Source organism: Gracilinanus agilis, chromosome 1 (genome assembly GCF_016433145.1).
Source record: "Gracilinanus agilis isolate LMUSP501 chromosome 1, AgileGrace, whole genome shotgun sequence".
In the NCBI taxonomy this organism is placed as follows: domain Eukaryota; kingdom Metazoa; phylum Chordata; class Mammalia; order Didelphimorphia; family Didelphidae; genus Gracilinanus; species Gracilinanus agilis.
In genome coordinates this window covers 511,980,089-512,046,953 of record NC_058130.1, presented here as the reverse complement: position 1 = coordinate 512,046,953, position 66,865 = coordinate 511,980,089, and the positions used below count along the sequence as shown (strand labels likewise).

At 35.5% G+C, this 66,865-nt stretch overlaps 1 pseudogene; it reads left to right on the top strand.

The window, feature by feature from the left end:
* Nucleotides 1–13,652: 13,652 nt before the first annotated feature.
* On the top strand, nucleotides 13,653–44,651 carry LOC123253469 (annotated as a pseudogene).
* Nucleotides 44,652–66,865: the final 22,214 nt, after the last annotated feature.

Sequence of the window (66,865 nt, the reverse complement as noted above, 5' to 3'; positions counted from 1 at the left end):
AGGAAGGAAGGAAGGAAGGAAGGAAGGAAGGAAGGAAGGAAAGAAGGAAAAAAGGAAAGAAGGAAAGAAGGAAGGAAGGAAGGAGGGAGGGAAGGAAGGGAGGGAGGGAGGGAGTAAGGAGGGAAAGAAAGAAAGTTAAAAATCTATGGACTCTATTATGCCTGGCCCAACCCAATATCGCAAGTACCTGTCTGGAGTGGATCACATTCCCTGATGCCAAGTGCCACTGATTCCTGGTAGGCACTTAAAGGAGCCTGTTTTTGGAGAACAAAAATAAACACTTGAGAATACCAATGTGGAAACAGACATCTGATGTAGCCAAATGTTCAGATGCGTTTGGCCACAATGTGGCTTTCTGCTTGCACAGTGAGAACATATTATGATTTCTCCCTGCTCTCTAGGTGATCTCAGTTGCTCCAAAAAGGCAGCAGGTTAAGACACTGTTGTGAGTGAAACAGACTTATTGTCCCGTCAAACTTAAAAGGCTGTTTTCTAGACCTTTCCACCATTCCATATAAATGAATTCTAAAAAGCCTCTGCCATCTCAAAGGAACTTCTTTTAAGCAAGACAAACTCTGAACTTCTCCTCAGGGATGTTCTTTTACTTTTACTTTCATATCTATAATGGAGGAAAAGTTTACATAGAAATGTAATGGCACCCAAAAAAGGAAAAGGGACTTAAGAGCCAGGAATTTATCTTTATTCTAGTAGTCATTCAAATGCAGTTGGATTTGTCTAAGTATGTCCAGAGAAAGCTTAGTGAATTAAAGAGTTTTATCAAATTTGGAAATCTGCAGAGATCTTTGGATTTGGCTTTATGTTAGCCCACTTTGTGGATGAAATGAAACAACAGGATGTGATTCTTGTATCCTACTTCTAAAAAAATGCTATAAACTGAGAAAATGAAATTAGATGTGGTTTGGCCAGGTACAAAGTATGCAATCAGGAAAAAACACACATCAAACCCCAAATTGCAAGTTTCCTATAAAACCATAAGAGTTTCCTTCACTTGAGTCATACATCCAGAAGGGGATTGGCTGAGTACTATACTTAGAGAAAAAGCTCTCCATTCCAGAGATACTGTAAACTGGAGCTTCTGTTCCCTTGGCCTCTCAGTTCTTGAGCTAATACATACATCCTAGCAGAGAACAAAGGGATAAATCAGGGATCTAAGTAGATGCTTGTGATACAAGTGCCTATATAAAAACAATAATAAAAATAATAGTAGCTAACTATTGTGTGCCATACATGGTGCTAAGTGCTCAATAGTAATCTCATTTGATCCCCACAGACAATCTTGGGAGGTAGTTGCTTTAATTATACCCATTTACAAATGAAGAAACTGAGGCAAATAGATGTTAAGTGACTTGCACAAGGTCACACAGCTAAAAAATGCCTGGTCTCCATGGCTACAAGTCCAACAAGCTATCTATGGCAACACCTAACTGCCTAGAGAGATGATTGAATGTTGGATGTACCTCTCTACTGCTGTGCATACCATATAATTTTCTCTTAGGGAAGGTTTTAGAGGGAAATCAATACATTCTTCAGGGGTGCATAGCCTGAGGAAATGCTCTTAGAATTGATGGCAACAGAAGCAAACAGGGTAAAAACCAAGAAAAGGCAGTTCTGATCTTTCAAAGATGTAGCAGTTTGTGCCTTTCCTCAAGGTAATATATCAATCTACTATGGTCTTCTTTGAGTTTAGAGAACATTATTTCTCCCTCCTTTTCCCCTGGGGTTTTCCCTTCTTAGAAAGTAGGCATCACTGGAGAAAATAGGAGTGAGATATTCTCCCTGCTGCATCTCTCATTAGCTATGTTTGTTTACTCTCCTGGACTCAGAGAACAGAATATAATTTTCTTATGTAGTGTAATGGAATACTGGCCAATGAGAGCTCAATCTTTAGAGCAAGTGTGGATATATCATTCCTGATTGGTGATACAGAGCTTTCTCTCAAGAAGAAACCCTAATTGACCAGTCTCCTGACCACATAAAAATATCTATTTACTATTCTTTGCTGAAATGTTTAATATCATGGACCAGTCAAACTACCCATAATAAATGATATTTTTTAAAATGAAGCAATATATTAATGTTATACCCATCTCTAGAAATATTCACATGTGTCTGTCATTGCTAAGAAATCCCACCTCTGATACTTATCACCTGCGTGACTATGGGCAAGTCAATTAACATTTTTGAGCCCCATTTTGAGTCCCATTTATAAAATGGGAATATTACCTAGAAGAACAACCTCAAAGGACTGTTGTTAAGCTGAAAATAATAATGCTACATACAGCAATTTGCAAACTTTTAAATGTCCGTTGTCATCATCATCATCAAGTTCTAACTGCTCCCAAATGATGTGAGTATTGAGATTACTTCCAGCTTAGATATCACAAAAGGACTCTCACATGAGGAGGTTCCAAATATTAAGAATGTGAAATGAAAAATGACAAGGATTTTATCTTCATAGTCTGCTCTTGATGTAATTTTATTGATATTGTTTATCATTTCCATTAAAGGAACTAAGTCACAAACCAAGGACCATGTGTAGAAATAATAATTACCTATCCTTCCAGCAAAATCTTTTTCCATATAATCTCTGCAGCTCCATCAAATACAAAAGCATAGAGCAACCTTACTGAAAATATAAAATTCATATTAATTGGGGAATTGATCAGGTTTGGAGGAGAACCATCTAGATTAATAGAGAAGTGAACTTTCCTTAGTGGTCCTATTTGTGTAAAATGAGAGTTCAGTTTCAGTCACCATTTTCCATCATCCTGAGACTTTTCTTCTTGTTTTCATTTTTATATCTCTAAATTTTTTGTAAAGAAATTATAAGAATTTGGAATCTCTAATGACCAAACAGATCTGTGATTTCAATGATGTGGATATTCCCTCCAATAATGTAAATCTCTACCCTCCCTTTATCTCTTAATGTTGAGGCAATACAATCCTTCCAGTCACTCGGGCTTATAACTTAGGGGTCTTCAATTCTCCACCTTCTCTGACCTCCCAAATCCAATTTGTTACCAGTGACTGACAATCTTACATTCATAACATTTCTATCATAAGTCCTTTTCTCTTCTCTGACACTGCCACCACCCTGGTGCAAGCCCTCATCACCTCACACCTGCACCATTGCAATAACCTACTGGTAAGTCTCCTTGCTTTGAGTTTCCTCCAATTCCAGTCCATCTTTCATTCAACTGTCAAAGTAATCTTTCTAAAGCCCAGGTCTGAACATGTCACCAGTCTGGTCAACAAACTCCAGTGGTTCCCAATCACATAAAGGATCACATGGAAATCATCAATTTGTCTCAAAAACCTGACCCCACTTCACAAGTCTTCTTATACTTGACACCTTTCTCTGCATCCCTAGCACTTAGCACAGTGCTACATGCCCCATAGTAGGTTCTTAATAACCATTTTTTGACCAACTGCCCATATAATGTAACTCTTGTCCACAGTCTATTATAAACTTGCTATAGGAACTCCACTGTTGAGTGGTGTGGCCATCTTTGTGTTCTTATGACATTGAGAGGATACCAATGGAATACTCAGGCTATCTACAAGTTACTACTACTACTACTACTACTACTACTACTACTACTACTACTACTACTACTACTACTACTACTACTACTACTACTACTACTACTACGAAGAAGAAGAAGAAGAAGAAGAAGAAGAAGAAGAAGAAGAAGAAAAGCTAACATTAAATAGTTCTTATTTAGATTCATTTATTTGCTACATTAAAATACCCAGGTAATTCCTTCCCTCCCGTTCCCCCCATTAAAGAAAGCATCTCTTGACCAAAAGGTGTGTGTGTGTGTGTGTGTGTGTGTGTGTGTGTGTGTGTGTGTGTGTGTGTGTGTATGTCTTTCTTATTTCTATTGATCAGTTCTTTCTCTAGAGCAGTGATTCCCAAAGTGGGCGTCATTGCCCCCTGGTGGTTGCTGCAGCGATCCAGAGAGTTAGTGATGGCCACAGGTGCATTATCTTTCCTATTAATTGCTATTAAAATTCAAAAAAATTTAATTTCCAGAAGGCTAAGTAATATTTTTTTCTGGAAAGGGGGCGGTAGGTCAAAAATGTTTGGGAACCACTGATGTAGACATACATAAGTCATTCTTCAAACAATATTTGTATTTCTGTATATATGTTTTCTGCTAATTTCACTCTTTATAATTTCATGTATCCTTCCATTTTTAAAAATTAATCTGCTCATCATTTCTTATAGAGAAGTAGTATTCCATCACAATCATATGCCACAACTTGTTCAGCCATTCCCTAATTAATGGGCATCCCTTCAATTTCCAGTTCTTTGCCACCACATAGAGAGCTGTTATAAATATTTTAGGGGACACAGGTTCTTTTCCTTTTTCCCTGATCGCCTTGGAAAATAAGCCTACAATAGTATTGCTGGGTCAAAAGTTATACATGTAGCTTTATTTTATATCTTGCTACTTTGCTAAAGTTATCAATAGTTTTAACTAATTTTTTGAATCCCTAGGATTTTCCATATATACCATCATATCATCTGTGAAAAGAAATAGTATTATTACCTCTTTGCCCATTGTTATTCCTTTGATTTCTTTTTCCTTTCTTATTGCCATTGCTGAATTTCTAACACAATATTAAATAATATTGATACAAGGCATTTTTGTTTCTTTCCTATAATAGTTCTTTAAGATTTATAAAATGCTTTACAAATATCTTCTCATTTTAGATAACCAGACCATTTCTCTGTATGATTTGCATTTGAGCCTTAAAATGGCTTTGTAAGGTGGGAAAGGTATTGGTATTATCCATATTTTCAATCATATCCCTTCAATGACATCTTTTATGCTTCACCAGCATAGCTAGTCTCAGTATGTCATACGCAAACCTCCACGTTTATGATAGATTGCATTTTGCTCACCTCCACTATGTATTATCCTATAGCTCTTGAGGTGATTCTTAACTTCAATTTCAAAGACTGTAGTACTTTGAGTCTTATTGAGGGTTAGGGACTGCCAATACTTAAATTGTTATTGAAGTACAGCAACATATTGGAAGCATAAAATGTCCTTTATTTGACATCTATGCATTTCATTTCCCATGAAATATTTTCTTCTTATGTTTTTCAGGATAGCATATTGACAAAACTGTGGAAAATCTTAATTTAAAATCACATTAGAAATGAACTCAAGTGAATTAAATCAATAATTACTCATAAGTGTGTGGGCTATGTTTAACTCATGCAAATAAGGCATAATAGCAAAGAAATGTCACTTGATATTAATAATTAGTCCTTTTCTTTTCCTAATCTACATGTGAAAGAAAGGAAAAGCAATATTAAGAATGTCTCTGGTGTCCTTTTTCAAAGAGTAAGAGGAATTACTTGTACCATTGCTAGTATGTAGTCAAGCTTTTCCCTTCATGGACAGACACACAGGAAACACATTATGGAGTATGGTGTGGTGTGGGATATGACTATACTGGGACCAGGCTCAGTAGTGCTGTCTTTTAATTCACCAGTACAGGATGCCAATATTACTTCTAATTCACATGCCACCCTTGTCCACATTGCTACCCAGAGCTAATTCCAGGTAGGAAAGAGTCTAGAAGACTGCTGACACAGGCAGAGTAATTCCTTTCTATATTTGGTAATATTATATAATAATATCTAACACTTTTGTAGTTCTTTAAGTTTTGAAAAATACTTTGTATGATTTACATTTGAGCCTTAAAATGGCTTTGTGAGGTGGGAAAGGTATTATTATTATCCCCATTTTACAGATAAGGAGACTTTTAAGTTCCTTGCCCTGAGCCACCCAGCTGGTATGCCACCCAAGGCATGATTTTAACTCAGGTCTTCCTGATTTGAAGTTCATAGCAAGTATCCTTTTTGAGTACAGAGAAAGGGTGGGGGGGGGGGATGAAATTGTTCTCTATTTGTTGTTGTGTTGGAAAATAAAGTCATTCTGAAAAGCAATAAATATATATTTTGAACATGGAACTATTCATTTACATCAAAATGGCAGACCTCGGAATTATTTTAGAGCCAATTTTATGTATGGGCATAGTACAGTGTCATTGCAGGGGAAACAGGAAACAACTGGGCAGTGCCTCCAGACAAAAATTATATCTAGCCCCATCATTGTATCTCTACACCTTTGCATCTCCAGTAACATTTTTGGACTTCAGTAATCTCCTGATAATATGCCTGAGAGGTCATCCATTAATATTTTGTAAGATCAGATCAAGTACAAGACAGTGTTTCTAGAAAGTTGGGAGAGTCATAGGGAGGATAAGGAAAGTGGCACTGACAGAGAAGATGGCAAGATTGGCTGCCAAACATATCCTTCCTTGTTTTTATTATGCTGCCTACCCTGAATTCCTTCATGTTGAATTTCTTTTATGAGTGTGTAGGATTTTTTCCTCCTTTAGTAGGAATAATGACTAAGCCTCCACGTAGAACATTCAACTCTGCAGCATTTACTTTGGAAAGATCAGTGGAATTTGGCCTGAACAAGTGCTCTTAGATGAGCCAGATGTGAAGGAGATGCCAGGAAAGCTTTTTCCAACTGTTCTGGAAATGGCACAGAGAGTGCTGGCCTGCCACACTCCTAGTTGGTTCTGTCTGGCATGTGTTGAATGTCAAACTGAATGATGGTTCAGACTGCCAAATTCTACTTTCCTCATGCTCTAGGTCAGCTTCAGGTAGTGAAAAATTAGAGTATTACTTTGATTGCTCCACCTCTAAACTCAATACCTATTTATTTTAATAGCTAGAGCCCTTTCCAATATGGCTTGTACCCATTCTTTTCATTGCATAGAATCCACTCCAGCCAAGAACACATATTCCTACTACCCGAACAAAAGAATACTATTTCTCTTCAAATTCTCCTCAACTTTTAGCAACTTACCCTTCAATGTCCTCCTTAAATTTATTATTCTGGGCTTTATGTTCCTTTGGGAGCACTCGTTCCCAAACTTTTTTGGCCTCCCGCCCCCTTTCCAGAAAAAATATTACTTAGCCCCCTGGAAATTATTTTTTTTTATTTTAATAGCAATTAATAGGAAAGATAAATGCACCTGTGGCCATCATGGGACCTCTGGATCGCTGCAGCACCCATCAGGGGGCGGTGACGCCCACTTTGGGAATCACTATTTGGGAGGTTTCAAATAGTTCTAGATATCCCCCTGATTCTTAGGGGGGGATATGTTTTGTTGTTATTGTTTCATTTTTTGTCATTGTTACTTGTTTAGTTTCATTTCGTTTTGTCTTCTCTCTTCTTTTTTTATCTACATCAGAGCCTTATGCAAATTTGTTTCCAAATGTTTAACTCTCATTGATTTATAGGTAACACAAAAATCTCCCTTCTTACCCCTAAACATTTACCTGTTGGTCAGTCAATTCTTTATAGAGCTCTTATTTACATAGATATCTCAAACTGGTTGTCTCTTGAAACTAATCAATTAAATTAGACAAAGTCAAGCATCTTCCTCTAAATTCAATTTGGCAAATCTTAGGATCATAGGTTTAAGGTTAAAAAGAACTTTAGCATCTCAGATCCAGCACTCTCACTATACCACAGATTATTTCAACACCTCATACAACACACAATTGTCTCTCTACTAATATCTTAAAATGAATTCTTTTTTTTTTAAACCCTTACCTTGTGTCTTAGGCTCAATACTGTGTATTGGTTCCAAGGCAGAAGAGTGGTAAGGGTAGGCAATGGGGGTTAAGTGACTTGCCCAGAGTCACACAAATAGGAAGTGTCTAAGGACAGATTTGAACCCAGGACCTCCTGTCTCCATGCCCGGCTCTCAAACCACTAAGCCACCTAGCTGCCACCTTAAAATGAATTATTAATCATATTTTGAGACATTCTGGCTAGACTGGGTACCTACTTCTAGAGAAGAGGGAAGACACAAAGAAATAGCCAGAGTGACTAAATATTACATATAGTCCATGCATATCAAAAGGATTTGATTAACATGTTTGTGTATACTTATTTGGCTTGCTTTCGACTGGCATATCAAATGTGTTTGGTGGTTTCCCCAATCACATTGTTGCATGTGTAAAGATGGCACAGGGCAGCTAGGTGATAGAGTGCCAAGCCTAGAGTAAGGAAGACATCTCCCTGAACTCAAATCTGTTCTCAGCCATTTAGTAGCTCTGATACCAGGCAAATCACTTAACCCTGTTTACCTCACTTTCCCCATCTATAAAATGAGCTGGAAAAGGAAATGACAAACTATTCCAATATCTTAGCCAAGAAAACCCCAACTGGGGTCACAAAGAGTTAGACATAACCAAAATGGCTCAATAAGAACTGAAAGAATGGTTGTTCCCTTTGATTACTATTAAAGATGAAACAGTATAAAGTCCAATGTTCAAAAGCCCAGGTAAGTCTTCAATCTTAGAAGAGTCAATGAGTTCCTAATTAGATTGAATGAATACATAAACGTGTTCCAAATTAGTACAAAAGTGTCCCCAAGTGGCTGTGTCCCAGGCTGGAATATCTCCTTTGTTTTATTATCAATTATAACTAAATTCCCTGTAAGTCTAAGTTTAATATAGAAGTAACCTAGTCTCTCTTCCTTGGTAGAGAATTTGACTTTTTATTCATAATTTTTTAAAAAGTCAGCCAATCACATCTTAATGAAATATTAAATAATGTGTAGAGTAATATCTACATACCAGAAATATGGCTTAGTGAATTAAAGACTGACCTTGGAGACAAATCCTACCTCTAACACACACTGTGTGATGATGGACAAGTCCAATAATGTCTTGCTGCCTCAAGCAATTCACTAAAACTATAAGTTATATGGACTTTATTGATCTGCATTGACCATGGGATTTCCTACACTCAGAGTTCCTTGTATTGGTAAAATTACAGGTCTAAAGCATATATACATATATTTGTATAAGTGTTGTATCATTTGATTTCTACTTCATTCTTTTTAATGAAGTAAAGACAGTTATTTTATATGCATTTATCCTTTCTCTACTAAAAGGAGGAATAAATCGAATATATCTTGGTTGTATATATGCAAGCACAATTGGCTCTGTTTTAGGGCATAGCATACTTCAATTTGATATACACATGGTATCCCAAAAGTCTTAATGCAGTTTTAAGCTTAGGGGTTTAAAATCTCTAAGAATTTAGAATGTCTCTTTAAAACTACTAACACTGAGGATGGAGGAGGCAGGGGATTAAAAGCCAGAAGAAGTGTTGGGTTCAAATCTAGCCTCAAGTATTTCCTAGCCCTGTGATCCTAGGCAAGCCACTTAACTCCATTTGCCCAGCCTTATCACTCTTCTTGCCTTGGAATCAATACACAGTATTGATTCAAAACAAATGATACGAGTTTTAAAAACCTACTAAAGTTTAAAACAACACTCAGACTTTGGGGAATCCATACGGATTTTTATTTTCACAATTACTATTAGGGAGATGCAATTATTATCATCATTTTACAGATGAAATAACTTAGAAAGCTAGGTGACGCTACTAACTATTGTGGGTAGAATACTAGACTTGTAATCAGGAAGATTTGATTTTGAATCCTAATTCAGACACTAATTAGCAGTATGACCTTGGGAAAGTCATTTAATCTTTGTCTCCCTCCCTGTTCTCATCTACAAAATGAAGATAATAATAGTACCAGCTTCCTAGGGTTGCTGTGAAGATTAAGTGAAATAACATATATAAAAAGAGCTTTGAAAATTTTACATACTGAATTTTTTGTCATTCAGCTGTTTCACTCATGTAAGACTCTTTGTGACTCCATTTGGGACTGTTTTTGCAAAGATACTGGAGTGGTTGGCCATTTGCTTCTCTAGCTCATTTGACAGATGAGGAACTGAGGCAAACAGGATAAAGTGACTTGCCCAGGGTCACACATAGCTAGTATGGTAGTATGGTATATATATATGCATGTCTGTATCATATATATGTGGTTCAGATATATATCTAAGAAATCACTCTAAAGGACAAGATAACTTATCAGACCTTTGTCATGAAATGACAAAAACTGGAAAATCATGTTATAGCAATAACAATAAAGAAAACTTGTTGAAACAATGATGGCTGTTCCTCTCTGAGTCAGACCTCATCAATAAAAACTGAGTGTTCCATCTGTTTGTTTGATCAATCCTTCTTTGTTTCCCACTGCCTCAGAGGTTTTCAAGATTACATCCTAAATAAATGAACTTGCTCCTGATGAATAGTCCCTGCTGAATAATCACCCACCTGGCAAACAGAACACAGTACCTGATGGTGAACAAGAAATTTGGCTCTGGAATCTGCAACCAACATCAATTACAACCAAAACAATCATAAAGATGGGTTGCTTATCTATAAACCTTTTCCTTGGAAACATAAAGTACTTCAGAAAATATACAGCAGTAGAAATGAATCTTACTTTGATTTTATGGGATAGCACACAGGAAAAGTAACTCATTTTCTAAATTTTATAAGGAAGCCTACTAGAGAAATCAAATTGAATTGCAATATCTTAAAACAGAGCAAACCATTCTTGCACATGAATAACCGAGATGTATCTGATCTATTCCTCTCTTTAAGAGAGAAAGGCTGGATGCAAATAAAAATCTGACTTTAGATCATTAAAAAAGAACAAACACCAAACTATTTGAATATTTAAACAATTTTGAAAGCACGGTCACTATATCATGTTTACAGTCATTCCTATTGAGGGAACATCCATTAGTACTGCATTTAAAAAAAGGAACCTGGTTTAATCTATGATAAAACATTCTGTGTGTTCTCTTTTACCCAGAACCATTATGTCTGCCCTTTATTTATTATTAAAAACATTTTAGTAGTACAACATGGCAGCCCTATAGATTCTTTTACAAAGTGCCTCTCAGCCATATATTAAAATCATTCAGGATTCCCTGAAAGATAGAAATAACTCCATTGAACAGCAATGAGAGTAAGCATGGGTGAAGCATAACCTTGTATCATTGTAACAGAGTATATCCATTACAGAGTCCAATTTGAAAATGGATTCCCTGTGCATGGCAGGTTACAAAAATGCCTCTATTTATGAATGACATTGTAATTCCATCAAGTCCCAGACATTTCAGGGATTCCAGAAAGAGCTCTATAATCACTAAAAGAAGTTTGTTCCATCTATCCACACAGAAAAGACCAAGTGGATGAAGAATTGTTGACTAGATTTCAATGTGAATCTGGATGGATATGAGATTGTCTAATCAATCAGGCAATTAAGCACCTATTAGGTACTAGCCATTGCACTGTGGGGAAAAAAGAAGCAAAAGCTTCAAGAAACTAAGCATCTAATGACAGAGGCAAGAAACAAACACATACATACAATTTCTCTACAGAAAAAATGGGCAGCAATTAACAGAGGCAAAGCACTAGAATGAAGAGGGGTTGGAAAAAGGCTTCCTATGGAAGCAATGCACTACCTTCTGGGGACCATACAAGACTACCGGGAGGAGTTATCCATCAAAGAATTACAATGAGTAACCCTTGAAGCAAGCCCTGCTAGCACATACTTGTAAGTGACTAAAGCTATAAACAAATCTTTAGGGAGAAGGTTACCCACTGATGGGTGTCTTTATTCTCTACAAGCTCAGTTGTGAGAACTAATTTGCATCCATGACCAGTGAACTAAATATGTTCCTGTAGGTTTTATGAACTGTATGCTTTAAAGAAGATTTGGTGACCAAACACAAATTAGTGTCCTATGTGAACCTCCTTGATTTCCTCTGTCCTACAATAACTTTCCATTTTGGTGAGGAGAGGAGCTTTAACAGGAGGAATATCTATCACAGTCCTCCATTACCTGAGTTTTGCTAGAATTTTTTTTCTTCATAATGTGATGGGGAGTGGCCTTCAGCTACAGTAGTCCCCTTTGTGTAAGTTGTTGTGGAGCCAGCTTCATAAAAACAAACAAATAAATAAAAATATTTTTAAATGGTTTCATGGCAAGTAATGGAAGTACTGACATGGATTATGTGAAGACATTCTATGACCAGATCCAACCTATTATTCATATGATAAAGAAATGAAATGTTGATTGTATAGCCAGTACTGAGTTACATTCAGAAAGTAAAATCGAGGTCTTTGCTTTGCTAGGGGTCTTGCCTGCCTAACTGTATGAGGTTGAGTATTGATGATGTTGGGGTGTTTTCTGGACTCCCCACTTGATAGCTTTCAATGGGCCAGTATAGCTAACACCTCACCCCAACATGGAGAAGATCTTTGAGGGCATTTTTCTCAAGGGGGCTTCCCCAAATGGATAAGCTATGGTGGGGATGTTGGCAGATGATATTGGGTATCAGTTGAGACCCTGATGGACTAGGTCCAATCTTCTGTGCCACCAATCTTGGGACAAGCCTCCCCCAAACCCAATTCAAAAGGCTTTTTCTCTTTAAAATGGAGTTAGTATTTGTCTTCCCCTCAGCCACCCGACAGTCTCCTCCCCTCAAGGTAACAGGCTCCATCTACAACTCATAAACTAATAAGGATTTATTTGAATGATAAAAGATTTCAGGCACTAGGAATAGGGTTATTTTAGGGATTTATCTGAGGTTAGAGGGAAAATGGGAAACTACCCTAACAACTAAGAATCCCCCTTCAAGAGATCAGCTCTGGCTTCTTCTGTAGCTTGGTCCCAGAAACTGACTCTGTCTTTCACTATCTCCTGACTTTATCACTAGCTAACAAACAAGGGAATAACAGAAAGGAAAGGGTACAAGCTGGACCCAGAAAAGTCCCCAAATGCCCGCTCCCTCTGGAGTCTGGGCACTATGGCTAAACTGAAGCACAGCTATCACAGATTCCTCTTTGTTGGCATTGAAGATCTGTGGAATGAGTTTAGCTGTTGTAGTCTCCAAAGATGGCAGGGAATTTTAGGTTTAGAAAAGCTGTTTACTCCCAGATCCTCCCTGCCACCCTTCACCACCTAAGCCCCCAGAAAAGAGCTTGAATGTCCTCTCCAGTAACTGGCCATTGGCAGTTGGCAGTTGAGAATCTTCAGAATCTTCACCAGACTCCCTCCTTCACTGGCCCCTCCCAAATGGAAGCTCTTCAGGATTCCATCTTACATAACTACTGTTGACAGGGCTAATACTGTAAGAAGAAAGGCTTTGGACCTTCCCTGCCTAAAATCAACATATGATCCGTGAAGAGATGTTGCTCTTCATTGCCTCTTCTGGGTTTGTTCTGGCTTATTTGGTGGAGTATTGACAATGGTTCTGACCTTGTGAGCTTCCAAAGGTCATAATGGTGAGCTACCAGAGGTCTGGGAGCAAGAATCCACACTTGGTTTTGTGGTCAGTCAGTCCAACATTAAGACCACAAGGAACAATCTTCAGAACCTAGCCTAGCAGCCAAACTAATTCTTGGGGAATAAATCCTGAAGTAGTAGAGATATGGATTCATCCATCCATTGGAAAAAGAAATTGAAAAGGTGAATGAGTTAAGTGATATAAAGGAGTGTGTTCACCCAGATGTTAGGTGAGTGTTTTAAACATCTGTCTTTGCTATATCTTTGTAGAAATAATCCTTTGTATAACCTAACTGACACAAATCATTTAAACAGAGCTAAAGCACTAATCACTGGCAGCTAACAGTGATGCCAAAACGATGGCTGAAGCTAATATCATTAGAGAAAAACTTTTTCTGGGGACATGCAACCAGCCTTGCTCTAAGAGAGTAATCCTGGATCCTCACTACACTTATGTCACAAATCTCAATGGGGTTAAGGGACTAAAACCTATAACTCTGACTTTTTGATTGGCTAATTGGAAAGAGCTATAATGAGTTCTAGCCATTTTCTGATTCTTGGCTACCAGAACCACCATGGGCAACTCAAGCAGAGAATTTACTCTCAGATGGGATTCCACTATATATCTTTGTTCAACATCCTTCTTTTGCTATGAATAAGTAAATCTCCTGTTCATCACTAACTAGCCTACCAGTGTCTTACAGACCTATATTACCAATGAGCCATGCCTGCTCCAAAGCCAAAACAATGAGCTAGAAATGTGGGAAATACCTCAAAATGTCATGGAATCCCTTACATGTGATTACGTAAACTCTGACACAAAGGTTATGTATGTAATCAACCTGATTCCACAATTTGTAGGTTACAAGTCAAGATATTAAATCTGAGAAAAGTCCTCTACTCAAATAAGTTGATCTTTTGGCAGTGTGGTAATTAGTGTTTTCTGTTCCTCATGTTCCTTTGAGAGCCAAAAGTGAAAGGTCATTCTAAAAATGCATGAAAAATAAAATACCAAAACAATAATAAAAAATAAAATATGTTGGAAAATAGTAAATATGTAAAGCTAGTTATTGCATTATTCCCTGATAACACTAGATTTTGCATTTTAATGAACACCACACTCATGTTCATGCCCTGGGTTTAGCCCAAGATCATTGCTCTAGAGCTGGAAGGAACTTTAAAGACCCTCTATTTCACCTCTTTCATTTTATATATGAAGAAACAGATACCTATAAAAGTTAGGTGTATTTCCTAAGATCACATTGTAATAATTGAGGACTCAAATCACCTGACTTCAAATTTAGATATTTAATTGGAAGTACCCTACTTTTTTCCACTGCTCCAGTGCCTTAAGGACAGGAGTCTTAACCTGTAGTCTACAAACCCTTCTCCCCCAAAGGATATTTTGGTAGATCATAAGGGATATCTGAATCTAGATAGAGAAAAAAATGCATCTCTCTGTTCACTGATTCCTGTTTTTCCACTGCAATCCATTGCAATGTCATTTTTATGAATTAGAAATATTATTTTGAGAAGTGGTGCATCGACCAGCCAAAGGGACCATGACAAAAAAAAGATTAAGAACTCTTGCTCTAAGGGATGTCAGGGTAGTGCTGCTGTGATTTCTCAGATACAGTTTTGTCTTGAGTAGCTTTGCAGCAAAGAAAGCACTGTTAGTAGTTTGGGGCAAAGGAAGAAAGTATTTTCTTGTTTTTGATTTGTTTATAACCCTGGTACAGAAGCTCTCTTTTAATCCTCTTCACTCACACTACTAAAACAATCAGGAAAGTGAAAGGACTGGGTAAGACAAGAGGAGCTAAGAAGAGAGAGTCAGCAACTAAGAACAGTTATCCTAAGAACAGATCAAGTGAAAACAGGCAGGAAACTAAAAGATTGTCTTTGAGATCAAATAAGATCCTATGTGTGAAGTACGTTGTAAATCTGAAAGCACCATATAAATGGTAGCTATTATCATTATTATTATTATTATCTAGGCCAACATTTTCATTTTATGGAGGGAGAAACTAAGGCTAAATTATTATCTCCTAGTCCAATATTTTCATTTTATAGAAAAAGAAACAGGCTGAATTATTAGCTCTATTTCCCATGTCCCAGTCCTAAGGCTGACACTTTCATGATCCTGCCTGAAATGTCATGCCAAATGACATCAGCTACATTTGAGAGTGGTCAAAAATAACAAATTTCTCAGATCAAGCAACGGAAATAAACTGTAAAAATGATCTCATTTATCTCACTGCTTGGCATCTATTCCCAAGGAGAACAAAAACAGAGAAAAGGACTCATATTTACATTCACGGTAGAGTTTTTGTCTCAGCAAATCATAATTAATAAAAAACTAGCATTTATATAGCTTTTAAGGTTTTTGAAGCAATATGCATATATTATCCCATTTTATCTTCATAACAACTTTGGGAGATAGATGCTATTATTATCCCTATTTTATAGATGAGGAAATAGGCTGAGAAAGATTAACTGACTTGCTGACCACCATCCAGCTAGTGTTATATTGAACCTCTGGGAGTCTGAAGATCACTTTTGATTGACAAATAAGTCAGTTGGATGGAATGTTCCCAGGGAGTCATGCGAGAGGCAGGAGGAGGGGCAGTTAAGAATCCTGAAAGGGTTCTGGGTCTTTGACCTGTGCTAAGGCTGGAGATCGGTGGATCCTGGTCTTGGAGTGAGAGGTGCAAACATCTCTCTCTGAAAACTCTTCCTGTACTTGAGATACCGTGCCAACCTGTACCTGACCACCACCTTGGTGTCTACAGTCCCTAGATATTAGGAATTACATCATCTAGATATCTAGGTTTCCCAGGGCCCGGGAGGGATCCGGGAAGTGGGCAGGAGACGAAGAAGAGGGTGGAAAGGAGTGGAAATAATTCAACTGTAAGGCTGAAGATCTATTGAAGAAGAAGTCAAAAATATCCCAGCAGTTTACCTACTCTGGTTTAGTCCTGGCCAGGCTGAACCAGAGGGAAGCTACATTGATTCTTCATTTGCCAGCAGTTGAGATTTCATTAGCAACCAGTAGAGTAGGGTTTCCTATACCACAGTCCTTTACCCTATCCTTCTTGTTAATATAAAGTACTTTCCTAAAGCAGTGTCAAACTTGTTTTGGGAAGGGAGAAATCACAGTCAGAATACAAGGCGTTATCCTAGCTAAAGAGCTCAGATCAATATATCAATTAACCCCAGGTGGGTCCTGAAGGGATATACATATTAGACCTGAAAGGATCCTGCCTGGGCAACTCTTATAAGGGAGAAGGGTCATCTTATTCTCTCTGTACATCAAATTACAATCTCAAACATATCAAGAGACTCCCAATAATTATAACACTAGTAAGTGTCTGAGATGGGATTTGAACTCAGCTCATCTTGATTCCAAGCCCAACACTATATCCCATGCATCATCAACCACCTCGAAGAGTTGGGAATAAGTTAGATTCCCATTATTGGGAAATAGCTGGACAAATTTTGATACATGAACATAATGGAATTTTATAGTGCTATAAGAACTGATGAACATGAAGAATTCATAGAACCATGGGAAGAGGTGAATTGATACAGAATAAGTAAACAGTTCAGTGACTGTAAGATAAAGAGAAAAAAAAACTGAGAGGGAAAATGTGATATAGCTTGACTCTAGAGAGAAATTGAGAAAATGAGCCTGAGTCCTTTCTTTGCACTAGTCTGTGTTGGTAAATGAATACATTTGTAGGGTGTGTGTGTGTGTGTGTGTGTGTGTGTGTGTGTGTGTGTACATGCATTGGCAAAAGGATAGAATTGAAGGCAAAGTTGTTAAATCTTGCTTTCCTTATTTTTTTGTGACAAGGAGAGTATCTGTGAACAAGATAGGACAGAATAAAAATGACTCCTATAGACTGGAAACATAAGTAGTGTGATAGTAAAAAGCATCTGGCTGCCTTCAATGACTATAAGTTGCCAGGTTGATGTGCACTATATGGTAGATTTATATTCTAGAAAGAATCAGCAAATTTGGTTGCTAAAGTCAGTCCATGATACATTAAATAATCATAGAGAAACTAGAGAGTTGTCTCAAGATTAGAATTTTCCCAATTTTTAAAATTTAATTTAATTAATTTTCCCAAAATGCTACTCTGCCAACTGGACCACAGAAGTCAATTTTGACTACTAAAAAAATTCTTGAATTCATTATCAAAGGGATGGCTAATGTAAAAAAGCAATGTAAATGTTGGAGTGGCTATGGAAAAACTGGGACACCAATACACTCACTGTTGAAACTGTGGACTGATACAATCACTCTGGAGAGAAATTTGAAACCATACCCAAAGGGTTATAAAACTATGCATATACCTTGATCCAGCAATATCACTACTAGGTCTGAATCCCAAAATATCCCAAAGAGAACAAAGAAAGGGAGAACGGATCTATACAAAAATGTGTATAACAGCTCTTTTTAAGATAGCACAGAATTGGGATATGAAGAGATGTCCCTCAATTGAGGAATGACTGAACAAGTTGTGGTATATGCTTGTAATTGAATATTATCATTCTATAAGAACTGACAAATAAGGTGATCACAAAAAAAATCTTGGGAAGACTTATGAAGTGATACCAAGTGAAGTGAGCAGAACCAGGAGACCCCTGTACACCCAGCAACAGTATTGAAGGACAATAATCAACTGTGAATGACGACTATTTTCAGCAATGCAAGGACCCAGGACAGCTCTAAGAGACTCATGGCAATAAAAGCTATCTATTGCTATAGAAGGAAGTGACAAAGTCTAAATGCAAATTGAAGCACACCAGTCTTCATTTTATTTCCTCCATGAATTTTTCTCTAGTGTAAGTAATACCTGTCTTCTTTCACAACTTAATGAACATGGAAACATGTATTATATAATAACATATGCACGACCTATATGATATGAACTGCCATTTTGGGAGAGTGGCAAAGAGGGAGAAAACGTGAATCTTAAAATGTCAGAAAATTATTATTAAAGATTCTACCAACATGTAGTCTAAGAAAAAATTTAAACTTTTTTTTAAAAAAAAGAAAAGGAAACAGTGATCACAAACACCGCTTTGTGACCTTTTGGATCCTTTCTGATTCTAGGTAGAGGTGTATGCATTTGCAGCTCTAGTGTAAGGGTTTGCCAAGCCCTTTTCAGAGCTGTTCATCCAACTTTGGTGTCCACCTTTCACCCAACTCTCTGGTGTGGCTCTGAGAAGCTATAGTATGTACAGCAGTCACACCCCAGTAAAACCAAAATCATCTTAGCAACAGGCTAAACCAGGTTGAAGACAACCAAGCAGCCTTAAACCCATCAGTGAATTAGGAGGGATGTCTATTCCAAGCATGTGAAGACTTCCTCTGTCAGAATAAGTGCAATCCATTCCTGTAGCCATAAAGTTGGCTAAAGCAGGGACCTTGGAAGGTTTGTTCAGATGTGGAAGCTACCCACGCCATCTCCAGTCATCTTGACTTTTGCCTTGCTCCTAGATTTCAATGTCTCTGGAAGAGAGAATGAGCCTTATGATTTTGTGCAACTCTGCCTCACTTAAATCCAACTCATGCTCAAGTTAAGACATCAGTCTTGTGATGTCATTAGCCCTCTTCAAAATGAAGGAAGAATGGCAACAATTCTATGTGAATTATATACACAATAGTCCCCTGATCTAGTGAATCTTTAATCACTACAATAAAAAAAGGTGGGAAATAGATTTAATCTAACATGGCTCAGTCTTGACCATAATATGATCATAGTTAAAATTAACAAAAAGTTTAGAGAAAGAGTCTCTCACACCATCTTTTTTTTCTTTGATTCTTCTTTTTTCTTTCAAAAGGAAACTCTCTTCCTGATTCAGTTCATGTAGAATTTCAGTGCCCCTGCTACTAGGGAATCGGTATGCTCTGGAGTCAGAGGATCTGTGTTTGAATCTACACCGTATCACTTGTTATCTCTATTATATTAAGAAATTTACTCAATCTCCATGGGTCAGGTTTCTCTTCAATAAAAATGAAGGGATCAGAAAAGATATATTCTAAGGTCACCACCAGCTCAAAAACTCTGATCCCAAAGGAATCTGTTTATAGGTTCATACCATTCTTTTGCATTCATCTTTCATTTTATTTTCTAAGCATATCTCTTTTAAATTTTTAAGTAAGATGATGAGTTCCTTTTGCATCCACATTATTCTCTTTTATTGCCCCCCATTATTAGAGCTGTATTTCTTTGAGCTTTCATCATTTCTTGTCTGAAAGATTTCCATAAGGTAGCTACCTCCAAAGGATTTTATTCCAAAGGAACGTATCTGTCCTTTCTCTAAGTCCTTTAGAATTAATTTTAAAAAAACTATGCAAAAAGTCAAATTTATCTCTCCTTTTTCAACACAAATTTAAAGATTCTAAGGTGAAATAGTAACTCCTTCCCAAGTCCCATTAATTCACTTCAGTCAATTTCCTCTAGTTGGTGAGAATTGAATCCAGAATAGATATGCCTATCACCTATTAGTCTATCTTTTGAAGCATGAGCTTATCACAACAGAAAGTTAGGAAAATATTAACTATTCATTTTTTATAGAGAGAAAACTCCATCAGATAGCCAGATAATCAAAGACTCCATTACTAATAAGGAAAAGTATTAACCCTTTCAATTTGAGATACTTCCTTCCTAGAACCTTGCTGTCCCAATTTGTGATTTCCCCTCTTCAGACACCCTACTTTAAACAGAGTCTAGTCAATATTCCTTTAATTCCCATTCCTATGCCCTCTTCTCACCAACAAACTTGTTTTCAAAATCCTCATTAACTCAAGAAATCAGAAAGCATTTATTAAGTACCTACTCTATGCCAGACACTGAGATGAACACTGGGAATACACAAAAAATAAAGATTAAAAAATCTTATTCTCAGGACATTAACAGTCTAATAGAGGAAGAAACAGGCAAACAGCTATGTATTGGCAAAATACATACCAGATGAATTGGGGATAGCCCCAGAAGGCACTAATATTAAGGAACACTGGGAAAGGCATATGACAGAAGTTGGCACTTTAGTAGACACAAAGGAAGCCAGGTGGCAGAGACAACTAAGGAGAAAATTTCAGGCATGGAGGGCAGACAATGAAATTACCCAGATTCAAGTGACAGAGAGTATGTTATGGGAGGTATGCCAAGGAATCCAGGGTTACTGGCTCACAGAATACATAAGGGAGTATGGTATAAGAAGACTGGAAAGGTAGGAAGAGACCAGGTTATGAAGAATTTTAAAGCCACATTGAGGATTTTATATTTGATCCTGGACTGATTAGGGAACTGAAATGTATTGACTAGTGGGGCTAACATGATCAGCAAGTGCTTTAAAAGATCAATATGACAGCTGAGTGGGAATGGTCTCAAGAAGGGAGAAATATGAGGCAGGGAAAGAAACCAACAGGCTACTGCAATAATTCAAGGATGAGATGAATAATGGCAATGTCATCCACTTATGTACATTGCCATCTACTATGGAGATGTTTAGAGGGGAAATACTGCCTTTGTTGAGGCATTTGGCAACAGATGGGATATGGAAGGTAAAAGACATGAGGAGGTAAGAACAACACTTAAGTTGTAACCCTCTCTGATTAGAGGATGGGATGATGGGACCTTTGATACTAATAGGGAACTAAGGAAGAGGTAAGGGTTTGGGGGAGGAGGAGAAAAGGAATTCAATGTGGAACAGATTGAGTTTAAGATTTCTATCGAACATATACTTCAAGATGTACTTTAGGCAGTTGGAGTTGTGAACATGGAAGTGAAAAAAGAGGTTAGAATTAGAAAAAATAGATCTTTGAATCATTAACTACAGATGATATTTGAATTCATGGGTGCTGATGATATCACCAAGTGAAATGATATATAGAAGGAGAAGAGAAGATTGCCCAGATCAAAGCCCTGAACGGAAGTTACACTCTGTCACTAGAACAACCTGGATAAAAATCTAGTAAAGAAGACCAAGAAGGAATAGTCAAACAGCTAAAAGGAGAATCAGGGGAGCAGCTGGGTGTCTCAGTGGATTGAGAGCCAGGCCTAGAGTTGGGAGGTCCTAGGTTCAAATGTGGCCTTAGACACTTACTAGCTGTGTGACCCTGGGCAAGTCACTTAACCCCCATTGCCTAGCCCTTACCACTCTTCTGACTTGGAGCCAATACACAGTATTGCCTCCAAGATGGAAGATAAGGGTTTTAAAAAAATAAATAAAATAAAATAAAATAAAAGGGGAATCAGAAGGAAACAGCATCTCAAAAACCTGGAGTGAAGAGAGTGAAGGAGAAGGGAATTGATAGGATTAAAAGCCACAGGAAGGTCAAGAAGGATGAAAACTGAGAAAACAAAATTGGATATGACATTAAAGAGATAAGTGTCACCTGAAATTCAATTGATGAGGTTGGAAGCCAGACTTCAAAGAGTTAAGAAGGGAGTGAGAGAAAATGAAATATACATTATAGATAACTTTCTCAAGTTTAGTCACGAAAGGGAGATGAGATATGGAATAATAACAAGAATGGACTGAGAACTTTTTTGAGAATGGGGGATATATAGGGATGTTTGTAGTCATCAGGGAAATAGCCAATTCACAAGGAGAGATTAAAAAGAAGAGAAAAAAGTAAGGATAATAGATATGGCAATCTGATGAAGAAAACAGCTTGGAATGGGATCCCCTACTATAGGGAGAGGAGTTTGACCTCTCTTAAAGAAGGGGCACTTTGTCACATGAGACAGGGATAAATAAGGAGATAGTTGTGAAAGACATCCTAATGATATGAGATGAGGAGGCAAGGAAAAAACAGACCCTAGTAAGACAGATCTTTTTCAGTGAAATATGAGGCAACATTCTCAGCTGATAGGGGAGAGGAAAGAGAAATCAATGGAAGATTTGAGATGATATGATAAGGCTTGGAAAAGTCACTGTGGTGAGTATGAAAGGATGATCTTGCCACAGTGAGGGCTTGGGTGGGGTTTTGTAAAATACATTTTTACTGGATCAAGACAGCCCGGTTTGAAGATTTTTTTTTCTCCCGCTTTGGTCAGCAGCATGTGTGTAGGAGCAATGGAAGCAAATGATGGAAGTAATCCAAGGCACCAATCCTTAGTTCTTCATAGGGAATTAGTTTCAGTGATTGAAGCCTCCCTCTAGGATGATTCAGCTGGCAGGAAATCTTGTCAGAAGAAGAGCAATCTCTCTGATCTAGACTTTATATGGGAGCTAATGGTCCTTTTTTAACTTTCTCTTCCAACTGACAAAAACAAATCAGAGTAGACAATGGTTCTGGAAAGGGGTAGGGGCATCTTTTAAGGACTAAGTTTGGGGGCAGAAATCCTATGAGAGTTACATGTGTATGCTCAAAATTTTCTGAGTACAAGTCAGCAACCAGAGACCCAGGTATAAGCTTTCTGAAACCAAGACATGATAGTAGCTGGAATTTTGAGCAGAGTAGTTAGTTTCTGTAAAAGTCTTTGGCAGAAACAGACATAGTCTTGCCCCATGGCTCAAGAGCCCAGTTCAGGAGCCATATTTCTGAACCTCAGCCCTCTATAGAGTAATGGTGGGATATCTATATCCTAAGCAGCTTGAAAAGCACAGAATTGAACCTAGGGATATGCCTCAAGTTCAAGAATTCAGAGATCTGACATCGTAGAAGGAAGAGAAGCTCTCAACCTTGTTGGAGACAAAAAAGAATTCTCCACTTGCAATCTTCAGCAAAAAAGTTTACTAAGGGATTAAAAAAAACATGGCCTAGAGAAATAGAAAACCTGTACTTTGCTCCCCAAAATTACATTAATTTATTCTAACAGATTCACCCCGATGAGGAGGCAATTGCTTGTTCAGCAGTCTTAAATTATATTTGCTGCTCTGCGAAAGTCTGAACCGTAAGACAGTCTTGAAAGGTCTATGTCCTACTCAGCAGAGTGAGGGGTTCCACAAGAACATCAGAGTTCTTCCTAATGTAAATTTTAAGTCCAGTTTCTTTTAAGGGGAATAACTATGAGTGCTTTATGCATTATAAATAGGTTTAGGTACTCCCATGAGTTCTTAGTACTTTTTCATTTTTTTTTTCCCTGTGGGGTAGGTATAAGGATGAATCTGTTCAATATCCATTTGGTAACTTGGGTTCTTGTAGGAGATTCAGAGGAGTTTAAATGTCGCTTTTTTTTTATCCATCCTTTGTGGAAACCTAGACATGAATGTCTTTAGAGATTTAGTCATGTGAGTAAAAAAAAATCTGACCTTTTAGAGTTGACCCTCAAGATTAGACCAGGTCCTCCTGAGCAGTGTTGGCAAAGTATTGGCACATGTGCCCAGCTGGCACTTGGGGAGGAAGGACTCCATTCGCCCTCTTCCCAGCACGTAAGGACATTTTTTGCATGGCCCACCCACTCTCTTCAGCCACCCAAAGAAAGTGGTGTGGGGTGGAAAGGAGGGGAGGTAAGGGTAGTTCACAAACAGTTTGAATTTGACCTCTGGGCACTCAAAAACCTTCACCAATGCTGCCCTAGAGCCATGGGTAACAAGCATATTTTCCTAATATTCAAGGCTACTTTTTATCTCCACCTTTTACATTATCCAATTCTTTTTTTTAAAACCTTACCTTCCATTTTAAAATCAATACTGTAAAAGGTAAAAATTACGGTTGGACTGAATATTTAAGAGTTTTGGTCACCAGGAATCGATTACCCAGTTCCAAAACTGAAGACCCAAGTCAGGATGACTTTTATGGTAGTTAATTTACAAATAGTAAGAGTGAAGGTAGGGAAAATGTATGAGAGAGAGAGAGAGAGAGAGAGAGAGAGAGAGAGAGAGAGAGAGAGAGAGAGAATGGTGGCCTGGTCCGAAGCCAGAACCAGGTAGGGCTTCAGAGGCCCCAGGAAAGGAGAGCACAGAGGTTGATTAAATAAGGCTTCTAGCCATGAGGCCTCCTCTAAGACAAGAGGTCTCTCCCCCATCACCACTTAATACTAAGTTGGGTGGGGTAATATATCCCTGGTGGCTAAAAATCTAAAGAATGAAATAGGAGTGAGCTAATTCCATTTTCATAATTCCCCCCCGATGATCATTGGGAGACCAGTCTCCCCAATTGATCACTTTACATAATCATCCTGTAGCCCACAAACTCTTCTAACTACAATAGTTAGTTAGAGATAAGAGGGAAAATAGAAGAGAGAGAAAGCAAAACCAATGTTTTTTTTTTTTTGAGGTTATATTTTATTTTATTTTATTTTTTAAATTTATTTTTTAGAAAAAAATTTTTCCATGCTTCCATGATTCATGTTCTTACTCACACACCCCCTAACCCTTCCCCCCATCCTCTGTCCCACCCCCTGCCATAGCCGACACACATTTCCAGTGGTTTCTTCATGCGTCATTGATCAAGATCTATTTCCATATTATTGATAGTTGTACTAGGGTGGTCATTTAGAGTTTTCTTCCCAAATCATGTCCACATCAACCCATGTGTTCAAGCAGTTGTTTTTCTTCTGTGTTTCCACTCCTGCAGTTCTTCCTCTGAATGTGGGTAGTGTTCTTTTCCATAAATCCCTCAGAATTGTCCTGGATCACTGCTTTGCTGTTAGTAGAGAAGTCTATTACATTCGTATTTTACCATAGTGTATGAGTGAGTCTCTGTGTACAATGTTCTCCTGGTTCTGCTCCTTTCATTCTGCATCAGTTCCTGGAGGTCTTTCCAGTTCACATGGAATTCCCCCAATTTATTATTCCTTTGAGCGCAATAGTATTCCATCACCAGCAGATACCACAATTTGTTCAGCCATTTCCCAATCAAAGGACATTCTCTCATTTTCCAATTTTTTGCCATCACAAAGAGCGTGACTATAAATATTTTTTACATGTCTTTTTCCCTATGATCTCTTTGGGGTACAAACCCAGCCATGGTATGGCTGGATCAAAGGGCAGGCAGTCTTTTAGCACTCTTTGGGCATAGTTCCAAATTGCCATTCAGAATGGTTGGATCAGTTCACAGCTCCACCAGCAATGCATTAATGTCCCAATTTTGCCACATCCCCTCCAGCATTCATTACTCTCCCCTGCTGTCATTTTAGCCAATCTGCTAGGTCTGAGGTGATACCTCAGAGTTGCAAAACCAATGTTTTGCTAGGCACATTGACAAAAAAAAAACATTTGGGGACAGTCCCCTTTTGGCATAAAAGTGTACATTCAAGATAATTGTTCAACTCCTTCAGTTCAGATCAATTGTACCCCAAAGTTCATGCTGGATCTTCTTGATGCAGTGTAGGTTCTTTAGGTAACAATTCATTCTCTGGATTTAAGTAGTTAGCAAGCTTCTTTCCCTAAAATTTTCTCAAACAAAAATTTAAATCTTAAATTTTTATAAAAATACAATCCCCCCAGAAGAGGGTGTTGACGAACACCCAGATCAGCTCAGGATACATGACTGAGTTACAGGGGTGTATGAGTCACTTATCAAAAGAAAACCAAAAACATAAAAAAAAAACAAATAGAAGAAAAATTAAACTTCGGGAGAAAGAAAAATTAAAAATATGAATCAAAATATCAAAAATCTATGTATATAAACATTTCTGAATAAACAAGAATAAATTCTTAACAGGCCCTTGTATTAGGGTCCAATTAAGGTAATTTCTTTTTTTTTAATTTCTATTTTTTTTAGACCCCTTACCTTCCATCTTGGAATCACTATTGTGTATTGGTTCCAAGACAGAAGAGTGGTAAAGGCTAGACAATGAGGGTCAAGTGACTTTCCCAGGGTCACACAGCTGGGAAGTGTCTGAAGCCAGATGAATCTATAAATGATAACTTTTAAAATATTATGGTTTTTAAAGATTTATTATTAGTAGTCACTAGAAAATAAAGCCACATGCCATGCTAGCTTAAACTGTTTAAGCAGCCCACCTTTCCCAGTTGTAGCATGCCACCAGGAAGGAAGACAGGAAGCAAAGAGAAAGAAGAATGCCAGCCCCTCAGTTTTATGCTCATGTCTACGTCATTGTGTAAGGACAGGAAGCCAGTGGGTTCATGGAAAATGTAGTTCAAGGACCCTAAAATTTCCAATAACACAATACAATGTACTGGTTCCAATGCAAAGGAGCAGTAAGGGTTAAGCAATGGGGTTAAGTGACTTAAGTCACACATCTAGAAATTATCTGAGGTCAGATTTGAAACTAGGATGTCCCAACTCTAGGCCTGACTCTCAATCCACTGAGCCACTTAGCTGCCTTCAATTCTCTTCTTTTTTAATAAATCCTTCTACTAAGTCCCTACAGCCCATACTATAAAATCTGAAAGATATGTAAGTGGTCAAATATGATTCATTACATTAATATCTCCAGGTCATCTTTCTTGTTAGTCACACTGTGCATTTCCATCTAGAACATGCATCTAGAACCATTCCATTGATTTCATCGCTGGCTCCTTTATTTAATTCATCTTCCTTGAATTTCTGGGCATTTCTTTTGCTATTTTTTCCTCTGACATTATAGCTAGACATTATAGCTATTCACTATGTATTCTAGCTGGCAGGATATGCACAGTTATCTTTCTCTCTGCTCCTTCCTTTTCACTTCATCGTGTTTTTTATTAATTTTCAAAAATCTAGGCAAATGTATCCTTATTAGTTGTTGATAGGTTTACTCTATCCCTGTTCAGGAGCCTGACATTCCTAGAATTTAAATTGTGATCAGAAAATACAAACCCCATTCTTGGAGACCATCTTTTTAAACAGCTGTTTACTTCCCAAATCTGGCTTTCTCTTCTGAACCTCTTGCTTTCAATCAGCAGCAGTAATAAAAACACCACCTGTGCAGTTAAGGTCTTCTGTTTCTTGCCCATCAATTCATAATCCTCAGCATCACTTTCTAGATTCTTTGGGACAGTATAATCTGTGCCTTTGAGAAAAACAGGATAATAGGATCACCAGATTCAGAGGAGAAAGTAAGTCATCAAGTTGAATCTCTTTCTTTGACAGAGGAGAAAATGAGCCCAGAGAGATTTCATGATTTACCCAATGTCTTTCAGGTAGTAAGAAGCAGGGCTGGAATTCAAAGTCTTGTACTATGACTCAAAATCTAATGTGCCTCCCACTACCCCATGAATCACCAGGAACTCCTAACCTTGACGAATCTTGGTAAATTTTTCCTCCACATCTTATAATCCCTCCATTCTGGATGCTCTGAAAAAAGGAGCAGTTCTCTGTTATTATCAGACTGACCAATAGCAGTCTGTGTAATCTCCTGCAGCAGAGAATCACCAATCACCACTATTCATCTTGGCCTTTAATGGATGATCCTAATCCAGTCAACAACTGGTGTGTAATGGTACCTCAGCATTGTTTGATTTGCATTTCTCTAATTATGAGAAATTTAGAACACTTTTTCCTGTGCTTATTGATAGTTATGATTTCTTTATCTGAAAACTGCCTGTTCATGTCCCTTGCCCATTTATCATCTGAGGAATGGTTTGATTTTTTATACAATTGACTTAGCTCCTTATAGATTTGAGGAAGTAGCCCTTTGTCAGAGGTTTTTCTTATAATTTTTCCCCAAATTGTTTTTTCTCTTCTAATTTTGGTTCCATTGGTTTTGTTTGTACAGAAAATTTTTAATTTAATATAATCAAAATTTCATTTGCTTTTAAAGAAACTTCACTGCTCTGAATAACATGGAAAAATGGAATAATTCTTTGATCCCTTTTATCTTCTCTCCTAAGAAGGAAACCAGTCTGAGCTTTGACCAAATGAGGCTGTGGCAGAAAAATACCAGGCACATTATGCAAATCATTGTAAAATTCGGCCTATTCACCATGCTTTGTAAAGGTGAGATCGTCAATTCTTCATCCTCTTTATAGATCTTGTGACCATGGAGAACCAGCTTTACCTCATTTAACTTATTTTTTTATTAATAGAATTTATTTACAAGTGTCTCAGTCTTCTTGTCCCCTTCCCTCATTATAGAAGGCATCATTGGGAGACAGATATGTATGTATATATAAATCATTTCTTTTATGTTTCTGGTTTTTTGCTCTGCAGATTTATAACTTTGTGAAGTGAAAAAAACACTCAAATCCCAAAACAAGTTTTCAAGGTAATCTCCCTTTCCAGTTTTTGCTGAGGCATTCACCAACACAGAGGACACTTTTCATTTTAATAGCATTTTAACAAACTCATATAATTGCCTTCCTTTAGCCCCAAAAACATTCTTCTCCTCCTTCTTCCCTTTTTTCTCCTTCATTTATTTCCCTCCTTTGCTTGCTGTTCCTCCACCTTCAGCCTTCTTTCTTCTTCCATTTTTTCTCTTACTCAAGTATGTCTAAATTTTTCTTCAAGCCCTAAACTTCATCACAAGTGCAAAATTCTCATGATTGGCTTCAAAATTCCTTCTCCTCTTCCATTTAAATCTTTCTCCTTACCCAAAGTGAAATTGTAATTGGTGGAGGGGGGAAGCAACAGGAAAAAATGGGAAAGTGTCTAGTTTTAAAGTTTAAAAGATCATCCAATTCCAGAGAAGGAGCCTAGGAAGTCAACAGATTTTTAACTTTATGAGGAGGAGGTGAATTAAAAATGGGAAGTCTCACAATAAAGCATACCATTCTTCACTTTATTTCCACTATGAATTTTTCTCTAGTGTAAGCAATATATGAGATCTTTCACAACATTCTGAACAGCGAAGTAAGTATTGTATAACACATGTACAACCTATTGCACATTACCTGTAATATTGAAGAGGGGGAAAGAATTAAGGAGGGAGAGATCATGTAGCACATAATGTTAGAAAACAATAAACAAAAATTGTATCTCTATCTAAACATTTTTAAAAAAAATTTATAGTTAGTAAGATCACAAGATTTTATACTTTAAGGGCATTTATGATTTCTTCTAATTCAGTGGTATAAAACTCAAATAGAAACAGGATCTCTGCAGGTCACACATTGACCTAGAAAATCACAAATTGACACTATGTTATATCATATTCTTATTTATTTTGTCAAACATTTCCAGTTACCTTCTAATCTTGTTCAGGCTATCTCTAGGTATGGAGTTTGACACCACTGTATCTAATCCATTCCTCTTATTTAATAGATGAGGAAATCCCAGGGAAAGGAAATAACTTGCCCATGGTCAAACACAAATATGTCCGTCATAAAATTGGGATTTCAAACAAAGATTCCCTGACTCTAAATCCATGACTTTTCCTCTGGGAGGTAAAAAGACTTCCAGAGTATCTGTTGAGTATAGTGCAGGAGACTGGGTAATTTTCTCCTTATTGATTTTCAGTGGATTAACTTTCATTTCACTGATTTTTTCCCTACTGAATCATATTCTTTGGTAGCATAGAAATACATTTGTTCTCTTTCAACTTACTATTTTAACATTAAATACAATTGAGAATGGTATGCTTTATTGTGGGGCTCCCTTTTTTTCACCTCCTTCTAATAAAGTTAAAAATCTGTTGACTTCCTCAGTTCCTTCCATGGAGGTAGATGATCTTTTGGTATTGAGAAATGACTAATAATCCTGTTATTTCATATTCTTCTCTAGATTCTCAGTCCATATGGCATATGGCAGCCAGATGAGTCTGGCCTACTGACTATCTATTTAATTTCCCACCACTCCTTTATTTTAAACTTCATATAAACCAGATAAATAATATATTTAGGGAAAATAACCTCTGAAAACCCATTATAATATCCTAAAGGATTTGTCGGTAGTTCACAAACTAAACAGATATTTCAAAAGATTGTGTTAAGTTCTTAAGTATTATTTAAGAATATTCCCAACTTCAAAAGCGTGTTTCCCAGAAAAAAAGTTCTCCCAGTTTTAAGGTGCTCTATTGGATTCACATCTATCCCAAACCACAACTCATTAGTCCCTAACAATATATTTACCATTACTAGTCAGACAGACGTAACCATTCAAAATAAAGGTATTTATTGACATAACACAGTAAGAGAAATAGCAATAAATCATTTCTACCACAGACTTGGAACACAATACCCCCAAACCAACACCATTAATGGAAAGAATGAAAATGCACATGAAATATTAATATAGAGGGATACATAAAGGGAATACATCTGAAAGGGAGAGATTCCAATGGTCACGTTACTGCTGATGGCTACTGCCAGCCATCACTCCACTGGGTAAGAAATTTTGGCATTTCTCTTTGTTTCCATTGTCTAGATTCAGCTGGAGTCAGCTGAGATGCTACTTCTTCATAGAACAAATGAGTTATGTCCCATTTCTCTTAGGTTTTACCTAAACCTAGAAATCTTTTAGAAGTAAAAGATGACTTACATACCCACAGCTATGTATTTCTCCAAACTTTGCCAAGAATGGGCATTTTCTACTTAGAAGGAGACCCCTCAGCCAGAATACCAAGGAGCATGTATTTCCTAATATAATAATATTATAATAATGTTATATTATTATAATATTATTATATTATACATATATAGTATTATATGTATTTCCTAATAATCAAAGTTCATGCTTCTGTCAAAGGTCTCATTCTGATTTGAGGCCAGAAATCCACATAACTCCTTGATAATTTTCAGTGACTCATCTGCTCTCAATCTGCATCTATTTAGTGGCTATTACTTTTCCATTGAACTTCTGATGCTTCTCAAATTTGGTTAGAGTGGGAAGCATTCAATTCCAACTCTCTCTTGCTTTCCCAAGCAATTGAATAAAAGGGAGAAAAATACAGAAGATCAAAAAGAAACCCTGAGATGAAGGTTGTAGAGCTCTCCTTGCCTAGCTATATTCTTGGTCTTTCACATGTGGCCAGCAAGTTTTTCAAGGCTCTGAGTCTACTCTATACAGAAGAAACATTTTTATAGTCATACCTTGGTGCAGTCTTGAGACTAACTATACATATTTCCTGGGGCAAATAGCCCCTTACTTCATAGCAGTCAGTCCACTAGCATTTATTAAGCATTTATTAGGTACAAGACACCGTGCTAAGCACTGTACCTTGATAGGGCCATAGAACATAAGCGTTGAAACAGATCTTAGAAATCATCTAGTCTGATCTCTTGTTTTGCAGAGGAGAGAGGGCACTGAGTCTTCACAAAGATGAAGTAACTTGCCTGAGGTCACAAAATCAGTGAGCAGAAAAGCTGAGATTTGAATCTAAGTCTTTTAATGTCAAATGCATTGCTCTTCTCATTCTACTATATAGCTCGTTACTTTACAAATTTATTACTATTAACAAACTGTTATTCTTGAGAGATGACATGGTAGAGCAAATAAAGGACTGGACTTGTAGTTAGAAAGATCTGGGTTCAAGATCTACCTTTCATAGAAGTGATCTCTGTGACCATGGGCAAGTTATTAATCTCTCAGTTCTCCCAAGCAACTCTGTAACACTTTAAAATATAAATGAATTGTCCCTCGGCATTGTTGGAGAGACTCCACCCCAAGAATTCCATAATCTAATTAGATCACAAATCTTTACCCCACCTCTTCTCCCCTCCCCCAAAAGTTATTCATCAAGGAAGCCAAATTTGCATTTCACCTATAATAAATTGGGTTACATTTAACATTATCATAAAGAATATATCTTTTATGAAGATGTGTATGTGTGTTTATAGACACATATGTACACATATCCATATGTATATTTGAATATATAAGTATATATATATGGATATTTTATATAAATAATTATATGAAGTACCATAAGAATTGATATCCTTCATCTTCCAAGAATATTCCTGAATAAGCAGAATAAAAAATGATCTTCTGAAAGTGGCTTCACCAATGCTTTCATTTTCTTTCTTGTTACTAGACAATCATATGGCATCACTGAAGTCCCTTGATTGTGATAGTCGAACTCCTGGCCTATCTATCACTGAAAAGCACCTAGTTATTTTTAAGATTTTCTACTTCACATGATGTTCAGTGGAAAGGGGTCAAGGTATGGATAGACCCATACAAAAAAGAATCTGCTGGCTGCTGAGGGAGGAAAAAAAACAAGAAGAAAGGAAAGCTTGTCCTAAAAAAAAGTTTTTTCAAATTCTTGTAGGAAAAAAATGTTTAACACTTTCTGAATAATGAAAAAATGATTCTCATTGTGTGAGAAATAATTAGTATTGTGATGACTATATTAGCTAAATTAAATAATTTAATAATGATATAATAACTACATTTAAGATTATACACATATATCAGTTTACATTTATGAAATCTTTTATGATTATAAAACATTTTGTTCATATTATTATTCAAGTTGATCTTCCCCTTAGGAAAAATTCCTACTTTGTAAATTTCATGAGGATATATTAATTGAAGTGCTTTATGTCTAAAGACAGCAAAAATATGCATCCTTCTCTATCCTTCAGATATGTCTTATCTATTTTTTCTCCCTTTACAACATTAATTAATGAAAATGTCTCTTAAAATCATTAATTATTTTTTCCTTTAAAAATCTTTTCAAAGCTACTGAATATTAATTTATTTGAAAACGTAAAGTTCTGAAAAAGCCTATTTATTGTAAGATACTGGATCAAAATTCTCCTTGTGGAAAATCCATCAACATTACATAAGGTAAGGTTCAGGTCTTGCATTTGAAAAAACATTTTAAAGTCTCTCTTTTTTTTAAAAGACATTGGTATATTGTTTAAGTGAAATTATCTTTGTAATTTCAAAGCTCTGTAAAATATTGAGAGAAAATATTATCTACATTTTGCAGATAAGGAAACTGAAACAGCTGGTACAGGAAGCAAGGTTTAAATAATTAGTTGTACTAGGGTAAAACTCTGCTTAGTTGAAGAGCCTCACAGAGTTGACCTGGTGCCAGTCATAATGCTCAAACATCTGAAAACTAAAGTATCATAATGATGAAGAAAATATGTATCAGCATAATAGAATACGGCATAGCCAAGCTATGAAATGCTATGTGATGCTATAATCACATTTACTACCCCAGAGGCACATACAAAGAGAAAACTGGCATTCTCTTAAATTTATCAAGCATTGAAGAATAAAGCTAGTACCTAAATGTGGAATTTGCCTTTAAAACTGTTTCTAAAAGCAAACTGGTATTCATATGAAAGGGATTATTTGTTATTCAGTACAGCCTTGGCCCTGGCACTATATATATATATATATGTACATATATATAATTTTATGTGATATATCTAACAATATACATTCATATGAATACCAGTTTATATAAATATGTATGTATTATACATATATAAATAATTTATATATCAAATAATTTTATATGATATATCTATATACGTATATGTACATATACACAGAGAGACAGAGGATTTTTTTCTCAGAGCAAAAATGTTTTATGTTTTCTGAATAATGAAAAGGTGAAATGAAAATTTTAAAATAAATATGTGTGTATGTGTGTATACCCATTTTCACAAAATGGTTCTCTGAAAAATCTCTAAGGAAAATCTTATGAAATACTATCTCGGAATTCTGTTCAGAAATATATGTGCTGTAAGCATTCAAACATTTTATTCTATTTCACATAAAATTTTATCTCAAAGTAATCTACCATTCTTCTTAGTTGAGTGGCAAAAGAATACAGGTATGTCATTTTAACTGAAAAAGCAGACTAAAAATTTTACCAGCATTTAATCTGACTTTGCAGATATCCCCAAAGGAAGCACATTCTGTTATTGGGGTCACTGACATGTCCTCCACAGGTTTTGTTTACAGGGAGAAACCTTGATGGTAATCTATGGGACACATTTATGAGAAGAAGTTGTTTGCCAGCCTGTCAGTTGTCTTTCAAAATAAAACCAGACTGGTGTGTCTCCTGGGAACATGTGGTCAATCCTGTAGAAGAAATTTGCCTGTCATGGGAACAGAGTCAAAACTCTAATGTATGTCATTGATCGAATCTTATCTTTCCCATATTCCTTTCTGCACCTATATTTCCCTACTATTTCCCCTGTGTTTTGACAAAAATATTCAGCTTCCTCATCGACTCTGACCCACTTGCAATGCCTAAAGAAAGAAATTACATATTTTAAAGTCACAATATGATTCTAAGAATCTAAATGAATATACAGGTACCAAGGAAGCAAAACAGGTTTGAATTGCAAGTTTGAAGCTTCCCCTAAGCTGCAGTTAGTGTACTCTCTCACTGGTTTCTGCTATTTCTGTGATCTTCCCTCTCTCTTTCTATAAACTACTTTTAGCATGCTGCCTCAGAGACCCAGTTATTCTATCCTTACAGGGAAAAGGAAATGAAAGTTGGATGTTAACTTTTAGGGAAACATACCCTACTGGAATACTCATTCCCTTTCCTTCTTTTTTTCTTTCTTCTCTAGTTTGTTTATTTTAATTTTTATTCTTCATTGGCAGAAATGGCAAACTGTTTCCTCTTTGGCATGCAACATTCAGAATTTTCATCTCAAGACTCCAAGAAGCCTTTATTCTCAAAGTCAGAGTCATATATTGGATATAATAAATACAAGTGGTTATGCTCTGACCCTCCTTTCATGAAACTCAAGAGTCCTTAATCTCAGTGCAATAAAAAGTGGCTCTCTGAGTTAACCCCAAAATGACCATCCAAACCGCCTATGAATTCTAATCTAGCATCCAGCCAAAGAGGTGAGAAGATTGCCTCCCTCCATCTTTCCACACAAAGCTGTCCACAGTATTCAAGTCTTTCTTTTAAGTGCAATTTAATTTCAGCTTTGTTAAAAAAATATTACAGCCAATTGAGGAATGTCTGAACAAAATTTTGGTAAGTGAATATAAAAAGAAGATTATCTCATAATAAGAAATAGCATATGTGAAGAATACAAAGAAGTATGGGAACTATTACCAAAAACTGAAGGAAGTCGGAGTGGCAATACTTAGCATTTAAATCCTCCACCTTTTCTTTCTAGTGGTTCTTCTTTATACTTTTTCATCCTTCTTCAATCTTTATTCTGCTTTCATATCAACATCATCACAACAAAAGCAAGGAAAAATGTTCTGGAGAAAAGAAATTGAGAAATGGACATGGAAACAAACAGCATATTTTTCTCATCTTGGTCAATATAATACATACCTTTTTAAAAACATAAATTCTAAAGAATGGAATTTTGTTTCATATACAATCTGTTTTTTTATTTGCCTGTATTTGAATATTGGTTTTTTCAATGGCCAACACTAAACATTATTTTAAATTATATAAATATATTCTGAAGGAGTCTGTACATTGGACCTCAAAGTATATTAGAAACTTCCAGTAGGTGGAAACTTCTTCAGTGGATATAGATTAGTAACTCATTTATAAAACTTCAGTGAGTTGCTAAAGACACTGAGGTTTAATGATTTGTGTGTGGTCACATAGCTACTGTCAGAAGGTCTTAAATTAGGTCCTTCCGATTGGAAGGCTGCCTGCTAAGTACTATGGCATGCTGCCTCTCCTGCATGAATGAATGAAAGAATGAATACTAGATAAAAAATAAAACTAAGCTTTTGCATTGTGGAAGGATGCATATTACACATTATTGTTTCACCAAGCCCAGGATCTATAAGATAATAAATTTGATCATTTGAATACTTCATCATTTCTTCAAAGTGTGTTGAGAAAGTTAGGTATTTTGTAATAAAATAGTTCTCCTCTCTACTGGCATTCCATTAAATATGTTGTGCTTGCAGTTAGCCAAAGAATCATGGATCATGCAGGAATAGCACCAAGAAAGTTCTCATAGTTCAAAATATTCTTCATGTCCTTGAAAAAAACCAGAAACTGAATACTTGGGTGTAATTAGGTTCATGTCTTATACAACTCAAATATTTGAATGACCACAGAATCTAATATTTTACTTAAATGCATTAGAACCCCTTCTAGTAAATAATCTTTTTTTTCATCAAAGTCAGGGAGGAATGTTCTGGGTAAATGAAATATTTCAAGTGAATGTTGTGAGGTGCTAAGCAAAATAATAACTTCATTTATAGTAGTTGCTTAATAAATGTGTGTTACTTTTCTTTTAAAGGAGTGTCGTCATACACAAGAAATGTATTGTCAAATTCCAATGGACCCATAATGAAAAATGCAATCTATTCTCTGGAGAAAGAACTAAAGAACTCCACAAATTGAAGCATACTTTTTTAAAACTACCTTTATTTTTCTTGGGTTTTTATGCATGTTTTCTTTTACAACAAAGCTAATTTGGAAAAGTTTAGCATGACCTCAAATGTATAGTCAGATTACTTGTCTTCTCAATGGGTTGGAGAGGAGTAGGAAAGAGGGATAGAAACTCTAACTCAAAAATTTTTTAAATGAATTTTTAAAAACTTTTACTTTTTTCCAATGTAGTTGGGGAATTTTTAATAAATTAAATAAAATATTTTTGCTTTAAAAACTAGAAATAAATAAGAAATGCACTTCACTGCCATATTCCAAGTAATTAGAATTACAAATACCTCTAACTGCTAAGAAGTTATTTACAAAAAGATCTAGAAATTGGTTGTTTGACACTTAGAACACATTTTCCCAAAGGAAAGAACTTACTACATATCATAAATGATTGTTAGGTTCTCAGGCTAATCCAGAGAAGTCCATTTATCCTGTAATGTAACCAAATATGGTTTTGGACTACTAGAAACTTAACTTTACTGAGAAAGGAAAGATAACTTTTCAGCTGCCTCACACTTTTCTTATCCTTAAAAGAAGCACACAGTTTTGAAAGTTTTTACATTGCTGGTAACAATAGGAAATTGACAAAAACTTAAAAAGTTCCTGCCTATGATCCTCCTATCATCATCTCTTAGTTTAGATGAAGAGGAGAAGTTGATAAATCCCAACAGGCATCTTTGGGCATTGAAAGGATGAGAGAATCATTTACATTTTGAGGGCAGGGAAAGGATTCAAGATTTGCTGGGTATTTTATTACAATTAAATTCAATTCCTCCAACTTTTTAAAAAATTCCAGACACTGTGTTTAGATGCTGAAAATATACAAAGATGATGGAAGATATATGATGCTTTCAAAGAGAAGTTTGATTGCAACAAAAGACAGAATTTGGGCAAATCATAACTATTTAAGCTTGAGGTTTCTTATTTATAAAATGTAATGATTGAAACATATGGCCCATAAGACGGATTCTACCTCTAAACCTAAGAACCTCGAACAAGTGTGCAAATAATTGATTGAAAAAAAACAACAAGAGACATAGTCAAAGAATTCCAGACAAATTGTGATGAGAAATTTAAGAAATGAGAAGTCACTTTCACCTAAAAGGAGTTAGAAGTCATGGATAGCTTCAAGAAGAATGTTGCATCTGAGTTGTTTCTGGAAGAAAAAGAGATTTCAACAGGGAAAGAGAATAAACATTTACTAAGTACCTACTATGTGCCCAGCACTGTGCTAAGAACTTTGCAAATATTTTCTTATTCATTTCTTGAATCAAAATTGAGAGGTAGGTGCTATAATGATCTCTATTTTATGGATGAGGAAACTGTAGCACATAAAGTTTAACTGATTTGCTCAGAATCTCATAGATCAGGTTTGAACTTGGGTCTTCCTGATTCCAGGGTCAGAATTATAAATTTTGCCACCTAGCTACCTCAATAATAATGACAGCTAACATTTATATAACACTTACTTTATGTCAGGCACTGTTCTAAGTGCTTTAGAAATATTATCTCGTTTGATCCTCATAGCAACCTGGGAGGTATTATCCCATTTTAAAGATTAGAAAAGGGAGGCAAACAGAGGTTGTGTGACTGACTTGCTCCATACAGCTACTAAGTGTCTGAAGTTGGACTTAAAGTCAGGTCTTCCTGACTTGGACAAGTGCTACATCTCCATCAATAGACAAAGATGGAACTTGAGTTTATTCCAAGTAAAAAAGCTAGCATGTACAAAGGGTCAGAGATGTAAACCAGCAAAATGACAAGGAAGGGAAAAGGTTTAGAATAACCCAGTATGGATGAAATTAGAATATATGAGCCATGAAGAGAACAATATGAGATATGATAAAATGAAACGGCAAGCTCATATCAGATTATAGAAAATGTGAAGGTCAAATTCAGGAATTTAGATTTTATTTAGTAAACAATTGGGAGGTGCTAAAAAGTTGGGTTTTTTCCCCAGTAAAAGAAAGATTTGACCCATTACAGTGGACCAATATGACCCCAAAATGATTGTTTGAGGGGCTTTGAGTAAATAGGCATATTACTGAATTGTTAGTAAACTTGTTACTTGAAAAATAATTTAGAATTAAGGACAAAGAGTTATTAAACAATGTGTGCCCTTTGACCCAGCTCAGAGCAATATATATATATATATATATAATCTAAGAGGAAAAGAGGGTTGTTTTTTTGTGGGTGGCAAAAAAAAGTAAAGAGGATTTTCAACAATTGAGGAACAACAAAATAAATTGATGCTTATGAATGTGATGCAGTACTATTGTGCTATAAGAAATGAGGAAATAAATAAATCCAAAAAAGACATAGAAAATCTTTTATGAACTGTTGATGAGTGAAATGAGGAGAACCAGAGGAGCAACTTATACTGTAAAATAAATACAATAAAAATGAACAATTTTGATGACTTTAACTTGTGATAAAGTGAGCAAAAATAAGAGAATAATTTATGCAATGATGCTATAAAAACAATTTTGAAAGTCATAAGAACCATAATCAATACAACGAAGACTAATGATAAAACATGTTCTCCATGACAGAGGTGATAGATTTAGGTTGCAGAATGATACATGTATTTTTATATGCAGACACTAAGGGATCCGTTTTGCTTGGCTATGCACATTTGTTTAAAAAGAAATTTTTTTTCTACCTTATTATTTTCTTTTTTTTTTCTAAGTGAGAACAGATTTAGTACCTGAATTAGGAGTTTTTGCATAGGAAGTGGAAATAGCCTGGGCTTCCATAATGGAAAGAATACTAGACAGGAGCCAAATTACAGTCCTAGATCTGCAATTGATTAGCTATACAACCCTAGAACAAGTCATTTAAACTCTCTAGGCCCCAGTTTCTCATCTATAAAATGAGGCATTGGGCTAGATCATCTCTAATTGGATATCTCTATTAGCACTTTCCAGCTCTTAAATTTTTAAATATATAAAATCTGTTATGTGTTAATAGGTGTAAAGCTCAACTAGCATGAGTGAAATAATAACTAGAGGGGGAATGATTATTTCCTTAAATATTTGAGCTTTTAAAAGATTTTCTCTAAATGACCAATCTAAATTCCACAAAACTAATGATGAAGAATGCTAACCACTTCATGTCAAAGACCTGCTGAACTCTAGAGTTCAGAATGAGGTATGTTTTCAAGACACGATCAGTACAGATATTTGTTTTGCTTCACTCTTTGTACATGTTACATTTTTTCTTTCTTTTTTTCTTTTATAGTCAATGGATGCGGAAGCGAGAAAAAAAATAGATATTTATCATTAAAAAGTAAAATTTTAAATGTAAAATAAGATTTCTCTAATTTTAAGGAATTTCACTTAGACAGAAAATATTATCTTTCCCAAGAGAAATACCTTTGATTAACCCTCTATAGCAGTGGGTTGGCAACCTTTTTTGGCCATGAGAGCCATAAACGCCACATTTTTTAAAATGTAATTTCATGAGAGCCATACAGTGCTCACAGTGCACACTCCTGTAACAGTGCCTGAAAAAAAATTGACTTTATGGCTCCTGCAGAAAGAGCCCTATCTGGCCCTCAAAAGAGCCTCATATGGCTCAGATAATACATACTGCATCCTATCTCTCTCCCAGAGAAACTTGCTCTTTCAGTTAGAAATGAAAAGGTTGTTTTAAAATAGCAATTAACTTATCCATTTTACTTTTCATGATTATATCTATTAATTCTTTTCTTTTTTAAAATTGGTCCTCCATGTCTTAACCAGATTGAAAGTACAATGGTAGTCATAGGACTGATACCACTACTGATTCATGTAGAAACTTACCCTGTTGCATTTCCAACCTGAGCCAGCTCATTCCTCCTTATGGAGCTAGTGGCCCCTTATATATCAGTGTGGTATTCAGTACAGGCACTCAATCAGTTTTAGCTTTACTGAAGCTCAGAATGCCTGAACTCAAATGATCCACCAACCTCAGTCTCTACAGTAACTGGGTCTGAGCCACCACACTCCACCTACCCATTCTTTGCTTAAGAATTCTCCCCCATACCATAGTTATGAAAAATACTTCCTTCCATTCTCCTCTTTTTGCCCCAAGATGTGATATTTTATATTTAGGTCACATATCTATTTAAAATTCATTGTAGTAGATGATAGAAGAGATGGAAGACTAAACTTAAATTCTACTATATGGCTTTCCCATTTTCCAAGCACTTTTTCTCAAAAAAAGATAATCTGTAGCTCAGTAACTGTTTTCTAGTTTTTCTCAAGAATTAGTTTACTATACTTATTGCTTCTGCATCTTGTAATCTAGTGAATTTTTTCCATTGATCAATTTTTTAGTATTTTTAAAACAAATATTAAACAGTTTTCATAATTATTGCTTTTCAATATATTTAAGGTCACATAATGGCATATTCCCCTTAATTGTTTTTTTCCCTACTATTTCCCTTGATACACCTGACTTTTTTTTTAAGGTGAATTTTATTATTATTTTGTTTAGTTTTCTAAAGTAACCTCTTAGCATTTTGATAAGTAAAGCACTAGATCTACAAATTAATTTCACTAGTATAGCAATTTTTATATTGCCATAAAATAATAAACAATGAATATTTGTATAAATCATAAACAATGAATATCTCTCTGATTATTTAATTCTTTATTTCTGTTAAAATTGTTTTGTATTCATATTCAAAATTACATTTATATAATTTATTTTCCTTATAGGTTGATTTTCATATATTTTATAGAGTTTGCAGTTATTTTGAATGAAATTTCTCTTTTTTTCTCTTGTAAGAATATAAAAATATAGGTTTTTATGCTAATATGAAAGTTCTAAAATAATATCATAGTTGCCAATTTAAAAATATTATAGCTTAATTCAAAATAACTTTTAGTAGCTTTATTCACAAAGAGGTCGAAAGAGTGAAAGTGGAAAAATGTAAGAAGAGGGTAGAAAAAATGCCTGGCCTATCACCCTAAGTGTTGCTTTGTTTTCTGGCTCGGCCACAGCAGGGCTGGGTAATCTTCAACCAGAGGACCAGATGATGTCTTCATCAAGGGTTCCACCAGTGCAGCCTCCTCCAGGAAAGGAAGGTCTCTGGGGAACCAATCTCTCCAGAAGCCAGGAAAGGAAGGCCATCTACTTACCCAGCTCACTGATATACAGTATCTGAACGCAAAATCCCCAGGAGAAGTCCTCCAAAACAGCAGTCTGAAGGAGAAGTCCCAAAGAACTCCTAAGGAAAAGTCAAAGTCCTCTGGACAGGAAATTCAAGATTTTTTATAGTCCCTTTTCCACGTCACTTCCTGTTGCTACCCTACTTTATGTGAACCAATGGCAGTCTTTCAATTTGCCTAGCACTGCCCCAGCACAGGGCAGTTGTCACTTACTCTAGCAAGTGACTCATGAATCTACTTACTTAGTGTTAAGTAGGGGTACTTTGAGTTCTTGATTAAATAATTTAAAAGTTGCTGATTAATAGACAAAGGAAATTTATTCACTCTTCACTATCTCCTAGTTTTTCTTTGTAATATATAGAAAGGGCAATGGCTTTTGTGAGACTATTTTAAAGACGGATACTTTGCTGATATAATTAATTGATTAATTTTATCATAACTCTCAATGATTTTCTAAATAATGCATTATATCCTGTACAAATAAAGGTAATTTTGTTTTCTCTTTACCAATGAATATTCCTTCCAATTCTTTTTATATCTTATTCATATAGCTAGAATTTCTAGATTTTCAAATGACACAGGGACAATGGATATCCTTTCCTTACTCCTGATTTTCTTGCAAAAGCTTTCTAGTGTTTCTCCACTATAATGCTACTTCCTGATTTTTTAATAGATATTGTTAATCATATTTAGGAAATAGACAATAATTTCTACGCTTTTTAGTGTTTTTTATGAGTTTTATGTTTGTCAGGTTTTTGCCTCAGCAGTTAACATTTTCTTATAATTTTTATAATTTTATTTATTTATATTTTATTATATACATATGATCTATTTTATTTATAATTTCCTTAACAATGAACCATCCCTGCATTCCTGATATAAAAACAACCTTTAATTAATAATTGTTAATATGTTGTTATATTGTTTTTATTTAGGTCACATATCTATTAAAAATTCATCATATTAGATGGTAGAAGAAATAGAAGGCTAAACTTAAATTGTCCTATATGGCTTTCTTAATATTTAGTCAATATTTATTAAAACATATTTGTGTAGTTTTGTTTCATTTATATATATATATATGTATATATATATATATGGTTTGAGAATCAAGACTAGAATTCCATGATCTCCAAGACAGTAGAGTAATTGCTTTCCTCAAACTTGAGCAATTCAAAAGCCTCAAAAAAACAATAATTTTGTGCCAGACAGAATCATTATGACTGGATCTATAAGATAAAACAAAAATCCATGAGATGAACAAAAATAACCTTTTTTAAACTCCTGAAATAACAACACAATTATGAAGACCTCCAACTCTATATTTCTATCCCTAACAAAAAGTGAGTAAAACAAATTCACATGTTTGTAATTCAGAGTCCATACCCAAAAATCCCCAATGGCAGGAACTTTTCCCTGAAACATTCCCTCCTAATCCCACAAGAGGGTATAGAGATTGGTTCTGCCCAACCATGAAAAGGAAAGGATATCAAGCCTTATTTTTCTCATAGAAAGCTTCTTATTACAGCTAGTTAATGAAAACCTCTATCCCTCCTTAATTCCATTTATAATCAAGAAATAACCTTTAAAAGTAACTCCAGAGAAAGAACTGATAAATAGAAATAAGTAAGATAGAGTTTTATATATATACTTTTTTTTTGCAAATGATGCCTTCTCTAATAGTGAGAGGGGAAGAAGTTACCTGGGTATCTTAATGTAATGAACATATTCATTAATTATTTTAAAGTAATTTTATATAACTGATTTAACAACCAGGGTATGCTATTAGCCAGTTTTCTAATCCTTAATAAAGACCCTGTGATGTCAGTCATTCAAATGCTTTTCCCCAGTGATTATATCATCTAAATAATTCCAGACATTCTGAGCTCAACAGAGCAGAGAGGAGGAAAGTAGACAGAAGCAGAGTGGAGCAGAATACCACAAGGCAGCCCTAGAGAACAAATTCAAGTATGAGTATTATAAGAAAACTGCTGAGTGGCTTTTATACCATACTAAACATCAGCCCCAAATCACAGTGATCCATGGTTCTGGATTGAGGGGTTTTTCAAATAGAGGAACCCAGTTACATCCCTTTTACTATAGTGAGGCACTTGACTTCCTTCAAAGCATAGTACAGGCTAAGCAGGGCAGCTGGTATTGGGACACTTAAATGACAAAAACTGTGTGATGATGCAGGGCCAATTCCCCATGGATGATGAACTTCCCACTCTGGAAGGTGGCATTCTCTATGAGAGCTTTCCAACGTATGAATATGCCCACCTTGACACCAATGCTGCCAGTGGGATAAACCATGAATATGAAATTGGGGATATTATACAGATCCAAGATCATATCAATTTGGCAGGCCTCAATGGACAAAATCCACTTAGAAGTCCCAGTGATGAGAGATTTGGAGAAAAGTTTTGTAATGATGAAAAAATAAAAGAACTGTAGAGAAAATGATCAAAGAAGAAGGATCTTTAATCAGGCCAGCTCCTACTCCTCTACTCCACAGCTCCCTGGCTCAAAGTGGATTCAAACGCCCCTCCCTAGTGAGGGATTGGTTCATTTATAGACCAATCCCACACCAAGAAGGGGAGGGAACCCTGGGAGGTTCAAGGCATGCTGGGGATGTAGTTCCCCAGCATTAAGTTTTTCTTAAAGCACACAGTTTCTTCCTATGTCTAATACTTATGACCATATTTTGAGACAGAAGTCCTATGGTATATGGAAACAAATGGACTGAGAATAACTACTGCAAGAAAGAACCTATCTTATGTTTGAAGGGCCATCTTTGAAATCATTACCATGGCAGAGTGGCAGTTTCTGCAGAAAATGGAGGCCAATACTGTGGGCATGGCCAGAGCTGACAGGGCCCAGGCAATGTGGCCTTCAGTTCTTTGGAGTCTCCCTTATCATGCACAAATCTGTATTGGACTATGAAAGCCAGGAGACTGACAATCATGGAGAGGTAGTGGTGGCTAGGCACATAGGTGCTGAGAAGTTGGAACAATTTGTCTGTATTCTTGTAGAAAATGTGAAATCATTGTCTGAGAAATCTTTTTGACCCAAGGGCTGCCTGGTCTCTCCTTTCCCTGCTGCCTACTACATTTCATTCCAGCTAATGGCCAGCTTTGCCTCCTCAACCGAGTGAGCCACTTAGCTTTCTGCCCCAGGATGATGGTAGAAAAATAAGAAATGTTGGCATTCCATCTCCATGGAATATCTACTTATCCTGTCAGATCCTCCCTAATGGTACTTAATTTATTTTTTATTCTACTCATGGAATCCCTCCGTGGAAAACTGGATCATTCTATTGTAGCTCCTAACTCACAGCCAACATCCTTCATTCCACCTCCACTGGATGTTAGGATTAAGTCCACATTGCACTAAAGCGTTGCTAAAATTAGGAAAAGTGTACTCTAATATTCCCTGGAGATTAACTCTGTCATCCTATGACTTCTGAGGCCCTTTGTGTGTATGATAAACAGTACCATGCCAGAAGAAAAAGACAGCTAGCCTAAATAATTAAACAAATAAATGACCGAGTAAATAAATAAATAAATAACTCCAGAGAGAACTCTAGGGATAGCAAATTAGCTAACTCTCAACTCTAGTTCTGCTTATTTTATCAATGGCAACAATCATCTTATTAGTAAAAATTCAGTGGGTATTAAAAATTTTCAACTAATTCTACTCACAGTGTCTCCATTTTCATAGGGGAAAAAAACCTGAAAAAATTGTGCCCTTGTCCCATGCTTTTGCATTTCAATAAAGGTTATAACCAAAAGCATAACTTAGCTATATATATGATTTTAATCACTCTTATATAGGAAAAAAAAACTAAAATGAAAGAAACCAAAGAAGGACTGAAAATTCATAGATCCTTCCCAAAACAGACAGCCTTCAGCTAGTGACTCAAAGAAACATAATTCAGGTGCTTAGATTTAACATTCCCCCTCCTACTACAACCAGAAAAGATGTGAGTCTCTCCAAAGTCCCACAGTTAGGGTAAATGCTGAAGGTCCCAGCATATTCTATGACACCAACGTCCTTCTCCATTCATCTTCCATTCAATGTCACTGCTCCCTGCCTTGGTGGTCAGCTCTTGTACTGAGACTGCCTCAAATGCTTAGTCTACTCTATTTGAATTTTCCACTTCTCTCTTAGCTCTTGCTTATGCCCAAGAGCATGTGGCTTTACAATTGCAATTTTCTCTCAGGAAAATAGCTAGAGGACAAATGAAGTCTGGACCCATGCTGTTGGCCTCTTTGTTTCTCATCATTTTGTTTCTCACCATTCTACTTTAGCAAGGCCTGAACCACCTTGCCAAGTTTGACTGCTTCCTACCTCCCTAACCACCTCCTGCCTTCCTGACCAGATGGGATTCCTGTGGGATTTGTATCTCCTCATTTCCAGTTCCCAGTTCCCATTTCTAGTGTTGTGTATGCAATGTGTGTATAAAACACTCCTCAAGCTAGCCTCCCTCCTTCTTCACATAACTAATATATCTTTATATGTACACACATATCTATACCCATGTACATACATATTCATATATATGTGTATGTATACAACACAAATTATTTTTGTGCAAGTACATATACATTTCTCAAGCTACTCCATATAAAATACATCTGGATTTTCCAACAGGTAACCTAGTGACTATTGGAACATTGCCCAGTTATAAGGTAAGAACTGCCCGTAACTTCAGATTTCAAAGAAGTGCTCATGTCACTCATATAATACACAAGTGAAACCATTCTACCTTCTAAAACAAGGTTTTTTCTTCCTACCACATAATGTCTAATTTGAACACTACTACAATTTATATGCAATCTGAGCACCAAAAAAATCACCTCAGCAGAATCCTGAAATAGCTAGCTCATCAGTGAATAAACTAACAGAGTGGTAATGATCTGATTCAGACTAATAAAGGAAGAGGAACTCTAGAAGAAAGGAAAATAAATGAGAAATAAGAAAACAGAGCTTTCTTCAAAGTAAATTAAACAGAGAGCTTTTTATCTAGGCTTTTACCATATGGTATGGAAATCATTCCTTTCAATATATAAGGACCATTGATGGTTTTCAATCTCAGTACCATGAAGCTAATAGAAGCTTACAGTAAAGTCGTTTGGCAGGAACATATACAAATTTAGATCCAAATGCAGGAAGTATTTTTCTTGCCATGAGGATGGGAGCAAAATTGAATGGAGTAATGAGAATAAAGATGGATCTATTTCTTTTTATGAGAATTATACTTATAACTCTTTTTTCTTTTTTATCACTCTTTGTACTACTGTCCCCAAAGATAGAATTCGTCTCTCCCTATCTTAGCATGCAATTTGAACTTATCATATGTATTCAGTCAGTTCAGTTCAGTCATTTTTCAGTCATGCCTGACTCTTCATGACTCCATTTGGATTTTTCTTGGCAAAGATACTGGAATTGTTTGCTACTTTCTTCTCTAGCTCTTTTTTTTTTTAATGAGAAAACTAAAGTAAACAGGGTGAAGTGACTGGCCAGCTAGTAAATGTCTGATGTCAGATTCTAACTCAGGAAGAGGAGTCTTCCTGACTCCGGGTCTAGCACTCTATCTACTCTATCCACTCTACCACTTAGCTGCCTGTCTGCTAATTATACCTCTGCAATATTATACCTCTCTTGCACCTCTCATTTTTCTTCAGCTAGGTTATAGACTCTGGACCTCAGTTTCTCATCTATATCATGATGGTGTTGAGAGACAATTAAGTGATGTTTCTCAAACTAAATTAGTTAAAATTGAACTTCATTAAACTGAAAGAATCAAATCAAATCTCCAATTCTCAAGGCCAACTTCCCTGTCTTCAATGACCCTTCTTCAAGTTATCTCTAATATTTGCTTTTCCCTGCTGAGCTCCAGTTCAGCTGCATTTGCCAGCATCCTGTGTTTTGCTGTATCAGGCTCTTGCTTATCACTTTGCATTTCCTTCAAACCACTTTCAAACTATCTCATGAGTAAACCTATACTTCTCTCTGGATTGGTTATCAGCAAAATCAAGTCATGCCCCATCATTTCTTCTTTCTACTCATGGCAGGATTTAGGGAATTTATTCCTTCCTACTTTTCCAGAAAGCACAAAGAACTTTGCTGGCTTATTTTATCATCAAAGCTGCTAATCATCTCATGGGTAAGTTATATGACTCATGGTAATTTTTTCTTAAAGAGACAAAGCTCTGTCTGCTAAAATCAGACATGTCATTAATTCTAGAATGATAGAGAGATGTAGAATTCCAAGAGTTTAGAAATCTTGAAAAGTTAAAAAAATATAAATGGGTCTTGATGATCAGTGAGCATAATTATTTTATCTCCTTTCATAGATTCTAGATCATAGGACATGACCTCCATCTATGATGCTATCATTAGAACTAAAATGTTATTGGTGTATTAAAATTGCTAAATCATTGCTGTTCTGTAGCCTGCTTCTCAGAGGGAAGAATAATCATGCATTTTAATAGTACCATGAGGTTTGTAATTCGCTTTCCTCACATCGATCCTATGAGACATGTAGTGCAGAAAGATAGTGGGAAAGAACCTACTTGTACAGAAATATTTATAGCAGCTCTTTTTGTGATGACAAGGAACTAGAAACTTAGGGTTGTCCATCCCCTGAGGAATGGCTGAACTAGTCATGGTATATGCCATATATACCATAAAAATGGTAAACAAGATAATTACAAAAAAAAGCAAAACTGGAAAGACTTGTATGAAGTGAAGCAAAATGAAGAAAGCAGAACCAGGAGAGTGTTGTTCATAGCAATAACAATAATGTGTGATCAGGGGTGGCTAGGTGACTCAGTGGATAGAGAGCCATACCTGGAGACAGGAGATTCTGGGCCTTGGCACGCCCTTGCTGTGTGTCTTTGGGAAAATCACTTAACTCTTATTGCCTAGCCCTTACCACTCTTCTGCCTTAAAACCAATGCACAGTAATGATTCCAAGATGGAAGGAAATGTTTTTTTAAAAAAAAAAATAATAATAATGTATGATGATCAACCATTAAGGACTTAACAAATATCAACAAAGTAAGAATCCAGGACAACTCTAAGAGAGTCATGACAAAGAGAAACAGATGGAGTCTGAATGCAAACTGAAACATACCGTTCTTTATTTCCTCCATGAACTGTTCTCTAATATAAGCAATACATGCCTTCTTTCACAACATGATAAACATGGAAATAAGTATTATATGATAATATAGGTACAACAAATCATATTACCTGCCTACATGTGGGAACAAAGAGAGAGGATGGATTGCAAAATATCAGAAAATGGATATTTAAAAACTGTATTGACACACATAATCAGGAAAAAATAAAATGAAAATTTTTAATAAAAAAAGATAGGTAGAATGATGAATAAAAGCTTCACAGAAAAGGAAACTGAGATTTGCAAAGATGAAATGACTTATCGTGAGTCAAACAGCTAATGAGGATAGAGCCAGGATTCTAACTCAAATTTTCTTGATTTCAGTGCCATGTTAATATTTCCTATGCCATGGTACATCTATGAATATAAATAAAATAAGAACAAGTATTACTACGAAATTAGGTATTTTATTGGTATAAGTCACTGAATCTGAATTATCTAAAGGGCTTTACATCTGGTGAATCTTTAAAACAGGTGAAAGGTATTGTCACTCCTTTTAATGCCTACTTGCATTGAGAGAACTTTCCTCTACAGTGAGTTCCCACTATGAATAAAATCATACATCAGTTCCTACCCCTTCTACCATTTTTAAAAACTAAAAAATCCTTACCTCTGAAGTTAGAATCAATACTACAGGCAGAAAAATAGTAGGAGAGCAGCAATGCAATGATCCAGGACAATTCTGAGGGACTTATGAGAAAGAACAATATCCACATCCAGAGAAAGAACTGTGGGAGCAGAAATACTGAAAAAAAACATACGATAGATCACATGGTTTTATGGGGATATGATTGGGGTTGTGGCATTAAAAAGTCACTCTATTGCAAATAGTAATAATATGGAAATAGGTTTTGAATAATGACACATGTAAAATCCAGTGGAATTACTCGTTGGCTCTGGGAGGGGGAAAATAGATGGGTAGAGAAAGAACACGACTCATGTAACCATGGAAAAATATTCTTAATTAATTAATTGATTACATTTATTTAAAAAAAGAAATTTTTACAGTGTGGTATCACTGAATGATTTTAGTAGAGGGAAGATTGTGTTATTCCAAAATTCAATAGAAGAGCTTGTCAGTTTGAGTCACCCAGCTAGGAAGTGTCTGAGGCCACATTTGAATTCAGGACCTCCCACCTCTGGACTTGGCTCTTTATCCTCTGAGCCACCTTGCTGCCTCTCCTGCCATTATTTTTAAAGCTGCTATTCTATGACTTGTAGTACCTGTTACAGAATAAAGTAAGGAGTACCAGAAGAACAATGGAAAAATTCAGTAAATGAAATGAAGATTAAAGAAAGCTAAAATCTCAGCAATTAAAATGAATAGATGATGAAACCTATTGCCTTCCTTTCCTCACCATGGTAAAGCCACTAATGACTGCTAAATTGCCAAATCTAAAGGCCTTTTCTCCATCCCTCTTGACCTCTTTGCCAGTTTTGACCCTGTTCATTGCCTTCTCATAAATATTCCCTAAGGGCAGCTAGGTGGCTTAATGGATAGAGCACTGGGTCTGTAATCAGGAAGATTTAAGTTCAAATCCAACTTTGAGCACTTAATAATTGTGTGACCTTGGTTAAGCCACTTAAGCCTGTTAACTTCAATTTGCTCATCTGGAAAAAAATGGCAAACCACTCTAGTATCTTTGCCAAGAAAATACCAAATGGGGTCAAAGAATTGAAGATGATAAACAAAAATTGTTCTCTAGGTTTTCATGATGACTGTGGTAATAACATTTATATAATACTTATTATAAACCAGACATTGTTCTAAACATTCTATAACTACTAGTTCATTTGATCCTCACAATAACCCTAGGAGGTAAGTGTTTTTATTCTTATGTTTATTTTACAGATAACAAAACTGTGGCAGTCAGAGGTGACTTGCCCAGGGTTAAACAGCTAGTAAATATCTGAGGTTAAATTTGAACTCAGGACTTCTGACTTTTTCCTGGTGTTCTATCCAATGTGTGATTTAAATTTATTTTCTCATTTGATGCACTATACCAGTAGTGTCAACTTTAAATAGAGAAAGGAACCATTAAACCATAAATAAGGATCCCTATGACTCATATTGCCTTAGGAAACCACATAGTAACATTATCTATGTTCTTGTGTTTGGGGTTGGCCACACTAGAGTATATTGAAGAGGTTTCCACAAGGTTTTTGCCCTACCCTAGTCTCTCTTAGGTTTCTTCTTTCATCTATCACTGTTCCTCAGTCTCATCTGCTGCTTCTTTATTCATGCAACTAACAATGAGAGTCCCTCTAGGCTCTGTCCTGGACATTCATCTCACTATCTGTCCTGGACATTCATCTCACTTGTATCTTAGCTATTCATATATTTGCCCTTTCCAATATTTAATCATAAACTCTTTGTCAACAGTCTTGTGTTATCTTGGCATCCACGGCACCTATAAAAGTCTTTGTTGAATTGAGTTTAATTAAATTTCAGTAATCCTGCTCTGATTTTATTATCTTCCTGTGGCTTCTACACTGGTGAAATCACAAGTCCAAACCAAACCCCTCCAGAAGTCTAGCAGTTCTCATAACAGTTCTAGCCTTTCATCCTAATGCTCCCAATCTGGCCTCAATTATTCAGGGCAGCTGTGATGGAAGCACTTTATATCTCTGTTTTATAAGCTTGGTAAGGTCTACTTATATGTGAGGTTCTTCTAAAGCTAGAATTATGATTCTGAGTTATTACAGAAAACCATTTTCTATCCAAATGTAGATCTATGTGGTGGTTTCTAGGGAATTCTTCTATTGAATTTTGGAATAACACGATCTTTCCTCTACTAAAATCATTCAGTGATACCACACTGTAATGTGGAAGTAATCCTGGGTACTTAAAAGCAGTGCCCATTGAGCATAAATTTTGACAAGTTATTACCCAACTGGAAAGAGTTCAAATATCAGTTTTGCAACAAACTTTTATTGTCATCTGCTGACCACTCTGCCTAAATTGAGAAAAGTTGGCTATAGGGCATTTGGAACAAAGCAATTCAAAAAAGAGATTGTCCTTACCACCTCCCCCAGACCAGGAAGGTGTAGAAAGTTGTGATCTCTGTTCAAGGAGAAACTACCTACAAGGTTGGAATTATAGATCTTATGAAGTATTGCTGGTTTGGGTTGAATGGGTCAAGAATGAAGTTTAAGAGAAGGGAAATGATATTGTCTTCTGATTGAAAAATAATTCCAGTGTTTCAAAATAACAAAGAAAGATACATATATCGTGTGTCTATAATTTTCTCTCTCCTGGCCAAACCACATGGAAGAGAAAAGACAAATTCTAAATCACAGCCTCCTAAAAGTTAGAAGGGATGTCAGATCTTTCCTAATTGAATTCAAAATAAAATGAGCTAAAATTCATGGAAAATCATTTCAGCAACAGTCTTAGGAAAACAATTACCATAAACTAAAGTGAGGTGGAAAGGCAGTCAGCAAGTATGTATTAGTTATTTCTTATGTGCCAGGCGCCATACTAAGAATGGAGGTTACAAAAAAATAAATATAAAATCACAGTTCCTGTTCTTTAGGAGTTCTCATTCTCCGTTTGGGGGTAAGGAACACAACATGAAAATAACAAGGTGGATGCAAAATAAAAACAGTATAAATTAAAAGTAATCTCAGAAGGAAGGCATGAGATGGGGGAGAAGGCAGCAAGACCAGCAAAACATCCTACAGAATCTGGAAGTTGCACTGAGTTTGGAAGGAAGCTAGGGAAGCTAAAAAGAGGAGATGAGAAAGGAGAGCATTTCTATGCATGGAGGGTAGTGAGTGGAAAAAAATACAGAGCCTACAAATAACAAGTAGTCCAGTGTTTGCTGGATCACACTGTATGAAAGGGAGTAAGAAGGGAATATGTAAGACAGCTAGAAAAGAGATGAAGGATGTTTATGAAGGGCATTAAATCCCCCCCAAAAAAATAGCATTTTATACATGATGCTGGAGGTAATGGGGAGTCAGTGGAATGTGTTGAGAAGGGGATTGCCATCATCAGACCTACAGATCAATGGAGGGTAGATTGAGTAGGCAAAAATTTGAGGTAAGGAGACCAACAAACAAACTATTACAGGAGTCCAAGCTTGACACTATAAAACCAGGGTAGTCAAATTGACTGATATGTAAGTGGACTGAAAGAAGTGGGATACATGCAGCAAACATCATGAATTTAAAAGAGACAAACTATGAAACATATTGTATATGTGAGGTGAGTAAGAATATAAAGTTGAGGATTACATGAGGTTGCAAGCCTTAGTAACTGGGATAATGATGGTATCCTCAACAGAACAAGAAACTAAGCAAGAATTGAGAGTTAAAAGGGAAAAATTAATGAGTTCTGTTTAGGAGCTGAGTTTGAGATTCATACAAACCCAAAGGTGGTAGGGAAAGGAAATCAAGATTAAATATAAAATCCAATAATTATCCACATAATGACAATAATTGAAACTCATAGGAGCTGGTGAGATCAAGTAAGACAACAAGGAGGAAAGAGAAAAAGGTCTAATACAGATTTGCAGAATGAGACAAATATTTGTTGAACACAGCCAATAAAGGAATTTATATTAGTTGACTATGTATATTTGTTGTAAGTAACCTGTTTTTATTTTTTACTTTTAAATTAGGTGGGGAGAGGGAAGAGGAAAGAGAGATAATTTTGTTAATTAAAAAATAAAACAATTAAAATGTATACATTATTTGGTATGAACTACATAAATATCTCCAAGAAGACTGAAAAAGAACAATAAGTCAAGTAGTCAAGACTGCTAGAAAAGAGCAATGCCACAAAAACCTAGAGAAGTTAAGGTATGCAAGGAAAGGAAGTGATCAAAAGATTCAAATGCTACAAGGTGAAGAAAGGATGGAAGTTGAAAAGGCTTTTTAGATTTATTATAAAGTGATCTTGTTTAACTTGGAGAAAGTGATTTCACTTAAATGGTGAGATGTTATGATAAAGAAATACACCATTATACTCATATGCCACGGTTTGCAGCCATTCTTCAATTGCTGCACATCCTCTTAGTTTCCAGTTATTTTGCTGTCAAAAAAAGAGCTGATATTTATGTATGCACATGTATAAACTTTTCTTCTTTGTTCCATCTAGCAATAGTATAGCTGTGTCAAAGGATAGACACTTTAAAACTTTAGTATAGAATTCCAAATTGTAAACTATTTTGAAAAATGTAAGAATTCTGATCAAAGCAATAATCATTCCTGATTTTGGAGGACCAATGATGAAATATGCCATCAACTTCCTGAAAGAGAAGTGATACAATAAGGGAGCAGAATGAGAAAAAATATTTGTTGAACATAGCCAGTAAAGGAATTTGTCTTACTTGGCAATGTACATTTGTTGCAAGGAATTTGTCGTTTTTTCTTTTTCTTCTTAATTATATGCGGAGAGGGAAGTTGAGAAATATTTTTGTTAATTAGAAAATAAAATTTAATTAAAATGTACATAGTAAAATAAAATAACCTCCACAGATTTATGTTTTCTAGTCTTGATTGGTCCTTCACTACCACAAGACAATCCTTTTACTTCTCCCTAATTGGCTCATAATTCCACTTTCCAGAATGGCTATTCCCAGACATTTCATTACTTCTCAAGTCTCTCCTACCTCCTCCTCAACCTCCCCTCTCTGATAATGACCTTGCTTAATTCTTCACTGGGAAAATTGAAGCCATTTCTTATCATCTCAGAGCAATCTTTTCTCTTCTCCTCCTCACTTCATACAACCCAGATGCCTTTCCTTAATTATCTTTTACTCTTTGCTTTACATGAAGATATGAGCCCTGTTCTTTCCAAATCAAACTACTTACATATTTCCTTAACCTTATATCCTCCTTATTTCTCTGGGAGATTACCTCTCTATCATTTTTTTAAATTATTTTAATTTTTTTAAATATTTTATTTGTTTAGAAACATTTTCCATGGTTACATGATTCTTGTTTTTACTTACCCCTTCGCCCCCCTTATAGCGCCCCCCATATCCAACGCACATTTCCACTGGTTTTAACATGTGTGATCAATCAAGACTTATTTAAATATTATTGATAGTTACATTGGTGTGGTCATTTATTGTCTACATCCCCAACCATGCCCACATCAAACCATGTGTTCAAGCAGTTATTTTTCTTCTGTGTTTCCACTCCTGCAGTTCTTCCTCTGAATGTGGGTAGTGTTCTTTTCCATAAAGCCCTCAGAATTGCCCTGGGTCCTTGCATTGCTGCTATTACAGAAGTCCATTACATTTAATTTTAACACAGTGTATCAGTCTCTGTATACAATGTTCTTCTGGCTCTGCTCCTTTCCCTCTGCATCAATTCCTGGAGATCTTTCCAGCTCACATGGAATTCCTCCAATTTATTATTCCTTTGAGCACAACAGTATTCCATCACCAGCATATACCACAATTTGTTCAGCCATTCCCCAATTGAAGGGTATCCCTTCATTTTCCAGTTTTTTGCCATCACAAAAAGCGCTGCTATAAATATTTCCATACAAGTCTGTTTATCTATCATCTCTTTGGAGTACAAACCCAGCAATGCTATGGCTGGATCAAAGGGCAGGTAGTCTTTTAGAGCAATTTGGGTATAGTTCCAAATTGCCATCCAGAATGGTTGGATCTGTTCACAACTCCACCAGTAATACATTAATGTCCAATTTTGCCACATCCCCTCCAACATTCATTTCTCCCCTTCTACCATTTTAGCCAATCTGCTAGGTGTGAGGTGATACCTCAGAGTTGTTTTTATATGCATTTCTCTAATTATTAGAGATTTAGAACACTTTCTCATGTGCTTATTGATAGTTTTGATTTCTTTATCTGAAAATTGCCTATTCATGTCCTTTGCCCATTTTTCAGTTGGGGAATGGCTTGATTTTTTTATACAATTGATTTAATTCCTTGTATATTTGAGTAATTAGACCCCTGTCAGAGTTTTTCGTTATAAAGATTTTTTCCCAATTTGTTGTTTCCTTCTGATATTAACTACATTGTTTTTGTTTGTACAAAAGCTTTTTAGCTTAATATAATCAAAACCATTTAATTTACATTTTGTAATTTTCTCTAACTCTTGCTTGGTTTTAAATTCTTTCCTTTCCCACAGATCTGACAAGTATACTATTATGTGTTCACTTAATTTATTTATAGTTTCCCTCTTTATATTCAAGTCATTCACCCGTTCTGAATTTATCTTGGTGTAGGGAGTGAGATGTTGATCTAAACCTAATCTCTCCCATATTGTTTTCCAAATTTCCCAGCAGTTTTTGTCAAATAGTGGATTCATGTCCCAAAAGTTGGGCTCTTTGGGTTTATCATACACTGTCTTACTGATGCAATTAACCCCAGGTCTATTCCACTGATCCTCCTCTCTGTCTCTTAGCCAGTACCATATCGTTTTGATGACCACTGCTTTATACTATAGTTTAATATCTGGTACTTCTAGGCCACTTTCCTTCATGTTTTTTTCATTATTTCCCTTGATATTCTTGATCTTTTGTTATTCCAAATGAACTTTGTTGTAGTTTTTACTAATTCAGTAAAAAAGTTTTTTGGTAGTTTGATAGGTATGGCACTAAATAGGTAAATTAATTTGGGTAGAATGGTCATTTTTATTATGTTAGCTCATCCTACCCATGAGCAATCAATGTTTCTCCAATTGTTTAGATCAAGTTTTAATTGTTTAGAAAGTGTTTTGTAGTTGTATTCTTAATTCCTGGGTTTGTTTTGGTAGATAGATTCCTAAGTATTTTATATTGTCTAGGGTGATTTTAAATGGTGTTTCTCTTTCTACCTGTTGCTGCTGTGATATGTTGGAGATATATAGAAATGCTGATGATTTGTGTGCATTAATTTTGTATCCTTTAACTTTGCTAAAGTTGTTGATTATTTCTATTAGCTTTTTAGTTGATTCTCTAGGATTTTTTAAGTAGAACATCATATCATATGCAAAGAGTGACAGCTTAGTCTCCTCATTGGCTATTTTAATACTTTCAATTTCTTTTTCTTCTCTAATTGCTTCTGCTAGTGTTTCTAGTACAATGTTAAATAATAGAGGCGATAGTGGGCATACTTGTTTCATTCCTGATCTTATTGGGAAGGCTTCTCATTTATCCCCATTGCATATGATGCTTGTTTATGGTTTTAGATGTATACTTTTTATTATTTTGGGAAAAGGTCCTTCTATTCCTATGCTTCCTAGTGTTTTCAGTAGGAATGGATGTTGTATTTCATCAAAGTTTTTTTCAGCATCTATTGAGATAATCATGTGTTTTTTGTTGGTTTGCTTGTTGATATGGTCAATTATGTGAATGATTTTCCTAATGTTGAACCATCCTTGCATGCCTGGTATAAATCCCACCTGATCATGGTGGATGATCCTATTGATCACTTGCTAGAGTCTCTTTGCTAGTATTCTGTTTAAAATTTTTGCATCTATGTCCATTAAAGAAATTGGTCTGTAGTTTTCTTTCTCTGTTTTTGATTGACCTGGCTTTGGGATCAGTACCATATTTGTATCATAAAGGGAGTTTGGTAGAACTCTTTCTTTACTTATTATGTCAAATTTGTATAATATTGGGATTAGTTGTTCTTTAAAGGTTTGATAGAATTCACTTGTGAATCCATCAGGTCCTGGGGATTTTTTCTTAGGGAGTTCTTTGATGGCTTCTTTAATTTCTTTTTCTGATATGGTATTATTTAAGTATTCTATTTCTTCTATTGTCAATCTAGGCAATTTATATTTTTGAAAATATTCATCCATCTCACCGATTGCTATATTTATTGCCACATAATTTAGGCAAAATCATTTTTAATGATTGCCTTGATTCCTCTTCATTAGAGGTGATGTCTCCCTTTTCATCTTTGATACTGATAATTTGGTTTTCTTCTTTCCTTTTTTTAATTAGAATGATCAGTACTTTGTCAATTTTATCTATTTTTTAAAAGTACTAGATTCTAGTCTTATTTATTAATTTAATAGTTCTTTTACTTTCAATTTTATTAATTTCTCCTTTAATTTTTATAATCTCCAATTTGGTGTTTACCTGGGGATTTTTAATTTGTTCACTTTCTAGTTTTTTTAATTTGCAGTCCCAGTTCATTGATCTTTGACTTCTCTAATTTGTTAATATATGCATTCAAGGATATAAATTCCCCCCTGAGTACTGCCTTAGTTGCATCCCACAGAGTTTGGTAGGATGTTTAATCATTGTCATTTTCTTCAATGAAATTATACATTGTTTCTATGATTTCTTCTTTAACTAACTGGATTTGGAGAATTATATTATTTAATTTCCAATTAGTTTTTGATTTGCCTGTCCATGTACCCTTACTAATTATTATTTTTATTGCATTATGATCTGAGAAGGTTACATTTATTATCTCTGCTCTTTTGCATTTGTTTGCAATGTTTCTATGCCCTATTACATGGTCAATCTTTGTGAATGTACAATGTGCAGCTGAAAAGAAGGTGTATTCCTTTTTGCCTCTATTTATTTTTCTCCACATATCTATTAAATCTAATTTTTCTAGGATTTCATTTAACTCTCTTATCTCTTTCTTATTTATTTTTTGGTTTGATTGATCTAAATCTGAAATATGAATATTTAATTCTCCCACTAGTATGGTTTTACTATCTATTTCCTTCTTGACCTCAGCCAGTTTCTCCCTTAGGAATTTGGATGCTATACCATTTGGTGCATACACATTGAGCACTGTTATTTCCTCATTGTCTATACTGCCTTTTATCAGGATGTAATTACCTTCCCTATCCCTTTTAACCAAATCTATTTTTGCTTTGGCTCTGTCAGAGATCATGATCACCACTCCTGCCTTCTTTTTCTTATTTGAAGCCCAAAAGATTTTGCTCCAGCCCTTCACCTTAAACTTGTGTATGTCCACCCACCTCCTATGTGTTTCTTGTAGACAACATGTGGTAGGCTTTTGGTTTCTAATCCACTCTGCTATTTGCTTCCATTTTATGGGTGAGTTCATCCCATTCACATTCAGAGTTATAATTATCAGTTGTGTATTCCGCAACATTTTGGTATCCTCTCCTAGTTCTATTCCTTCTTACACTATTTCCTTTTAACCCAGTAGTTTGCTTTAAGCCAGTAACACTTGTTCCCTCCCTTGATTACTTCCCCTTCTACCCCCTCCCTTATTATTCTCCTCTTTTTATTTTTAATGCCTAATGAATTCCCTCTCTCCTCTCCTCCCCTCCCTTGCTCCTCTTGGTTGATCCCTTCTGACTTTCTCAGTAGGGTTAGATAGAATTTTATATCCCAATGGATATAGCTACTCTTCCGTCTCAGGGTTAATTCCATTGAGATTAAGGTTTAAATATTACCTCTTAATGCTCTCTTCCTCTCCTTTTTTATAATAGTATTGATCCCCTCCCCTTCCCATGCTCTCGTTGTGTGGTATAGAATATCCTATTTTTCTCATTCATTCCAGTTTCTCTTGATGCCATCTACTATTCACCCTCCCTTTTTTTCCCCACCCTTTCTCATCTTAGACCATTAAGTGTTCCATCCTCTCCCTATGAATAATTCTTCTAATTACTCTAATATTGAATTCTGTTTTTGAAAATTACACATAACATTTCTCCATATAGGAAAGAAATAATTTGATCTTATTAAGGCCATTAAAGGGGTAAATTTAAGAATAAGAATTTTCTTTCTTTCCCCTCTGTTTATTATTGACCTTTTCATGTTTCTCTTGGTTTTTGTGGTTGGATATCAGACTTTCCATTTAGTCCTGGTCTTTTCTGTGCAAATACTTGGAAATCTTCTATCTTGTTGAATGCCCATACTTTCCCCTGGAAGTACATAGTCAATTTTGATGGGTAGGGGATCCTTGGTTGTAGACCCAGTTCTCTTGGCTTTCTGAATATTATATTCCAAGTCTTGAGGTCTTTTAGCGTGGAGGCTGCCAGATCCTATGTGATCCTGATTGGTGCCCCTTGATATCTGAATTGTCTCTTTCTGGCTTCTTGTAAAATTTTTTCTTTTACTTAGAAGTTCTTGAATTTGGCTATTATATTTCTGGGGGTTTTCTTTTCAGGATCTAGTGTAGAAAGTGCTCTATGGATTCTTTCAATGTCTATATTGCCCTATTGTTGTAGAACTTCAGGGCAATTTTGCTGAATAATTTCTTTTAGTATGGAGTCCAAATTTCTATTAATTTCTGCTTTTTCAGGAAGACCAATGATTCTCAAATTGTCTCTTTTAGATCTGTTTTCTTAATATGTCAATTTCTCAGTGAGGTATTTCATGTTTCCTTCTATTTTATCACTCTTTTGACTTTGCTTTATTTGTTCTTGCTGTCTTGAGAGATCACTGGCTTCTAATTGTCCAATTCTAGCCTTTAGAGACTGGTTTTCCTTTTCAATCTGCTCTATCTGGTTCTTCAAGACTTTCAGCTGGTCATTTCTGGTCTTCAGTTTGCTTATCAATTCATTAGATTTTTGAGCCTCACTTTCCAATTGCGAAATTCTGCCTTTTAAACTGTTATTTTATTGCCAGATCTCTTCCATATTTCTCATAATTTCAAATTTTAAATCTTTGAGATCTTGTGACCCATTTTCATTTTTTGGGAAGGTTTGGATGTCTTTAATTGCTTGTCCTCTGTTTTCTGGGTTTTTTCTTTGCAGAAGTTATCAAGTGTTTGAGCTTTTTTCTTGGTCTTCTTGTTTATTTCTTGATTGGCCTTGATTGACATCATTATGTCTTATCTGCCAGAAGACTGAATAAGGCAATTTGATTCTCTTTGTATGGAGTTAGGGAGCAATTTTTTGTCTGAGGCTACCTTTTGAGTCTCTTGGCTTCTCTGGGGACCCTCCTGGGGTTCTCTGGTCTACCTGTTTTCAGCGTCAAGCCCCCGTGATCCTAGCTGGCTGCCTAGAGCCCAGAACTTGGCCCATGCTTGCTCCTCCACCTGAGGTTTGCCCCTGAGTCTGAGCACACTGGATGTTCTCTCAGCTCTACTCCAGTGTCCAAGGTCTGAGTTTTCCAGCCACCTGGGATTTTAGTTCTTGCTGCTCTCAGGGGTAAGCTCCTGGTAGTGCCAGCTAGCTGCCTAGGGACTAGATTTTGTGCCCCCGCTAGCTCTAACTCTGGAGCGCAGCCTCTGACTCTGGTACTGTTGGTGGGGTGGGGGAGGGGTAATCCACTTGCATTTTGATGGGAGCTATTTCCTCCCCCTTATAGCATGGAAGTGCCCAAATTCCATGTACGTCCGATACTGCTCCCTATTTTGGGATTCCTTCTTTCATCTGGATTTTGTTTTCTTGTCTTTGGGTGTACTCTATATACTTTGGTAAGGAGGGAAAGTCGTCCCATCTCTACTCTGCCACCATCTTAACCTCGAAGTTCCCCCTCTCTATCATCTTTAATCTTTAATCTAGCTTCTAGCTTCTTCCCTGATGCCTACAAACATGCCTATGTCTCCTTAGTTCTAAAAAATAAATTAAAAAATGAAACAACAAAAAAAGGCTTTATTTACCCTGAACATCCATATTAGTTAATGATCTATAATGTTCTTCCCTTTCTCAGCTAAATGTCATGAGAAAGCCTACCTATATGTCATAGGGGCCTCCAATTCCTCTTCTCTCACTTTTCTGAATCCACTGCAAATTGGCTTCTGGATTGCTCAAGATCTTCCTTCAGGGTCTTATCTTATATCAGGTGTGCAGGTTATATCTGAGGCCAAAGAGATCTGCTTCACATCAGACAAGAACAGGTGAAGCTCTCTTCTGGGGGAGTCTGATCATATGGCAGGAATTCTCTGAGTAAGACATGTGATGAAGGGAATTAATTCCAATAGAAGAAAACAGAAGCTGAAGGCAGGTATCGGCATTGAAGGCTCCCTGGGAAGATCCTTCAGCAAAGACAATGGTAAAGAAAGCTCACAGTCAGTATGTGTCAGAGGTAGGACTTAACCTCAGGTTCTGCTGATTCTTAGATCAATCTTCTATTCACTACATAACACTGAGTCTCTTTAGTAGTTGAAAACTCAAGTCAACATCAAAAATAGAAATCTTATTTCCCCTTTCATTCCAATTGATATTTACTTCCATTTGGAACTTTTAAATGAAAATTTTTAAGTATGTTAAACAAAGTAAAAAATAAAAAAGAATGAATTTTTATTAAAAAATATTGCAGAATAAAAGCAGAATTGCTATGCTATAATGTCATCATTGAAAAAATTCAACAATGAATATAATTGGTCCAGATGCATTCAACAAATATTTTTATAAAATATAACACATTCTGTATTATGTCAGATTTTTCTTTTTAGTTATCATTCTAGCTTCCATGTAATAATAACATAAATTTTTATGCTATTGAAAAATTACTTTTCAAATAACTCTGGCTTCTATGATTTAATTGCATTTCAGTTTTACTGATAACATGTTTTTAAAAAACACCATATAACTTTTTTTTGCATCAAATGTATTTTTTTAAGTTACATATAGCCAGAACTTTGACAATTGTTTTCTTACATTTTCAGTTTCAGATTTTCTCCTCTTTTCCCTTCCCCCTCCCAACCAGTAAATAGTCTGATATAAGTTATACTGTTGCTTTATGCAATCTATATTTCTATATTGCTTATGTAATGAGAGAAGATACATATCACACATACAATAAAAATAAAGTGATAGATGACATGGTTTGATCTGTAATCAGACACCAACAGTTCCTTTGTTGGATGTGGATATGATTTTTCACCTGGTCCCTTGTAGTTATCTTGGGCACTAGTTTTGCTGATAATAGTTTAGTCTTTCGTAGGTGATCATCAAATAATATTTCTGTTACTGTATATATTGTTCTCCTCGTTCTGATCACTTCTCTTGTTTTAGTTCATATAAGTCCAGGTTTTTCTGAACTCATGCTGTTTGTAATTTCTTCAACAGTATTTCATTACAACCATGTACCACAACTTGTTCATTCATTCCACAAGTGATGGAAACCCCTGGGTTTCCTATTCTTTGCAATTACAAAAAAAGCTGCTAAAATATTTTGGTACAGGTAGTTCCTTTCTCTTATCTGTGATCTATTTAGGAGACAGACCCAGTAGAGATATTGCTAAGTGTAAAGGTATGCATAGTTTTATGGTGTTTGAGTGTGGTTCCATATTCTTCTCCAGAATAGTCATATCAATTCAAAATTTGACCAACAGTGTTTTAGTGTTCCAATTTTCCCACATCCTCTCCAATATTTATCATTTTCCTTTTTTTGTCATGTTAGCCATTCTGATAGTTGTGAGGTGGTATCTTAGAGTTGTTTTAACTTGAATTTCTCTAATCAATAGTGATTTGGAGCATTTTTCTCATGACTATAGATAGCTTTAATTTCTTCCTTTAAGAACTGCCTGATCATATACCTTGACCATTTTTCAAGTGGGGACTGTTTTGCATTCTTCTAAATTTTCCCCAGTTCTCTATATATTTGAGAAATTAGACTTTTGTTAGGGATACTTAAATTTTCCCCCAGATTTGTTGTTTACCTTCTAATCTTGGTTTGTAATGGTTTTGTTGGTACAGAAAATTTTAATTTAAGGTAATCAAAATAATCCCTTTCATTTTTTTAATGTTCTCTGTGTCTTGTTTGCTTATAAATTCTTCCCTTATCCATCAGTCTGACAGATAAACTTGTTCATGTTTTCCTAATTTGTTTATCATGTCACCCTTTATTTCTAAATCAATTATCCATTTTGACTTTATCCTGGTATATGGAATGAGATGTTTGTCCATGCCCAGCTTCTACCATACTGTTTTCCAGTTTTCCCAGCAGTTTTTGTCAAATAGAAAGCTCTTTCCTGCAAAAGCTTGGCTCTTTGGGTTAATTGAACTCCAAATTGCTACAGACATTAATTGCCACGAGTTGATTGTGTAATCTTTTCCATTTACCCACTACTCTATTTCTCAGCCAGTACCATATTGTTTTGATTATTACTGCTTTATAGTATAGTTTGAAATCTGGTAAAGCTAGGCTTCATTCCTTCAATTTTTTTTCATTGATTCCCTTGATATTCTTGGTCTTTTATTCTTCCAGATGAATTTCATTGTTATTTTTTCTAGTTCTATGAAATTGATTTTGGGTAGTTTCATTGGTGTAGTACTGAATAGGTAAATTAATTTAGATAGAAGTGTAATTTTTATTATATTGGCTCAGCCTATCCATGAGCAATTAATATTTTACCAATTCTTCAGGACTGACATTAGTTGTGTGAAGAATATTTGGTAATTGTGTTTATATCATCACTGGGTTTGTTTTGGTAGGTATCCCTCCAGGTATTTTATATTGTCTAGAGTTACTTTGAATGGAATTTCATTTTCTATCACTTCCTGTTGAATTTTGTTGGTGGTAAATAGAAATGCCAATGTTTTGTGTGGGCATATTTTGTATCCTGCAATTTTGATAAAGTTGTAAATTAATTATATTAGGTTTTTTTGGTTGATACTCTAGGTAATCCATCTTATCACCTGCAAAGAGTAATAACTTTTTCTCTTCATTGCCATTCTAAATCTTTCAATTTCTTTGTCTATTCTTATTACTACAGCAAGCATTTATGATACAATATTAAATAATAGTGGTAATAACAGATATCCTTACTTTATCCCTGATCTTATTGGGAAGGGTTTTAGTTAATCTACATTACAAAAATGATTATTGGTGATTTTAGATATATTCCATTTATTATTTTAAGGAATATTCCATCAATATTTTCTAATGTTTTTATAAGAAATGGGCATTGTATTTTGTCAAATGCTTATCTGCATCTATTGAAGTAATTATATGGTTTATGTTGATATTATTATTGATATTATGGTCAATTATTCTGGTGGTTTTCCAAATACTGAAACATCCCTGCATTCCTGGTATAAAATCTACCTAATCATGAGCTACGATCCTTGTGAAATGCTATAATTTCTTTGCTAGTATTTTATTTAAAATGTTTGCATCAATGTTCATTAAGGAGGTTGACTTAGAGTTTTCTTTCTCTGTTTTAGCTCTTCCTGGTTTAGGTATCAGTACCATATTTATGTCATCAAAAGAGTCTAGAAGATTTTCCTTTTTTCCCAAATAGTTTGTGTAGTATTGGAGTTAGTTGTTCTTTGAATGTTTGATATAATTCATTTGTGAATCCTTCTGGCACTGGAGCCCTTTTTCTTATGGAGTTCTTTGATGGTTTGTTCAATTTCTTCTTGGGGTGGGGCTTTTAATTATTCTATTTCCTCTTTTGTTTATCTAGGTACTTCATATTTTTGTATGTATTTATCTATTTCTCTTTGATTGTCATATGTATTAGAATATAGTTGGGCAAAATAACTTCCAATAATTGCTTTGATTTCATCTTTATTGGTTGTGATTTCACCTTTTTCATTTTTTGGCACTGGTAATTTGGTTTTCTTCTTTTTTTAAACAGGTTAACCACTGCTTTATCTATTTTATTTGGTAAAACAAATTCTTTGTCTTATTTATTAGTTCAATGGTTTTCTTGCTTTCAATTTTATTAATCTCTCCCTTGATTTTCAGAATTTCCAATTTGGTGTTTAATTGGGGATATGGGATTAATTTGTTCCTTTTCTTGTGTTTTTTTTTTTAATTGCATCCCCAATTCATTTATCTGCTCTGTCACTATTTTGTTTACTCTCTCTTCTTATCCCAATGAGACATATTCCTCCTCCTTTTGAGGCTTTGAGGAGATACTTTTAGTGTGTGTGTGTGTGTGTGTGTGTGTGTGTGTGTGTGTGTGTGTGTGTGTNAGATACTTTTTGTGTGTGTGTGTGTGTGTGTGTGTGTGTGTGTGTGTGTGTGTGTGTAGGAATGGAGGACTCAACCATCCTTTATTCCACCATCCTAACATCAAGAAAGCATTTCTCTTCACATGATTAGTTTTTATTATTGAGGATGAATATAAATAGTTCATTTAGCAGGACTGATTGAAGTTTATAAATGATTTTGAAATTTACATTAAGAAAGGAAACCATCCTATTGTCACCATGAGATAAATCATTTTTATCTTTCTTAGAATTATAATCAAACTGCTTTCATGTTTCCTATATGGTGACTTGCTCCTATAATTGCTTGTTCTTCAATTCTGAACCCTGGCAAGAGGCAGAAAATAAAGTGAAAATTTAAATATAAAGTACATCTGTATTTAAGTTTCCTCATAAGCCTTTAGGTTAACTTTTTAAATATATGTATTTTTTAATACTAAGAGTCTTTTTTCTTCTTCATAAGAGAGTCTTCAAAGTCTTAGTGTACCGGTTATAGAGAAAGAAGCAAAATAACACTTTAAAAATAAAACCATGAAAAATATTGAAAATTACTTGTGGTTACAAGAATCCAAATCTCCATAAAAGATAGTGTTGAGAGTGATAAGTCATCGAATAGTTCTGAGTGAAAAAAGGGGGGAGGTAGTAATTTTAAGAAGCATTATCTAGAACAACATGTATTGAGTAAGTTGGTTACTCTTCTGTCTTCAAAATATTTTCTAGGTTTTTTTCTCTTTAAACAAATGGCAACTCTTAGAGGAAAAGAGAAATTCCTTCATTTTAACTTTAATAAACAACTTCTAACATTTATATTCTTGAGCTTACCTAATTTCCTCCCCCACCCTGAAAAAATCTGAATTCTTCCTGCATAAGATAGCTTTGATTCTTTTTTACTCTTCTTTAGAAATGTAGCAGAATGAAATTTTTATAGAGAATCTTTATTAAAATGCCTTTAACAGTGGCCACATATGATAAAGCAGCCAATTCTATGGAAAATATTATGAAGAAATGCCATTGTAGTTTAATGGGTGTGCTTTCATAAGACAGATGGAATTCAATAGGTGTTTATGTGAAACATTGTTAAAACTTTCAACTACCTCAATAAAAATTTGATATTTGAGTATCAAAGAACTCCTATTTTGTAGGTAATACCTAGTTTGAACAAAATCTTTTTTCCAACTTTAGGTCAATGGAAAGTGTCATCTGCAATTATAATGATCTGTTATTGTCAGAGCTGTTGAATATGATGAATTTAGAATGTCAAGCCAGGAAGTAATTAATTCTTTTGTGTGTTTTTAATGAAT